The 72,089-nt window shown below is 42.9% G+C and overlaps 1 protein-coding gene and 1 long non-coding RNA gene across 12 annotated transcripts; both read left to right on the top strand.

Moving 5' to 3' along the window:
* Nucleotides 1-4,413: 4,413 nt before the first annotated feature.
* Nucleotides 4,414-5,121, top strand: LOC116038825. Its single transcript, XR_004102172.2, has 3 exons — nucleotides 4,414-4,443; nucleotides 4,501-4,503; nucleotides 5,003-5,121. It is a non-coding gene; the product is annotated as an uncharacterized LOC116038825 (long non-coding RNA).
* A 41,419-nt stretch (nucleotides 5,122-46,540) lies between these two features.
* On the top strand, nucleotides 46,541-67,101 carry tle3a (TLE family member 3, transcriptional corepressor a). 11 transcript variants are annotated; one of them, XM_036003119.1, is made up of 22 exons: nucleotides 46,541-47,186; nucleotides 47,696-47,844; nucleotides 48,390-48,490; nucleotides 48,704-48,767; nucleotides 50,177-50,221; nucleotides 54,430-54,492; nucleotides 54,756-54,860; nucleotides 56,535-56,564; nucleotides 58,516-58,720; nucleotides 59,149-59,156; nucleotides 60,645-60,767; nucleotides 61,783-61,833; nucleotides 61,923-62,075; nucleotides 62,544-62,676; nucleotides 62,790-62,962; nucleotides 63,454-63,527; nucleotides 63,616-63,865; nucleotides 64,379-64,626; nucleotides 64,746-64,893; nucleotides 65,014-65,164; nucleotides 65,365-65,441; nucleotides 65,736-67,101. In XM_036003119.1, exons 2-22 carry the CDS (start codon nucleotides 47,821-47,823, stop codon nucleotides 65,841-65,843), a joined length of 2,334 nt encoding a protein of 777 aa, XP_035859012.1. In that variant the 5' UTR covers nucleotides 46,541-47,186; nucleotides 47,696-47,820; the 3' UTR covers nucleotides 65,844-67,101. The 11 variants fall into 11 exon arrangements, with proteins under 11 accessions (XP_035859012.1, XP_035859011.1, XP_035859009.1 ...); XM_036003118.1 differs by having other exon boundaries at nucleotides 46,542-47,186; nucleotides 56,538-56,564; nucleotides 62,787-62,962; XM_036003116.1 differs by having other exon boundaries at nucleotides 46,542-47,186; nucleotides 62,787-62,962.
* Nucleotides 67,102-72,089: the final 4,988 nt, after the last annotated feature.

The following is a 72,089-nucleotide window of genomic DNA, read 5'->3' as shown; positions in this document are numbered from 1 at the left end:
AAAACACATCAACAGCGCCTCATTTGCCGTCGATTGTGGATAGGACCGAGTGAGTCATGGAGGACTCGGACATATCGCGCAGATAAAAGTGGATGAACGGGCACGGGGATGCCCAGGAGGCCACTGCACAGATGTCAGCCACCGCCATGCCCGTAAAAGAGGCGCGGACGCTGATAGCGCTCTTGTAGAGTGTGCCCGGATGCCCTGAGGGGTTCCGCTCCCTTCGTGCTATAGGCTTGGGTGATAGCCTTGCACAGCCAGTGGAACAGCCGCTGCTTTGAAAGAGCCGCACCTTGGGAGCGCTCTCTGTAGTGAACGAACAGCTGCTGTGTTCGTCTGATGTCTGTCGTGCGTAAAACATATTGAGATAACGCGCTTACCGGGCAGAGTAGGTGAGACGCCTCCTCCACGTTCTTGTTATGAGGTGGGGGGGAAAAACCCTTGAGGGAGAACATCCTCGACCAAAAGGAGCTAGTTAGAACTTTCGGTGTAAAAGAAGGGTTTGGCTGTAAAGTGGCCGCGCTCCCGTCCCCCTTAATGGAGAGGCAGGACGGTGAAATCGACAGCGCGCATAAATCACTCACCCTCTTAGCCGATGTCAAGGCGAGGAGAAGCGCTGTTTTCAGTAACAGCATCCTGAGAGAAGCTTGTGCCAGAGGCTCGAAAGGCGGTTTCCCCAGAGCTCGGAGCACCAGGGCTAAGTCCCATTGGGGTGTGAGAGAGCGCACAATGGGTTTCTGTCGTCTAAGCCCCTTCAAAAAATGCTTAACCAGGGGGTGCGCAAAAACCGATCTCTCTCCATAGTCCCTGTGCACGGCAGTTGCCAAGGGGGCCCCGGCAGTAGTTGAACCAGAGTCGGGAACCAGGATGCGCTCGTGCGCTCCGGTGCCACCAGAATGACCGACAGGTTCACCTCCTGGATGTGAGCCAGGAGGCGAGGGATCAGAGGGACCGGTGGGAAAGCATATAGGAGGGCTCTGGGCCAAGGTTGGTGAGAAAAGGTGTCTGTGGGCCCACAGTAGGAGGCTCCTGGCTATCGCTAACAGCCGAGCCGAGCGCATGCCCCCCTGACGGTTTATGTATGCTGCTGCTGTGATGTTGTCTGTTCGTACGACTACATGTCTCCCTGCCACCACTTGGGTGAAATGCTTCAATACTTTCAGCACCGTGGACAGCTCCAGGCAGTTTATGTGGGGGAGGGGAGAAACTGGCCATCTCCCTCCTGCCACCTGTGATTCGCACATGCCTCCCCAGCCGGTGAGGGACTTACTTGTGACATCGCTCTGCCTAGGGGAACCCTGGATGACAGGGTCCTGGAGTTACATTACATTACATTACATGACATGTCATTTAGCTGACGCTTTTATCCAAAGCGACTTACAATTAAGTGCTTTCAACTGTGAAGGTTCAACTGTGAAGTTTCCCCAATATGCCAGGTCCGACTGTAGGGAAGGAGGGATGGTCAGCATCCGCCACTTGTGGCGTATAGGGTCGAGGTACATTCGACAGAACCATCTCCGAATTTTCCTCATGTGGAGGAGACCCAGGGGAACCACCACGTGACTCGCAGACATCATGCCCAGGAGATGCATCACAGACAGTGCCGACACTGTTGTGTGAGACGTGATGCGTGACAGCAGAGAGCTCAGTGCGTCCAGCCTTGGCGCTGACAGCTCTCATGATGGTTGAGTCTATGTCCACGCCCAGATAAACTATTGTCTGTGCGGGGACCAGTGAGCTCTTCTGCCAGTTTATGGCGAAGCCCAGTGTCTGCAGGTGCTGCACGACTTCCATAGTGTGGAGCACTATTACACACATTACAATATGTGTCTGATCGTCAGCATGTGGAATGGGCACTCCATGATGCACTGGTTGAATTGAGATAGGTCGAGAATGGAGCGCATTCCGCCCGTCTTTTTCGGTGTGAGAAAATAGCGGGAGTAGAAGCCGCCGTTCTCCTCCCCTGGAGGGACACGGGAGCCGTTTGCCAGCGGCTCCTCTAGCTCTGACGTCAGAGCGGCTATCTCAACCTGAGATGACATAGTTGTCTCCAACACGCCGGCAAAGCGAGGTGGGGGGGTGGCAAACTGGAGCGTGTAGCACTTCGTGATCAGCTTTGACATCCATGGGTCCATGTGTGTCGGGTGGAGGGCCAGCGGCAGGATATAGCCGGTCCGTGGTCGGTACACGGCAGACACCGCTGTTCTTCGAAGTCTTCAAACTGCTTGCTGCTGAAGAAAAATAGGGAGCAGATCTATGGTCGCGCAACTGTGATATATAGTAAGTGCGGACGTAATAGAGGCCCGTGCAGGGCACAAGGGCGCGAAAGAAATCTTCACAACTGCGCATGTGCGAAGGGATTAACCCAATAGCGACAGCTCTTAGAGGGCAAAGCCTATACGAAATAGAACCAGTATCTTCCTGCAGTCTCTGCTGAAACTTGTCAGACCAAGATACTGGTACAACCACCATAACCATAAAACAGTCTATGTACATAACCCTTAAATAACGCGAATAAGCAGATTTCCCAAAATGGCAAACCTTAAACCTACAATACCTGATTTTCTTTTTGGTTTGTTGTGATGTTGATTTGGCCACTTGGGGGCAGCGGAAACGCCTCACCTTTTATACTTGATATGACGAACTTTAGCAAACGGGTGCTTATTTACATAGATATAAAACAATATGCTTATTTACACATCCAGCCGTTATGGAGGAACAATATCATTTGGAATCATGTTTCTGTCCACCTGATGAATGTAAGTCCAATTTTCACTTTCTTTAAGCTCTGTTTTTAGTCTCCACCAACTCCTGAAGGAAATATCTGGCTTTTTAGCTGCTAAATGCTCCACTAGACGCTAACAGTGTCTGCCTGATGAGGGTTTCTAGAGCTTTTTCACTGAAAGCAGCTGCCTGCTATGGCTGAAAACAACTATGAGAGCGGTGAGAATGAACCAAAACAGTAAAGTTGTGGGCCAGACAGCTAAACAATGAGCTGAAACTCACTTAAAGCTCTGTAAAGCCGAGGGTAGCTCCAGATTCAGGTGATAATTCTCTGTAGGTCCATCACTACAAGCGAACTCCTTTCATATTGTCACGTTCTCACAGTAATTTGATGCATTGATCTAGAAATATAAATTATAGTTGTTTTTAGTGAAAGATCTCTATACTTCTTCCACAACTGAAATTCTTTTTGATTTGATTTGGTGTAATATTGTGTGAGAGCCTCCAGATGGCAGGATTGCACAGAACAACTATAAAGCCACACAGTTGTGCATCTCTAAGTTATTTCTGTGAGGTGATCTGACACTGTGGGCTCCTTGATTTTTTTTTCTCCAGAGATTTGTTTCTTCTAACAGGAACACATAAAAGACAGGCAAAACAATAAAAAGATTGTCATCCAATTCCTCTCAGTCCTTTAGAGGCTTTCAAACTAAGACAAACTCCTGCAGGGACCGCTGAGATCCCCCTGAGACAACTAATGTTATCAGTTTAACTGACTAATGAAAGCCATTTGTGCTCTATATGATTGCTCCAGAGCGTATCCATCTGCTTCAGACTCTCTGAGGTGAAAAACCGTCAGTGTTTAATGTGGTTGTGAATGCTTCCCCAGACTAGGAGTTAGTGGGAGACTAATTACACAGTGGGCATGCAGCCTCAATAGCACGCTGCTGCCAGAGCCTTGTGTGACTGTATGTCATTAGTATTGGAAAAGTGCATTTGCCACAAAGGGCTGCGGTCACTCTGAGCCATTAAAACATGAAAGAACATACCCTGCTCTTCTGGAGAAGGAATTTGCAAGACATAAACAGCCTGTAAAATGGAAAACTACATCTGTGTCCATTTGTTTTCCTGAAAGGCGGCCAGATTTGGTAATTTTTACTGAAATTCTTTCCAATAACAGAGAGCAGTCCAAATAAAGGGGAGGGACTGTTTGATCCATCTGTTTTCAATGCAGCGTAGTAGTGGTTTTGTGCATAGGATCTCGCCTCAGTGGGAAACTAAGAATCATGGAGGCTTCAGAGCATGTCGGGGCCTTTGCTCAAGATACACTCTGGGTTTATCATGTGTGATGAGCCCTGCTCTCAGCTGAAACAGGAACAGTGGTGGAAAGTAACTTGTAGTACATTTATACTGAACAAAATTATAAACGCAACACTTTTGTTTTTGCCTTCATTTTTCATGAGCTGAACTCAAAGATCTAAGACTTTTTCTATGAACACAAAAGGCCTTTTTCTCTCAAATATTGTTCACAAATCTGTCTAAATCTGTGTGCCGAGAAAATCCATCCACCTCACAGGTGTGGCATATTAGATGATTAGACAGCATGATTATTGCACAGGTGTGCCTTAGGCTGGCCACAATAAAAGGCCAATCTAAAATGTGAAGTTTTACTGTATTGGAGGGGTCTGTGGGGGGTCTGAAAACCAGTCAGTATCTGGTGTGACCACCATTTGCCTCATGCTATGCAACACATCTCCTTCGCATAGAGTTGATCAGGTTGTTGATTGTGGCCTGTGGAATGTTGGTCCACTCCTCTTCAATGGCTGTGCGAAGTTGCTGGAGATTGACAGGACCTGGAACATGTTGTCGTATACGCCGATCCAGAGCATCCCAAACATGCTCAATGGGTGACATGTCCGGTGAGTATGCTGGCTATACAAGAACTGGGATGTTTTCAGCTTCCAGGAATTGTGTACAGATCCTTGCAACATGGGGCCGTGCATTATCATGCTGCAACATGAGGTGATAGTTGTGGATGAATCGCACAACAATGGGCCTCAGGATCTCATCACGGTATCTCTGTGCATTAAAAATGCCATCAATAAAATGCACCTGTGTTCATTGTCCATAACATACGCCTGCCCATACCATAATCCCACCGCCACCATGGGCCACTCGATCCACAACGTTGACATCAGCTAACCGCTCACCCGCACGACGCCATACACGCTGTCTGCCATCTGCCCTGTACAGTGAAAACCGAGATTCATCTGTGAAGAGAACACCTATCCAAAGTGCCAGACGCCATCGAATGTGAGCATTTGCCCACTCAAGTCGGTTACGACGACGAACTGCAGTCAGGTCAAAACCCGATGAGGACGACGAGCATGCAGATGAGCTTCCCTGAGACAGTTTCTGACAGTTTGTGCAGAAATTCTTTGGTTATGCACAACGATAGTTGCAGCAGCTGTCCGGGTGGCTGGTCTCAGACAATCTTGGAGATGAAGATGCTGGATATTGAGGTCCTGGGCTGGTGTGGTTGCACGTGGTCTGCGGTTGTGAGGCCGGTTGGATGTACTGCCAAATTCTCTGAAACGCCATTGGAGACGGCTTATGGTAGAGAAATGAACATTCAATTCACGGGCAACAGCTCTGGTGGACATTCCTGTAGTCAGCATGCCAATTGCACGCGCCCTCAAAACCTGCGTCATCTGTGGCATTGTGCTGTGTGATAAAACTGCACATTTTAGAGTGGCCTTTTATTGTGGCCAGCCTAAGGCACACCTGTGCAATAATCATGCTGTCTAATCAACATCTTGATATGCCACACCTGTGAGGTGGATGGATTATCTCGGCAAAGGAGAAGTGCTCACTAACACAGATTTAGACAGATTTGTGAATCTCAATATTTGAGAGAAATGGTTCTTTTGTGTACATAGAGAAAGTCTTAGATCTTTGAGTTCAGCTCATGAAAAATGAGGGCAAAAACAAAAGTGTTGCATTTATAATTTTGTTCAGTGTATATTTACATTGTTTGCTTCTGTATACGTTTACTCAACCCCATTTTAGCGGCAAATATTGTACTTATTAGTTATTAGGTTTTCTAATTTGACAAAGAATGAGTGACACTATCATTTATGACAATCAGTCACCTTAATATGTAATGAGTTCATTCATAAAAATGATTTGACATATTAGTAAACCTACAGCTCTTTTCAAACAGATTTGGTACCTTTTTTATAGAAGTTCATAGGTTTTCTGTTTTCCATCAGTGGGATTGGAGTGGATCCCAACTATTTTTAGCTTGACCTGTTAAAACAAAGCCAATGTCTACTTGAAACTTCTCTTCATTTGTTGTCTACAGTTACATTATGTCCTGTTCAAGCAGACTCATTTTTTCCTTGTTTTATTTCAATATTTTCTCCAGTATTTGAAAAACAAAAACATTTTACAGCCATGGTGGCAGTTATGTAAGGCTGTAGTTTGACACAGAGGTACTTTAAATTTAAAGGTCCAGTGTGTAACGTGTTTAGTCGTTCATTATCAAAATCTGTGTTGCCCGTTCACAAACTTGTCCTTTTTCATGAATATTTACCACCACCATCAATTCCAAGTATTCCTATTGGCTTGAAATTTTACATTTGCGTTCGCATGAACTGGGGTAGACGCTCCATATTCATGCGCCATCTTGAAATACGTTAGCCGGTAAGGGACATACAGGACATACTGCTCCGCCTTTCACGTTTTCGCTCTCACATGATAAACTCACAGGTGCTGCGAATGCTGCTAATGGGTATCGTAGCTTCCCGGCCCCGGCAAGTTTGAAGAAGGAAACATGGAGGACCACACATATTCAAAATCCAAATTTCAGGAACAGGAGTCTTCTTCTTCGCCCAGAAAAAGAAAAAGGATATTGAAAAGAGCAAGAGACCGGCTTTTTGAAGCGTGAAGGCTACCATAGCTGTAATACGTACTTTGAACTGCGTGGTGCAAGAGAGTTGATTGCGATATATGATCTCAACGCTAGATGGGAGAAATTCCTACACATTGGACCTTTAATACTAATGTTAATATGCTAACATGCTGATGATTAGCAGGGACAATTCAGGTCAGTTTAGTATGTTAACATTTGATAATTAAACTAGTTAACACTAGTTTTGCACATATTTGGTCATAAACCAAAAGGAGCAAATCAAAATTTGGACCTGCTGGTGGAGCTTGTGGAAAAGTCCGGGATCACCAAAGTTATTACAATTCATCCTGACATGAATGTTTGTAAATGTCATGGCAATCCATCTGATATTTATTGAGATATTTCACTAAAAGTTCAACCTTATGATGGCACTAGAGGAAAAGTCAGAGGATCACATAAAGTCTGTAGGATTCGACATCTAGAGAACATGAATGTCTGTACAAACTTTCATGGTAATCCATTCAATATTTGTTGAGATATTTCAGTCTGGACCAAAGACCAACATTGCAACACTGCTAACATGACTACGCCCGAGAAGATCAGAGGATAGTTTGTGCACCAAAAATATGATTTTATTTCCGCTTTCCTCTAGAGCTGCAAAGATTATTTGATTAATCGAGTTGTCAAATATTAAGTTAATCGGCAACTATTTTGATAATCGGTTTGAGTCATTTTTTATGAAAAAAAAATGTCTCTGATTCCAGCTTCTTAAGGTCCAATATGTAATATATTCACTGTAATAAATCCAAAAATGACCCCAATGCATCATCAGATATTAAGGAACATGCTAAGTTGAAATACCTTTCTGACAACAATGCTAATGCCAGTATTTTTCTTTTGAAATTTCTGTTTCGTGACGGAATTTCTGTTTGTGTTTTGCCCTGTGTGTTGTTATCAACTTCCCAGTTTGACAGCCAGGCATACATATTACACCTTCAAATGTAAATATTTCTAGTTTCTTTACTCCTGTATGGCAGTGAACTAAATATCCTTGAGTTGTGGACAAAACAAGACATTTGAGTTGTGAAAAACACTGATTGACATTTTCCACCATTTTCCAACATTTTATAGACCAAACAATCTTGATGAATCAAGAAAATAATCAACAGATTAATCAACAAAGAAAAGAATTGTTAGTTGCTTTCCTCCTCTGTTAATCATTTGGAGACCCCTCGAATTTATCTTATGACCCCTTAAGGGGGCCCTGACCCCTAGGTTGGGAAACAACCTCGACTCACAACTCAAAATACACACCATTAAGTGCGAAAGTGTTACCTCAGCTAGTTAGTGCCAGAGTGCAATTGAGCCTGTAAATGAAATAGTTAAATGTTAATTTATTCTTCAGGGACCTCGCTATTATTAGACATCACCTTGCCAGAAAATTGAGTTTTCTTTTGATGTCGAGAAGGGATGTAAAAGGCTGCGAACTGGCAGCTCTGAATATCTAATAAGATAACCCTATGTCTCTCTTCCTCATTATGGGGCTGAATACTGACCTAAAACACCTTTTCATGTCACCTTAGTAAACAGCTTAATGTGTACCTCTTTCATCTGCTATTCCCCCGTGTCCCCTCACAGCTTTGATCCATGTCTGAGTGTCTGGGTATGATTGCACCTCTGCGCTGTAGATTTGTCTCTATGTTAATTTAGATTTTTTGATAAGACTTTTCTGAAAGCCCCCTTCAAAAAATAAATGCAGGGCAGAGGTGTTATTTAACCTTTGACACCTCTTCAGGGGGTTGGATCCTCTTCCCAGGATTTTTCAGCCTCATGATTAGAAAAAAAAGTCTTGCATCTCAGGAAGGATTGGTCTATGGATGGAACAATGTGAACAAATGTTGGTGTTGGAAAACCTGTTTTTCTAAGTTCAGTAACATCAACAGGAATAAGGGAGCTTTGACTATTGTTACAGAGCTTTCTTTTCTCTGGTTGAGTACGTTTTCTTTTCTATCTTTTAATGACAAAAAGTCATGATACAAAAAAAAATGTTTCCATAATAGATTTAACTAAGGCACACAGTTGTCATGTTTCAACCTGCAGAGGGCAGACTTAGCTGATACATTAGTAGTTGAGCAGAGAGCAGAGAGGAGTAGAAGCTATACTCAGTTACTAGTTTTTTATTAGGTACACCTAGTTTAAACTAATTCAGTCTAATACAGCGCCGCAATAAATCCTACCTTTGTGAAAATTGTAATGTTCGGTTTAATGTTCATCCAATTTATATCAAAGGGTAGACTAAATATTACAAACATATCTCAATACAATATAACACAAAATGCCTTTAAAATATCCTTTATGTTGCATCAACACCTCTCTAAAACAAATGCAACTAAAACAGAATATTATAACTTAATGAATGGATTTATTGCAGGACTGTTGTATTAGACTGCATTCATTTTGGCAATAGATGTATCTAATAAATATGTGTATGATGCACTTGTATTTGTATTGCCAACAAGGTAACAAAATACTGTTTACCAATGCACTATGGATTCAAAAGTTAGAATGAAAAGAAATGAATAAAGTACACAGTATAATAGCAGTTTTCTAAATGAACAACAACAGGACAGGCAGCAGCATACTTAAGATTTGTAGGAATGTTATGATGATATCTCATTAGGAGGCCTGAACCATGACAGTTACATCTCCTCCAACTGTGCTGTTGGTCAGTTCTTGGTTGAGTGATTCCTCCTGACCTCAGCGTGCCACAGCTTTGCCCTCAGTGTTCAAACTATGCTCGTTGCTTGTTGACAGCAGCTCCCTTCTGGGGCTGCCGGTCAGCATCAGGCCAATCCCCGGCAGCTCCGGCAGCTCCCTTCTGGGGCTGCCGGGGATTGGCCTGATGCTGACCTCCTGCCAGTCTGCTGGAGGAGAGCGGTTTGGACTGGGCTGAGAGGGTGAAGACGGGAGGAATAATGAGGAGGGGAGTTTCTTGACAAGTTTTTTGCCTCGCCTCATACACACATTACATACACACACATTTGGCAGAGTTAACGTGAGGTTTTTCTAGGCTTTCCTCCCAAGCATTTCAACTGTGTGAGTCAAAGGGCAAAGTGTTCATTTATTAAATTACTACTTTCTTTTACTTCCAGGTACTTTTTATAAGCTATAATTAGTTGTCAGGTGTATAATGACAAAAATATTTTGACGGTTGTTATTTAATTTGCAAGCTGATATAATAGAGTATGAGCTGGCTTCATGTCAACGGGGTGTGTTGACTACAGGAACAGGGAGCAGTGTATTATTATAATTTTAGAGGAAAATGATAGGTTCCCTCTATGCTCATAAATAGTCTATCATCACAGAGCAGCACATAGTGGAGCTAAATTAGCCCCGAATTTTGTGCTGTAGATCAAACAGAAATGGCAGAGAATCAATTAATGATTAATATGCAATCTGTTGGTGGTGGCGTTTTGAATATCAATACAACTCCCCTCGGATGTTAAATCACCTGATACCATTGTGTTGGAACACAACAACAGAGCTTTTGGAAGTGCCGTAGTGTCAGAGAGCTCAAATGTTTTGATCCACCTTCCCGATGCTCATAAGATATTCACCGCTCCGGTGGAGAAACATGTCTACAGGGCCCCAACAGTGAGGCGTGCATGCAGATATCTGCTCTGTGTCTGGGGCTGCTGCTGGAGATCCCACCCATTCATGCTGCAGCATGGAGGATGTTATGGATATGGCCTTGACAGCGTGTCTAACCCCGAGGCCTGAAGAGGGACAGGAAACAGTTGGCTCTTGGTCGACTGAAGTGGTGCCTGGGACTTTCCCACATGCCTCAGGATCCCTCATTCAGCCTGGTCTGTGGTTGGAGCGTGTGTCTGCACCACTTCACACCAGGGAGGGGGGAGGAGGGGGGAATGCAGGCTTACTGTAGAAGTTGGAGAAAACTTTTCAGAGGGGATTCATTGCCCCTTAACTGAGAGAACAGCATAAATTATTTGCGCTGGCAGATGTTCACAGACCCAAATATGCATGAATTTGTAGAGCTGGCAGGCTTCCCTCAGCCAAACGTACTGGTTTTCACGATGCGTGCAGGAGCAGTTGTTATTCTGGCTGTTTTACAGAGAGCATTAATCTGAGCTGTCAGCACCACCAACCACTTTGGTGGAAATCATTTCACTCCTTAATAAGGGAACTCTGGTGCTGCATTACATATGGCGGTCAGGGCAACATTCTTGGTGGGTCTGTCATCATGTAACTGTTCTCCAACAGTGGGCCTTCTGTGTTTGGCCTGTAGCACACTCTGTAACCCAAAGATGAAAAGAATACACTAACTAGACATTAAATGAAACCACTACCTCTCACATCCTCTCTGCTGGTGGAGATGAAGAGTACCTCCTGCCAGGAAGTGGCGAGAAATCCAATATTATATTGACTTGTCTCTGAATTTCTGTTAGTTGTTAAACTGAAGCTGGAAATGCTATTTTGACAACAGGCTGTTTGTCTTTGCTTGTATGTAGACCTTTGCAGCCAACAAGGTTTAGCCTACTACTGTGTGAGACTTGGAAAACAGGTCAGGTTACACCTGAAGATCATCAAAAGTTAAAGTACAGTAGGGGTTTGGACAAAATAACATGAACACCAGATAATATAATGCTGTTCATTGTAGCAAAAACAGCCCTTTAGAAATTGTCACAGAGTGAACATCTCATTTGATGTTGCATGCGTTTTTCTTAATTTTTTAAAAGTTTTGTGCTGTTTTGTGCTGATTCTTACACATTCAGTTGAATCAACACTTTTCTGCATTTCAAGCCTCACAAATGTAAATTTGGGCAGTGATGTTGTAGCATATTGCATTAAATTGCACATGTTTTTATGACTTAAAGTCTTTGTATAAGAGTGTATTGGAAAATGGATTAAGAAAATACCTGTCTTAGTGTCCTCTGTGGACAGTCATGCTGGCTTCACTAAGCAGTGGTCATTATATGGGCTCTGGCATGCGATTAGTCGCAATTTGCCTTACATTTATAGCCAATGTTTGTGAAACATCATCTTACTATTTTTCTGTGCCTTTTTATAGATATGTAGTCATAATTGTGTCACACCTGCATGTGAAGCACATAACATTAGGCATTGTATAATCAAGCTATCATCAGTGCTCTTAGATGCAAATAACAATAATAAAGGTAAAATGAGACAACTTGTAACTGTCACGCTGTATCTAACTGCTGAGGGAGAAGTGACTTAGAACCTTTCCTACAGGAGGGCTTTGGCAGACTGCCACTTACTGTGGTCCCCCTGAGGGCTCTTACTCATGAATCAGAGAAAATGGGAATTACACATATTAAAGAGGGTAAACGTCAGTAATCACAGCACTGGGAGGATGCTTGAGGACTCATCAGGCCCGCTGCTGCTTTTTTAGAGACACTTGTTTCAAGGAGACCCCTTGTTTAGCAGCTGACAACAACACTGCGATGGGCGAAATGACACGTTTCAGGAAGGCATCCACCTATGAGATTCACCGTCAGTACACCTGTATTTACTTTCCAACCGTCTCTTATCCACACACTGATGGTTTGTACTGCAATGATAACACCATTTGACCTCTCTATCCATGAGTCATCCAGCAGCTAGGTCCAGTTACAGCCGGTCATGTCCGTTATTGTCTTCTGTCCATCGATATTTCCAGCATGTTTGTCCTACATTGACTGCATTGTGGTCCCTGACAGAGGCGGGCTTGGTGGTTTTGACATGGAAAAGTTTGTTTGTTTGTCTGTCTGCTCAGCAGAGGTCACAGAGCAGTATGTTTGTTTGCTGGGTCAATTGAGTCCACTAACAGAGGAGGTCGGTGAGGAGAAGTGAGGCAGAGGGAAACACTCATAAGTGGCCCTTCCTCCCTGTGTGTTCCTCTTCTGGTGGAAAGGGCCAGACCACCAGGCCCTTTACCCTGACTCCCAGATAAGATGTCTAGAGTCGCTCCACATGACTTAGTGCTGTTGGTACTTTGACAGAAAACAACCCTCAAGGGAAACTCAGGCAACCATAAATATTTAGGCACCAAAGAGCTTTATGGAGTTTGTTGTAAAAGGATTTATAGCAGCCTTGGAGGCGATGCATCAGTGTCAGAGGGCTTGAAGCAGCCAGTGTTTACAGCATTGCATGTGAATCCTCCCACAACTCTCAGCTAAGCCTGGAGAACTGAACCAAATAAGCACTTCAGCACCAGGAATGCAAACATCACAACTTTTTTAAAATAGGTTTCAGAAAACAGGTGTGAGCTTGGAGTCCTCTTGGTTCAAAAACTGTAATCGTCTGCAGAGAGGATTCACAAACAAGACAAGTCAGTGGCCTTATATGGACCGATTTGGAAATGATGGTTCTGTGCCTCGTGAGGATTTTATACAATTATACGCTCTATTAAACTGAAACCAACAACTACAAAGACAGTCCACAAGCTTGTAATAGATATATTTGGGGTTACGAATAGATTTGACTTGGATAGTTCAGCACTTTAAAGGAATAGTTTGACATTTAGGAAAAATATGCTTATTCACTTTTTTGCTGAGTGATAGATGAGAAGATTGATACCACTCTTATATCTGTATGTGAATTATGAAGCTACAGCCAACAGTTAATTAGCTTAGCTTAGCATAAAGACTAAAAACAGGGAAACAGCTAGCCTGGCTCTGTGCAAAGGTAAAAACAAGGGACCCCTTTCACATACAAATAGAAATGTGATCCATTGTTAATATGGAAAAATACACATTGTAGCGGCTTTAAGCTTGAAGAGCTGTTTAGTATTTCAATTTTGCCTGTAACATGTTGATATCATGCCAAATGAAGCAATTTATGGACATATGCTCCTATAATACCAGTTTACATAAACAGGTGTAAACAAACAATTTTCCTGCATAGCTGATTAGTTATTATTTCCTAAGTGGCAATCTAATGTTGCACTGCAACATCTGCACTCTTTTTTCCCTGCTAAACAAATCACTTTTAGCATCAGGCCGCCTATGCAACCTTCACCACTACTCTTCCTTTACCTTTGCTCGCCTCATCAATGTTGCATGAGGTGTTATCTGCATCCCTCTCATCTCTGCCTTCCACCCCGGGTTCTATCCACCCTGTCTCTTTCATCTCTATCCTCCAGGGCACCCGGACATCTCGGTCCACCATCCGTGCCACCACTGCCTCTGTTGTCCTGTCCTCTCATCTTTCCCTGCTGCCCTACTTCTCCCCAGCGGGGTCGCAGGCCTGCTTTGTCCATGATTGCTGGAGGATCAGGATTCCTCATCATCCTGTTAACTGTACATCTATCTGACAAGACAGAGGAGAGAGAGTGACCCCTGGCATCATTAAGCTTTAATGGACATCCTAGAAATGAGGGAGAAGCCATAAAAGCAGGAGCCTAACCAGAGTCTCTCTTTAATGTCTTTGATCGCCCTGACAGGATTATTAATCAGGAACTAAAGGAATTTAAAACCTTTGCTCTTGGCTTCCTCACTTAGAGTCTTTAGCTTGCACCATTACATAGCAACCCAGGGTCAGGAGGTCTGCAGCTAATTGGTTCTACAGGGTTTTGAATAACAATGAGCTGAGCCCAATTACTGAACTACAGAGAGGCGGAGAGGAGAGGGAGGGGGACCCAGTGGAACAGGCACATGGACGATGGAGGGAGGATGAGATGGGGGAGGCTGTTTCACGGCTGCTGTCTCTCTCCTCCTCAGAGTAGGGATATTAATGAGATCAGTAAATGAGTGCTGGCAGATACAGGGATGTGCTGCTGTAGAAAAACAGCCGCCCTGCCCCTGCAGGACAGCAGCAGCAGCAGCCCCTCATTCGCTATTCCATTTGACTCCCAAATTCACACAAAATACGTGCGCCTCATTTTTTTGTCCCAGATTTTCCTTTTTCTTTGTATCTCATGTTCATTTATTAGTGATGTATTTTCTTTTCTTTCCTTCGACACGGGATCTGTTTCCGTGGTCCTTTGATAGCTACACTGTATTCCAGTCTGTCTTGTAGAGCCTTTAATGCTGTCTTTAGGGGGTTTGTATTCAGCAATTGCTAATATAGTTAGTCCCAGCAGTTTAGAGGCAGTTTGGTTCTAAATCTGTGCTCCATAGCCATAAGGGCTGCTGATTTTTTTTCTTATTTTTGTGACCCCTGCTGCTTTGGTAGACATCAAGGCTTGTTTTTCGTCCTCTTACTCATGCATCGTTACATGCTGCTGCCGCAAATACAGTGGCTAGATTTGGCTGAACAGTATCTGCACAGTGTCTCTTTGCTCCAGTTTGTCATGTAGTGTCCCCCTTGCCCTGATATTGCTGATGAAACTGGTTTGGAAGAAGGCATTATCAGATTTTGAGAGCTAATTTGTTCCAGCGGCAGAAGGGCTCAGTGCTCGTAGTCATGCTCAGTCCTTTTTTTTGTGCTCTTTAAACATTGCATCAATGTTGAGCTGTAGGACTTTCAAATTGATCTCTGCTTAAATAATCTCTTTCAAATTCATGAATTCACATCGAGCAATCCCCTCTACTGAGCATTCATCACTTTCAATAAACCCCGGAGAAGCTGTCATTATGCCTCAACCTCCTCATCCCGCTCTAAACTGCTGCTCAAGGGCTGCAAATTGGAAATGTGATTCAAATACTGCTTGAAATGGATAGCTCATATTCACCTAAGCTCCCTGTGCCAGGCTCTGTCATGTGATGAAAGCCAAGGATGTCGGCTGATGATCACTATACTTCCTGCACCACGAGTCAAAGACATTAATTGCTGCTAGCAGAATGTTTAGCCCTGACCTTTCCAGATCACAAGGCAAACAAAATTCTCTGTAGGGCCGCTACTCTACACGCTTTTGTCACTTGTTCTTCATGGTTGGATTTTTCAGAGATGAGAAGGATTCTCTTTGCTTAGACTTTTAATCGGCTACAGAGCAGTGAAATACTCCAGCTGGAATGAGGAGGAGATAAATGCCTTAACTCTAGACTGCAAATGAACTACAAATCCTTGAGCTGGATTGCTGTTCATTCTTCAATTATGTAAGCCGCCATCTGTTTTTTTCTTTCCTACTCAACAGTGTCAGTGTGTATATACAAATATACTCTCGCCAGACAAGATTTATAATCTCTTTCAACTTTTAAATACAAGCATTAATAAGAGTATGAGTCCATTTAGCACAGGGTTTTTAAACAATACAAACATTAAGTAAGCAATGCATTCTCTGCTGATGATCTCCTGAAACATATTGAATATTCATCACCATCCATTTGATTGGCTTCATATAGATTTGTGCAAGGCTGTCTTGCAAATACAGTTTTGAAAGTCCTCCTCAGCCGTGTGCTTGGCTGTGGATTAAGTGTTGAATCTCATCATTTTAAAAATGCCATTCATTCCAAACAATCCTCTGAGCCTGCAATGTATTCTGAACTCTTGAATCTGCATATTTGCATACAGTAACAGAGTTGCAGCTGTGGTCTAAGAAGAGTTTATCATTATTTCACATTTATTTTGTCTCCCTAATTACCTAATTAATTCTGTTGTTTTGATTGTGGTGTTTACCGTTTGCTTTGTGGAGGCGTAATCCTGTTCTATTTGTCTGTTTGAAGAAGGAGCAATCTCACTGAATTATTCATGCTGCGCTCCAGCGACAGCACAGCCGTTTAAATGATGAAGGCATTCGTGAAATCCTCGCTCTCTTTTATACACACACACACACACACACACACACACACACATATACACACACACACACACACACACACACACACACACACACACACACACACACACACACACACACTCACTCACTCTTTTCTCTTTCTTACTCTCGCCTCTCTTTCTCTGTGAGCGCCTGAGGCGGTGTAAGGGGCATGTAAGGAGGAGAGAGGATTTCATGAAGCTCAAAAGCACACCTCAAATGAGGCGATAGGAAAACATGTCCCTCTAATGTGTCTGACCGAGACTCTGAGAGGGCCGGACTCAAAGCCATGTCTAATCTGACACCATAATGTGACCTTTCATCTCCACTTCTCACAGGAAACATTGCTCCACCCTGCGCATTGTACATGCCTGTGTGTGTGTGTGTGTGTGTGTGTGTGCGTGTGTGCGTGTGTGCGTGTGTGTGTGTGTGTGTGTGTTCCTGGCCGGGCCGAGCGCCCTCTGATCAAGAATGTGGACACTTAAGTCGACACAGGCCCTCTGGAGTGCTGCTGATGTGTCAAAACGTTGTGCTCAAAACGTACTTAAGCACAAGTCAGCAGAACCAGTGGATCTATTCTGGTTTGACTTTTTTTTAAATGGTGTGTCTTCAGCGTCAGTGTGGTCTTGGTGTTCCCTCTTAAAAGAGCTCTTCCTCTGGGAGGCGGAGGAGGAGGAGGAGGAGGAGGAGGAGGAGGGAGGTGATAGGTCTCTCTGGGGATTGTCTGTTTGTAGTGTTTACTGCCAAACCCTTAAGGACTCCAGGCACTTTTATCAGCACTAAGAAGTACATAGTACACACTTCCCCGCCTATGTTCCTCAGCTTTTAATGTTTTACTTTCCTCTCACACTTCTGTGCTTTTAAAACAAACAAAATACTATATACGACACCTTTGAGTCCCAGGTGTTACTTATATGTGTCTGTTAGGACTGATTTCCATCTAGAGGTGGCAACGCACTCACATTATACACTCATTTACATGAAGAACTTCCTGGACCAGCCGCCATTTGTTGGCAGCTTCTTTCATGGTTTCCTCTCAGGATGGCATTGTCCTTTAAAAGCACATTTAACAATCAGTAGCTGTGGTTTTCATGATGCCTGTTTCTTTTGATGACTACAGGCTTGATGGACGTTGTCAGCCTCGATGACTCCAGGCTCAGACAAAGCCTCAAGCATACAGTATGTATGGTTTTATTTAAAAAAAAATGTAATGTGTTGTTTTCACTCTGTGGGCCTGTGGATTCTGTATTCTATTTGATCTGCCCAAAACATACATCTTTAATCTTTGCTGCAGGCTGTGTGAGAGGGAGTGTGTCACTGCCTCTCTACTGAGGCTTTAGGCCTGACTTTCACAGCGCTGCAGCCCCTCTGGGGTGCCTGCAGAGGGCAGCATACAAAACACAGCATCACCTCCTACAGCAGCCTTTACACCTGCACCAACACAACTACCACAACCACCACAGTTATCTTTATTAACATACATCTTCATTAGCTCACTAGAGGAAGTCAGGGGGAAAAAAGCAATGAAAAAAACGAATGAAACCATCATGGGCCCGCAGGGTGTTCTACTGTTTGTACTGACACAGAGGACGAGTTATGCTAATTGAGAGTTCTTTGCATAATTAGGGAGAAAAAACTTTATCATTATTATTAGTGGAGAATAGCCAGACAGAGGGTAATTTCAAGTTTCCCAGCAGGGTGCTGCCAGAGAATAGAAGAGAAAAGGACACACTCTCAATGTTATTCCTGCTGTCTTTTGATGCAGGGAGCATAATTCATCTAAGATACTTAGCCTGAGTACGCTTTAATGATGATGACTTTTCCCAATGTGATTTTTCAAAGTGTTTTAATGTATTGTCTTCATAGTGGATGTGTTTGCCTTGGTAAATTCGAGGACTGCATATTAAGTTATCCACCTAAATGAGTTTTTTCTTCCATGTTTAATGAGCCTTCTCTTTTTGCCACTTTGTGCAGACATCTTCATGCAGCTTCATGTGTGTTGTGGTCGCGGCTGTTGTACGGCTATGTGTATAGTGGGGAGTGTTGGTGTTGTGCGTGTAGTGAGATCATGTGTGATACCACTGAGAGATGGCTGAGAGGTGATGTGGCTGGCTGGCTGCTCAGCCTCACAGAGCTGTGAGTAAGTGGGCCGTGGTAATAACGGGCACACAGGGCAGTCGCAACAGAGTGCTGAATCCATTAGACCCTCAGCAGGTTTTCAGCAGGTCATTAAGGTTCAATAAGATCCTATGATATCCTGTTATACATTTTTCCTCTTCACCTAAATCTGCTGCTACAGCCAGGAAGTTGTCTTTACCTCCGAGCACAGAGCCTCATGTGCTTGCTTTAAGACTGTGAACGATAGTTTATGCCGCAGTAAGTATTCTTTTTAAAGGCTTTACAAGGCACTGGGGATTAAGAGACTGTACCACACTCATCTCATTTGTGTCAGGGCTGGGAAAAAGAAGCACTCTAAATACACGCTGCACCAATAAGCCGTATGGGGTAGAGTGAAGACGAGGGCTCTCAGAACATTGCATTGAAACATTGCATATGCCCCAGTTGTTCTCCACCAACATGGCCGTCTGTTCAGCTCCTGCTTCATGAATGCAGGGAACATTCCCTCGCTTCAAAGGTTCCCCTGCTTTTTTTTTCATCTCTGTGCTCCAGCCCACGGCCAGAACCACAGATTAATATTTCAAAACATGTTTCTTGCTTGCACCCCCTCTCTCTTCCCTCCTCTCTCCATCCCTCCCCTCCCTCCTTTGCCCCCATGATTCTCCTCCCCCCCTCAACATCATCTCTCACACACACAGCCCATTCCCTGTTCACCACTTATTCTCCTCCACACTCCCCCTACCCACCCCCCAAACCTGCCTGCCTGCTTGCTCGCCAAAATGTGTGATAGTTTTCCATATCTCATGTTTTGCTGCTCCACTGCTCCCTTCAATCCAATCACCAGCGCAGTATGTTTTATGGATTAATAAGAAATGATCCTGGAAGGTCCAGTCAGGCAGTTGAGGAGCCAAAAGCAGAAGGATGAAGCAATGAAACGGAGGGGGAGAGGGGCAGGGTGCCGTCTGCAGTCGAATTTTAATGAGTACCAAGGGGAATATCCTTTTTTTTTTTCTTGGGGTATCCTTCTGGTGCATCGCTCTAAATCACTGTCACACAAACAAGGTATTTCCCATAATGCCTCTGGTTTGGCTTGGTAACTGTGTCATCCTGTGGCACAGGCGCCTTACCGGCGCACCTGCTCTGCTATCCTAATTGAACAGATGATCTGCCAATTTGTCATGTTTATCTTCAGAGGCGTTCTGGCGTCAATGCCCTGCTCTGCTCAGCCCCCTCAGAACACAGTGCAGATGTTAGCAGAGCTTTTTTTATGACAGATCTTGTAGTCATTACTGAATAATTCATCGCCGCATTCATGTCTTTAGATAGCATCTCCACATTTTGCTCTGCTTTTTTTGGCTCCCTCTCTTTTCTTCCTTCTCCGGCTCCTCACAAGGGAAAACTTTATTATTCTCTCCACTGACAGCAAACTATACAGATAAAAGATAATTGCTTGGCTTGACTCAGCCATTGATATGAAAATAGGATTGAAATTATTCACTGTGGTTTAAAGGTTAGTTGAAGGTTATTATTCAGGGAAAGGCGTGGAAGAGAAGTGTCTCTGCGTACAGCCTGGTGGCAGGCCTGACAAGACATCTCTGAAAGGCTAATATGCTGCGCGTGCTGCAAAGGCCATTCAATGAATAAACTGAAAGGGTCTCCTGAGATCTTAACACCAGAGAAGTCAATTATTTAGCAGCAAATTACGGCTCATCCTGTGCATAAATAGGGTATGTTCCAAATAAGATTGTGAGCTTGATTTTCAAAACACTCCAGTATTTTTTATTCAGATTATTGTTTGTCCATTCATTCAGCCTTTCATGCATGATGTAATGTAATATGAACACTATAATGAAGAGGGAGAGGGCTTTCTCAACCAGTATAATGTATTCGATCCGTTGCATGCTTATAGGCTTGTTATGGTTCAGATGGACTTTGAACACAGGCTTAATAAATCACCTCTGCCAGCAGTCGTCTGATGTTTCTGCCTAAGAGCCGCTCTGATGTCTGTGGTTGGCCCGTCACTACTTACGCCAGTCTCTATTACCATGGCAACTGGGGGGAATGTATGCAGGTAGCGTGCTGTAAGCTGGAAGAAGTCATAGTGTGCTGTTTGATAGCAGCCATACAGCAGCAGACGGCTCTCTGTCTGTCTGTCTGCAGGCGGATGGTCCTCTACACATCTGCTTTCACACCAATTTGAGGCAGCAGTAAATATTCACCCAGATTCATAATTTAAATGTTTCTTTACAAAGACTTACAATCGTATTTTGTTTTCCTGTGTTGCCAGATATTCCAATGACAAACCCAATATAGAAGGAATCCCATTTTTTTCTATTTACCCTCTGACGTTCCTTTCTTATTTATTTTGTGTAAAATCTTCGTGAACAGATTTCTTGTTGTAAATGTAATTTATTTATTGACAGCATATTAACAATGTAAAACAATATAATGTATCACAATCAGTTTTCAGACATTTAAACCTTCATTTGGAGATTCTGAGTCTGCGTTGGCGATACTTTCATGTGAATACATCAAAGAGAAGTGAGATGAGAGGCAGAAATGATCACACACCTCCTGGGAGAATGTTATAGTTCACACCTCCTCTTCACCTGTTTCCTCGCTCTCACTCACTCAATCCTTTTTTCTGTCCGTCGAGGTTTGGTATCTTCATCCAAAGATGCAGGTGTGAAGTGTGTTGTAAGTCAAAACCACATTTTCTGCTCCCAAAATAAACTATTATTCAAATGTTATCATAATTTATCATCATCAGAAAGGCTGATCATTACTTTTCTCAGAAATTCATAATTTGTCAAAGCCATTCAGCTGCACTGATCATTTGTTAATAGAAATGCATGAGTGCACATACAGAAAGCATTCTTTCTCTTTGAAAACAGGAGACGGAGAATTTCAGGAATGTGGCGTCTAATTCCTCAGTTGGTTTTTATGTATCATTGATCTGCCGCCTCTCTGATGTTCCCTTTGAAAATACTGATTGAACCAAGCCGATCTGGTGGCCGAAAACTGTAAGGATTGGTTATTGGACTGTGAAGGATTCAGTGCTGACGAGGTCTCACTGGGTCATACAGGGGCAAAGTCAGACCTCCAGTGCTGATGATCAGCAAGCTGTCAATTTCGGTCTGCTCTTCAATTTCAGGCATGTAGTAAAGATCACTGTCACTGTATCTCCCTCCCTCCTTCCTTCAGGCCTCTCCTGCACTGTGCAAAGACATTGGATCCTGTCCTTAAAGCTAAGCACTTGAGGATGAAGTTTTCTGAAGCCCAAACTGCTCGTGTGATTACAGACAGATCGATACCTTGTGGTGTCCCCGGCCAGCTCACCCTGCTGGCACAGGAAATGATGCGATTCATCCGGCTCTGACATTGACAGGCCCGAGAGAGGCGACAGCTTCACTTACTAGAAAAATGCTCTCCATTAGCTCGGCTGGGTGGCTCTGCCCTGTCATTGTTATGCTAGCAAGGCTGTGACATTTGTGTTACGTGGATGGCAAATGCCTTTCTAATCATCAGCTTGCAGCACAATTTGAATTTTCATCAACTTTGATGGACAGCTCCTGAAGAATTATCATCAAGAAAATGAAATCTTCCCTGACCCTAAATGCCATGGCTGCTGCCACTCCCTGACGGTGTCCCACAGTGCTGGGGACAAAAGCTGTAGACGGTCGCACAGCGTCTCCCCCCGGGCTGCTGCCCTTTAGCTGTTGTGCTGCAGCTCAGAGGTTAAACCTCATGACTTTTCTCATATTTGTGGAGAGGCCTGGTGATAGGCCACATCCTTCCTCAGACCCTGACAACACAGACCCTGTGCCCAGGATGTGGTACTTATTCATGTCAGAGAACAGCAGCACTTTGGGGCACATGTTGTTTTTTTTTTTATGGCTGAGCCAGCGTCTCTTAAACCCAAGCACTTGTATTGACCCACCTCCCATCTCGCTCCTCTCTCCCTCTCATCCCCCACTGTTTCCTTGTTTGAAACAATATAGCCTGCCTGTTGTTATTGATTCCAGAAGATTGGGCCCCGGTAAGTGCTCCTTTGAGTCTGGTGTTATATTAAGCAATTGTTCCAACAGCAGATGACAGGGCTGGGAAGGTTTTGGCTGGCTCTAATAGGCCTGGTATTACCCGTGTGTTAATTGATTAGGCAGCAGAAGGAGGGAGGAATTGGATGCACTAAGAATTCAAGGCTAAGCAGCTGATAAATAAACTTTTACTCGGAAAATTCACTTACATAATATGACAAAATAGTGTGGCAGCTAAATGTAGTCCTTTTTATACTTTTGATATGCCTCATACCTTCATAATCATGAAAGCACAAGATAACAACAAGCATGACTGTGAATGGTCATGTAAGCAATGCTGATCTGAAAGTTTACTAGTCCTGTTCTTAAGGCAGATCCATTTGAATTTTGTTGGCATTAGTGAAGCTATACTTTATCTGCTTGGCCCTGCGGAGTGTAATGCTAAAGCGTCTGAGCTGCACAGTCAGTAGCCAGGCATTGTCAGCAGTACAAGTGCAGTATTGCATGGAGGGCTTTTATGGAAGCCACCCGAAGTAAATGCTCCATTCATCCTGTCTGTCTGCACTGGCCTCCATCTCCTCCTCTGTCACATACATGATTAAGACCAGCTTGAAGCATTTATCACAAGGCCAAAACATGTGGGGGGTGGAGTTCAAGCAAAAGGAAACAGAGCCCACCTCGCTTTTTGTTTATCTAACATCCAAACGTCTCTCACTTTTCTGACTTGTCAGTAAAACGTTGACAGTAAAATCCCCCCTCAGTTCTCCTGTCAGAGCTGCACAATGCTTCAGCTCGATGTCTGTGGAAGTGATGACATTATTTTGACAGCCATAATGCATTATGCATCTAATTCCATTAGCAGTGAGTGGTCATCAGTTGTTTTCAATGAATTCATTGTGTGTGTGTGTGTGTGTGTGTGTGTGTGTTTATTTTTGGTCAAGTGAATCCCATTAGATTCCATTTCCAATAACAGCATGTTCTGCTGCCGTTGCATTTAAGGAGAAAAGGTAATTTGCTAATGGCATGGCCCTTATTAGAAAGCAATTATTATTAATTACCAGTGGGTGATACAAGAGCGGATTTAGTCCTTAAAGCCCACAGTTTTTCTGCCAGTGTGGCCAGTGTGTGTGCATATTTGTGTGTGTGTCCATGCTTTCTCAGAGATGATTGCCAGCCCCACACCATCGCCCTCACCTCCCACTGGCCTGCTGCCAAGCAGCGACATTGTCATTATCAGTGTGCCAGAGGGCTGGGTAAATGTCATTATTGTAGCTTGTGGATTTCTCTGGGGAATCAGCAGCTACCCGATTAATTTCTCTAACAGCCCGGGAAATATTTGTTGCATCACCAGCCCGATTCACGGCAAACATCTATCGCTGCTATGCAATTAACGACATAGATCATTTACATAGTCACAGAGCTAATTTTCATAATGTTCCCTTTATTGTCAGAGGAAGAAATTAACCCAGGAATTTATTTACACACCCACTGCAAATGGTAACAGTGTGCTAATTGGCTGTTAGATGATTAATAAGCTTATAGCACATGCTAATGAATGGTGCACTCACTGTTTCAGAGGTGCTCCAGCACTGTGCTTGTGTTTTGGCAGCTTAATTAGACGAATAATTATGTACTTGTTGCTTTCGCTTTCAGGCAAATACCATCAAACATTAAAAAAGATTAAACTGGCTCACATCTCTATGAGCTTGTGTTGGTTCTCTATGTTCTGTTTTGTTATAAATGGCCATATTGCGTCAAGGCTTTGATTTGTTAGCACCCAATTGTGTCTCTAAAGTAACACTGTGTTATAGCATAGGCCACCATTCAGAAAATTGGTGCAGTAAATACAATACAATACAAATAGTAAATAATGAAGACATTTGTGAATATAGCCAATAAATGAAATAAGTGTTCTTTTCATTATTGCATAATTTTGTATGTAAAAAAGCTAAATCACTAAAAACACATTTTAGCCTGTGCAATTTGCTGATAGCACTTGAAGGACCAGCAAGAGACATCTACCGCTCTAATCCCTAAAACTTTTTAAATGTTTCAATTTGTTAATACAGTGATAACTCTTAAATTATGCCTCAGTTATTTAGAAGGAATCATGAAGTGGAGACCAAATACTATCTGATGACAAGGCTGAGTTTGTCTCCAGAGACTTCCCTTCATTGACTGTATAATACTGTTGTGTAACCGTGTTTAACATGTTGTTGGCTTGTTGGTTGCAAGGGGAGGATGGCAAAAAAGCACAGTTTTTTTCTGTTTAAAGTTATGTTGTTTTTTCAAAACATAAAGCAGTACTTTGTAGATAATTACTGCAGTTTGCAGCTTTCCTTACATGAGACAATTTGGAACAGCTCTGGCTTTTAGAATTCACTTGGTGGTTTTGTTTTCCATCTGCTCCAGCTAGAATAGAAGTCAGTGGTTGTCTGTGGTGGTGAATCCTCTGGGAAAGCTATGAATATTTTATGTAAATCCTCCTTTTTATCACTGACACGGCTCAGAGCAGCAATCCTCATTGATCTGGTGTTATAATCACAGATTAAAAGAACTCTCCCCAAACAATTCCGTGATTAAAGCCCTGTTTATATGCTCTGCTCATGTCCAAGTGAGATTCACACACAGGCATTGAAGAAAGCCCCCGTAGGATAAGCAGAGCTGGGAACACACTGTCTTTAATGTGGCTCCCACTGGCTATTGTGAACCCCAAGTCTCTGGATCTGTTTCAACTCATTAGCTCCAAAACTTGGCCTGACTCTAACATGTCATGCTTATGAATTGAATCCAGAGAAATAAGGAGATACAACGGAACTTTTTTCAGGATATTCAACATGTATTTAGTGTGGATCAGTATGTATGTATGTATGTATGTATGTACAGTACAGTACAGAAAGACGAGCTCTAATCTTAAATTAATTTACAACTGCACAAAAAGGTTAATTTGTGATATATTTTCCTGCATCTAGTTTCAATTTAAATTATAGCGTACATTTTTTGTATGTATGTATATTATGTATGTATGCATGTATGTATGTATGTATGTATGTATGTATGTCGGTCTGTATGTACGTGTGTATGTGTGTCAGAGATGTTCACAAGTCATTTTTTGGAAGTCCAAGTCGAGTCTCAAGTCTTTGAGGGGCAAGTTCAAGTCAAGTCTCAAGTCTCTGGCCACCTGATCTGTCCCTAACACTGTATTGTTAAATCTTATGAATTAATGTCCTGTAGCTACCATCCATACAGTACAGTATCAAAATCAGTTGTAGGATAACTTTATGGGGTCTACTTAACACATCCCTCTAGCCCTCGGACCTGGTGAAATATTAACCTAAGTCTGTCACATCATATGGATACAACTATAAAGATACAATTTGCCTGTTCCCAGCATTAGCTGGGAACAGGCAAATTGCGATGGTTAGCTTGTTACCTGTGACGATATATGCTAAATGTAACGTCTCTTTCACTCAAAAAAATGTCTAATGTCGAAGTGGAAATTAAGAGAATGGTGGCAGTACCACACCAGTTACAGAACAACATGCATCTCAGTGTCAGTCCAAATTACCCACAATAAGAAGTTTGAACTCACTGATGTAATGCCATTTATTTTCTAAGTGAAACTGAGTCCAGCGCGAGGGAGATCCGTCTCAGAGGAGGAGAGGTTAGTGAGGCCAGCGTCTCCACAGCAGGTGACAGTGCGCACGGATCCACTGCGCCACGCATGGATGAAATAATGAAATAGTAAATAGGACTACAGTAACAGAAATATGTGCAGAATTAAGACAGTCAAGACGGCCCAGTGTTTGGTGGGCCGGGTACACTTTGTTCACTTAATAGCCTACAAACCACAGGATCAATTACGCATCACATGAGTTTGCCCACCCGACACAGCGTTTGTTCCTGGGGAGATGGATCCGTGCGTCCCACCTCCTGTGTGCGCCATGGATGTCTGAGCCTCAGCAACCACTAACTATAAAGATACAATTTGCTTGTTCCCAGCATTAGCACAACACTTTGCAATGGTTAGCTTGTTACCTGTGACGATATATGCTAAATGTAACATCTCTTTCACATTAGCAAGTGACTGACCTATTTGGGTGCGTTTTGAGATGCCTGATGAAGTTTGCTGTTGTTGATCCAGCATCATTTATCTTGATGCCACACACCTTGCATGTAGCTGTTCGATTACTGCCACACAAGTTATTGAAAGCAAAACTAATGACAAAAGGCACAACTCCGAGAAGACTTGGTGTCGCCGTCCTCATTGCATTTTTTGATATGTGAGTGCGCGCACATAAGGCATAGCGCATGCGTTACGTTGCACATTATGGCAGAGGGCAGTGGACGTGCAGCTCGTCATACGTTTCCCCAACGTATATGCGCCAATAAAAGAAAATAGAAATACATCAATAAATTTAGATTTAAAAAGCAATAATTGCATGAAAACAGGTTGTTGACGAAGCTCAAGTCTGAAGTCTTTTGGGTCAAGTCGCAAGTCAAGTCTGAAGTTAGCTGTTTGTGCGACTTAAGTGCGACTCGAGTCCGAGTCTCCGAGTCCAGGTCCCCATCTCTGGTGTGTGTGTGTGTGTGTGTGTGTGTGTGTGTGTGTGTGTGTGTGTGTGTGTGTGTGTGTGTGTGTGTGTGTGTGTATTGTCAGGATCTGTCGCAAGGTAGGCAAGGCTTGGACCCAGATGCAGTTTACAGAGATTTATTAATGGACAAGCAAACACTTACTGGAAGCAATAATCCATAGAGCTAGGAAATCCACGACAGGGATAATGACAGGGAACTCAAATACACACAGAACGCACAGCAAACATCACGAGCAACAGAACGTAAGAATCCGACAAGAGTACAAGGGAAACACAGAGACTAAATACACAGGGTAACGAACACTAACAAGGTACAGGTTATACAACAGGTGGAAGCAATCAGGGCGGGGCAGAACAAATAAAAACAGGCGGGAAAACACAAGACAGGAAGTAACACAGACAAGACAGGGAGCAAAACAGACTACTACAAAATAAAACAGGAAACAGACACTAACAAACGTGACATGTATGTATGTATGTATGTATGTATGTATGTATGTATGGTGCAGGAAAACAAACTCTAATCTTAAATTAATTTACAAATGCACAAAAAGTTTAATTCGTGATATATTTTCCTGCATCTAGTTTCAATTCAAATTATAGCGTACATTTTTTTCGGCTTTCTCTGATATATTACCTTTTTTTGTTTTCCATCTGCTCCAGATAGAATAGAAGTCAGTGGTTGTCTGTGGTGGTAATTCCTCTGGGAAAGCTATGATACTGGCTCCTTCTGCAGAGACGGATAAATACCTAAACTGCAAGCCAATGGTATTTCAATGGGCTCTTGGCCTCCTGTCAAAACCTCCATTTGTGAGCTTTAAATGATTGGTGAATTTCATCTTAATTACAACAAGGACGAGCCAAGCCCAGAGTTCATTCTCATCTTGTTCAGTTTGCCAATTATGGATGTGGCTGGCAACGCGGTGGCTTCCACCTCTCATTTCTCAAACCCACATTGTCCCCTGAGCAGAGAAGATTGGTGCGTGCCCAGCGTCCCACTGCTGTGCTCAAAATGAAGCAGATGAGATTACTCTGTGTGCATGAAGACGGTTTCACCCAATATCAGCTTCAAGTCTGCCCTATGCATACTAATCATATGGATATGTTCTTTCATACGAACTAGCTCTCACCTTCATTAGTGGCTAGAAGGAAACATCGTTTTTTCATGCGATTGATATTCCAGAGAAGTTTACCAAGAGACTTCTGAGACTGTGACAAAGCTAGACTCACTAGCTTCTCCTTCACAGGTCTGTCTGTACTGAAGAATATGCTCGCTGTAGAGCACATTAATATATGAGAAATCAGGACAATGAGGGGTATTCTTCACTCATGTTTTCCCATATCAGATTACATTTGCTTTCTTCATGCATGTGCTAAAGATAATCTGTTCCATTGCTCAGAGTTATGATTATCCTGGTGGCAAGGACAGAAAGATAGAGAGGCTATAGCAGCCTCAAGTAATTAAATTAGCCCTGAATGGCTAATTGGATCAATTTGGAAGGCAGACACTGTCAAGGATAAGAGTAATCATCTATGCAGTAGCAATCTTTTATTGCCCAGACACGTCTTGTAAAAAGACAAGGTGTGATCCCGAAGGTTAATGTAATTACTGTCCAATTCTCTCACTCACTGTGCACAATAATGCTAATTAATCTAAGATCTCTGGACTATAATGAAGCGCGACAAGCCAGGTAATGCTGATTATAGTATTTAGGACATGAGTGAATATTCTCTGATATTTCCTCATCCCAGGCTCGGTGATGATGCTACAATTAGACCTCTCATTTCTCACACTTTTACAAGACTATTATTAAGTTAATAAGACTACTGGCTTCAAAGCATTCAATCTACTGCAAAGTCAGTATATTTTGTTCTCATCTGCATGGTGTTTTAGTATGATAGTCATGCATTTTACCCCAATAAAGCAATGATTTACATTTCATCCAAGTCGAGCTCTCCAGGCTCAGCGAGGTGTAAAGCAATGTAATGAGAGAGAGACTTGGCTTTTGAACAGAGCATTCATATTCATTAGCAGCAGACATTAACATATGATGCCCGTGACAGATCTGTGATGCATGTTTTATGAATGTAGTTAATGGCACGCTGACAGCACGGCAGGCCATAAAAGACCAGAGAAATCCACCAAATGAAAGCCACAGAGTAGTGGGACGATTATTGATTCTCCCCTGTGTCCTATTGATCTCTGACGTTTTCATCTGGCACAGAGCTGCTAATCTGCTGTGTATCAGAGAGACACCCACAGTGCAGCCCATTGACTCTTCTATCAATAGCCACAAAGCTGGATATCATTAAATCCTCATCACTTTGTTTCCCCCGGCCAGCCGCCACAGACGACTGAGCACTCTGCGTGACCTCTGAATAACCACTGTCCACTGGCTTGTTTATGGGCCCAGCTTCTGGTGTGTGACATTTACTGCCTCTTTTTTAATAGGCCAGTGTAACAGCTCTGCTGTACACAGAAATGATATTGACCACTGCCTCAAAGTGTGTGACTGGAAACGTTTTTTTCCCATCAAGTGAGCACATATAGTAGGTCATCCACCGACAACGGAAAATACACTTAAGCTTCGTTAGCAAACATGAGCTGCATCTTTCTATTTGTCATTAGGGCAAATGTTAGAAATGCATTACAAGCTTATTGAAAACGAGTCTGCATGTTTTACAGAATTTGGGTAAATTCTTTAGGGGCCTTTGTTGGATAGGACAGCTGGAGACAGGAAAGGGGTGGAGAGAAGGGGGTGGCATGCAGCAAAGGGCCACAGTTAGGAATCGAACTCGGGCCGCTGCGGTAACGACTGAGCTTTAGTACATGGGGCGCACACTCAACCAGGTGATCTACCAGGGCGACCTAATTTGGGTTAATTTAAAGTGGCACTTCACTGATCTTACACATCAAGATTAGTTTGCGGGTCACGGATAGTGAAAACAGTTGAATAATGTCTGGAGCGTCCCAGTATGAGAAAATAACTCTGATGATGTCATAGTGACGTCATTAGGGTTATCTAGGCATGGGCATGGAGACAAATTTATAACAAAAAGCCTGCGTCTCAAACCGGAGGTGTGGCGTTCAAAAGACATGGTTGTTTACCAGTCAGGGAGGGTCAATGAAAGATCCTCTACTAAAGATAGAGCATTTCAAGCAGCGCCAATGGTATGAAACGGTACACACTTCCTGCCTCCTAAATGGGCGTGGCTTCATTTGAAAGTGTAGTGAACGTCGTATGGATGAATAAAAAGTTATATTTGTGTAATTTATTAATCTTTTCTTTTGCTAACATTAGCTATGTACACAATACCATGGTGGCAGTGGTTCCTAAAAGGCAAGAGAGACTCATCAGCAGGGCGACACCAATGAGAAACATATTTCAGTGCTGTCAGTACAGGAGGAGCTACCCTCCCCCAGCGCGTGGAGCGCCAGGGGGCAAGGACGGGTGATGTGGGGATCGATGGTGCTTAAGGTGTGAGGGTGACAAGGACAGGTGCAGGGGAGTGCCCCACCACGGTCCATTAGAGACGGAGACTCCCTGCTGAGAGCAGACAGCATGATAAACAGCTTCATCTCTGATAATAGTGTGGCTGATCAATAGCCTGTCCGCCCGCTGTCCCTAAGGGACGCGCTGGAGCCGCAGCTACGACAGCTGACCCCCAGGTCGTGTGTGTGTGTGTGTGTGTGTGTGTGTGTGTGTGTGTGTGTGTGTGTGTGTGTGTGTGTGTGTGTGTGGTGAAGGGTGGTTTGGTAGAAAACTATCACTGAATCAGATGGAGCATCACTTTGCCCTTTTGACCTTTCTGCCTAACCTTATCTTCATAGTGTAATAGAATCAACCAAGCATATCCAATTAGTATCTGCATGTCCTTCACTTAAGCTCTAATGGATTATTCATAGTAGTACATAGGAGACATTTTCACATCCTCCCCTGTCATTCTCACTGACTCACTTTCTTCCAGCTGCCTCTGTCCTGCCCTCTTCTTTCTTTTTGAGAATTTATCCCATTGTGCCCAGAGTGTACGGATGGGTGATAGTTACTCCTATAGAAGTAGAGCTAAAACGATAAGTTGATCAATTAATCTGCAATTATTCTAATAATTGATTCATTTTGTCATGTTTTAAACAACAGTGCCAAACATTATCTAGTTACAGCCTCTCAAACGTGAGGTTTTGCTTCTTTTCTTTTTTTTTTTGTGATAGTGAATTAAATATATTTGTATAATATGTATATATATTTATAGTTTTGGACTGTTGGTTGGTTAAACAACACATTTGAGATTTGTTTTCTATTTTCTGACATTTTATAGAATAAATGAAAAATAATCATCAGATTAATTGATAATTAAAATAATTATTAGTTTTAGCCTTAATTATAACTATGATACATAGGACAGAAGAACATAACATGTAGAGACACTGATTTCTAAATGTGAATTTCTACATTAATGGAAAGCATATACTTATGTACTGTACTTAATTTCAATTTTGTGTAACTTTACACTTCTGTATATTGTACTTTTTACTCCACAGTATTTATTTGATAGCTGTACATGTTACTTTAGAGACTTAACAACCCAATAATATATAAAGTAATAAAGATTAACTACACCTCAACCAGATAGAGTCTTGGAAATGGGACTTTCTGCTCATAAGGTACCTTTGTGGCATTGCTGATTTTTTAAGTAAAACACCAACATTTTCTTTATACTTTAACAAAATCTTCACTCACAGTTCAGTAAAAGTGCTGAAGGTTGTAAATTGTTAAGCAGTGGTTGCTTCAGGGTCCTCGCTGTGACTATGATGGAATATGAGGGATTAGTCCTACAGTGCAACAATGAGGGATTATAGAAATAAATATCTGAGACTGGAGCAGTGGGTACAATGGGTTTCTGACAACCTTTGACCTGTTGTGGTTGAAATACAACCACTTTAATCACTATAACACTGATCTGAACCAAGATTTTCAAGATATTATTGAATTTCAGAAATCAAATGATCTATGTGGTTTAGTGGCATTGTAATGGAATATAAAAATGTCTCTGTCTGTTGCACAGAAACACAATTAAATTTTTATATTCATTATTATTTTTTTCTATCTGAGTAGTACAAATACATTAATTTTGCCAGTTTGTCAGGACTAACTAATTTATTTATTGTCACAATGAAACGGAGCATAACAATGTTTTGACGTGCAAAAACCTGGCAAGTTTATAGACTCATAAAAAATTGCACGCTTTTGGATAAAAGCAAGTATTTGAAAGTAGAAAGAAGAGGAAGCAATAGTGTGTCAGCAAGTGGTTGCAGCCCTGCATCAGTAGGTGGATGTGGAAAAAATAACATGAGCTGAAGCACACACACACACACACACACACACACACACACACACACACACACACACACACACACTGTAGTGTTGTCACTCACTGAGTCAAGACCACATGTGTGCTCTGAAGTCCTTTCCTCTCAACGTGCCTGCGTTATCTCACAGCTACAGTTGTGGCTTCAATGGCGGTGAGACATCCTGACATGGAAAGTGAGACTCCATATCTTGAGCAACCCCACAAGCCATAAACCACAGGCAGCAGCTTCTGCAGCCCAGCTTGCTGTGACTTCAAACACTAACAAGCTGGAATAACATTTTGCTTGGGGTGGCTTCCCTTGACGGCTCCCAGCTGCTGGCAAGCTGATGGAAGAAAGACAAGATTTATTACAGGCCTTGTCGCATTTGGATAAAACCTAACCACATCGTATAGAAACTGTGGGATCACAGAATGTGTCATTACTGCTTTTTTTCTCTGTAGATCAGCACAAGATCCGGGGTGGAATCAATCCCTTGGAAAATCAATTTCCATGTCTGAGCTTGCGTCCTGCTGTCGCTGGTTCTTGAAAGCTGTGGTGGAATTAAATTGAAATTTGAGGTTGCTAGAGAATTGCTTTAAAACCTGCTTCAATTTAAATGAAACTATGAAGCCAGAATGAAATTCAGTAGAGTTGAATCTTCACACTGTAAGATAAACCATCCTACATACCGGTAGGTTCCGCTTTCATGGTTTGTTAAGATCTGTTTTACACTGTGTCGGATGTTGTGCTATTTCACAACAGGAAATGTGAGGTGATGACAAACCCACGATCTAACCCAAAAACACCCTCTCTGTGGGACTACAGGAATACAGATGGAACGACAAAGTGCAGATATGTGGAAGTCTGGATTTGAAAGATGTATACATATTGGCCCAAGGACATCGGTGAATTGTCTACGCTGAATCACCCTCTTAGGAATGAACGTTAAATACACAGAAGGATACTTACCTTAACTCAACACAGGTCTGAACAGATCATGCTGTCACAGTTCTCAGTGTTACTTCATACCTCTAAGACAAGGAAGTGAAGACACAAGTGAGCAATGCAAGTTTCACCACAGAAAAACAAGAAGTGGGTTGAAAGTATATGAGGAGCTTTTCAGTTACAAGAGGAGCTTGTGAGCTGTCATCGCTGCTGTTGAAAGGTCAAGTAGTGTGTGTGTGTGTGTGTGTGTGTGTGTGTGTGTGCGTGCGTGCGCGCGCATGCGCATGCATGCATTCTGTGTCTGCATATGGTAGGACATCAGCTCTGCTCGGCTGCAAACACTCCAGCAGAGCAAATCTATCACAGATGCACCAACAGACAAGCGTCTCAGGGCTGGGAGATGATATGACACTCTAACCCTGCCTCCATATTGCCATATTGTTTTCCACACGTATTCTGCTTTACCTTCTCTACCCTGACTTCAATGTGTAATTCAATACCGCAGTGGATCAAATTACATTAGAGGCCATAGCTGCAAATGTCTAGTTTAAATAGCACGCTGGCTTGTTTTGATTTTAATAAAATTATAATTTCAGTGGTTTGTTTAAAACATAACAACGGGAGTTGATTGTTGCATGATACGTGCTGTTTATCCTCCTGAGAAATGGAGATGAGAAGACACTAGGACCACCCACCTCGACTTGAATATGAGGCAGGCAGACTGCGGCCGCAAAGCAACGAGCCCTCTCTAACCAGATAAATCTCTGCTTTCATGAACCACATGAGAAGGGTTTACATCTGCAAAACATTTCAGACAACGTTTGGACTTAGTGCAACTTACAATTTAAACATCAGAGAGCTGTGAAGAGGTGGAAATTAGGGATTTGGGTCTGTGTGATGGAAAGTTGTGTGGTTACACAAAACAGGATGAATGAAGGACGGTTATTCATCTGAGCTGGGTGGATTAAACAGGACACCTGCCTCAGCACCCAGTCTGTCTGTCTGTCTGTCTGTCTGTCTGTCTGTCTGTCTGTCTGTCTGCCTGTCATCAATAAATCGTTGTCTGTATTTCTCTCAGACAGGCTAAATTAAGTTAAGAAATAGAAGTTGATCTTGGTGTGTGTTTTTTTCTTTCTACATTATTTTTATTCATAACTGCAAGTCAGGCTGCATTGCACTTAAAATAACAAAGGAGCAGAAGCAGCACTCGCGGTTCTGTGATTGTATTGATTTTGATAGCTGGCCCTAGTGTTTGTGTGGCTTGGGGCGTATTTTATTGAGAGCAGTAAAATAACAAAGGAGATGGGCTGGAAGTTCTCTATGTATACCAATCAGAATTTATAAATTGCTCCATTACCTTTATTTCCCTTGGTTACTCTGGGAACATTAGCAATTATTCTCTCATGGGCTTGGCTCATAAAACTAATAATCTGGTGATTTAGTGCCTCGTGGCACGGTGCACCCAGTCTAGCCCACTCTAATCCATTCATCTTGCCACCTATTAGTTTTATTTTGGAGGGACAAATTGCTTTCCAAGAGAAAATGGGTCAATAGGTGTCCTCTATTAGAAATTGCTAACAATGTAACTGTTTTTTTTTATGTGCATATGTTTGGTAGAGTGGCGCAGGCTGATTATCATTCTATTTGCATACTGGGAGGTTGCCTCAATTATCTTTCTTGGGCTGCATGACAAATTGCAAATAGCCAAGGTTATATATGCAATGCTTAATTTATTCTGTATTTGCTTCTGTGCAAGTCTGTGTGTATCGGTCTGTATGAGTTTGTGTGCATACTTGCATGTGTATGTGAACATCTACGTGTGCTGCAAAATGATGTCAACATTGTTCTAGTTCTTTTTTTTTTTCTCTCAGTGTGTGATCATGGAGATGGATGTCAGGGCCTGTGAGCCGAGAGGACTTCAGATGCATGGTGGCTCCATCCCACTGTTCCATTAGCGGCTCCCCAGGGAGAAAGAGACCTGGAATCTGGAGAGACAGACCCAGATTAGCTCATAAATCACCACCCTGGGGACCGAGGCAAAACAGTGACATCATCACTCTGAGACCTTCTGTCCTGTGATCCGGCTGACGGTGCAGTCCAACAGCAGTCGCTTTCAGCTGATATGAGTTGGCAGCAGACTGTGTTACAACACATTCCACCCAAAACTGCCACAGCTAGTTAACATCTGTATTACTTTACTAAGTTTGTCATTTCAGTGACTCAATCTGTTTATTTTGTCTTTGCAGCAAAGTTAAAGTTTATTTTTCCATGTAGAAATGAACCAGCCATTGCAATGCACATAAAAAACATTAGATATGCCTGATTGTGATTGATAGTATCACACAAACATACATTCTCATCCTGTCGCAGTACAAATCCTGCAGTGTTTCTGCTGCTACTCAGTGGCTGCCGCTGGCTGTGAAGTAGCTGTTTGTGAGGCCCAGTGTGTAGTCGCGTCTGTAATAAGGCCTGTGGATCCCTCCCTCCCACATACACACACTCAGAGGTCTGTGGTCACACAGCTGGCCCCGTCTGGCCAACCACTCCAACCTCACCACTTCCCCTCTCTGGGTGGGATGACAGACGCAGGGAGCAGGGAGAAAAGAAGGAAGGGGGATGGCCTCCCATTGGTCACTCCCCAGATGTGGGCTGTCTGTCTGTCTGTCTGGCTGGAATGTGCTGTACATACAGTAGACGGATAGAGAGACATTTAGACAAACAGGGAGGGTGTGTTTATGTATCCTAAAATGAACCTCTCACACTCACATGGCACCCTTGTGGCCCCTGGACCACAGAGGGCCTATCCCACGTCATCTGGTCGGTTTTCCTCCTGTCCGGACACACACCTCCACACAGCTGTAATACAGATATTTATCCAAAGTGAGGCATGCTGTCCACTAATATCACTATCACTGCACACAGTGTGCAGCTGACAGCGAAAACAAATGCTATGGGGTGAACGTTTTGGACTAAATGGAAGTTGACAGTTTTAATTCCGGTTCTTTTGGGGACTCACTTTAACTGGCTGAGAGGAGCCGTCTCCCACAGTACACTCCAGTCCTGCTTTGTTAGTCCATGAAGGGTGGAGGGGATGCATTTGTCACATGAGGGGAGTCATCACGGTTCCCCGGCGGCCGTCTCTGTCCCCAACAGGCTCTGCTGATGTAATCTGCCAGACTAAAACTTACATTTACACAGGATCCACAGATGAGATAAGAGGCCCCAAGGCTGGCTTATCTGCTGCTATCAGAAGAGAGGAGCCGAGCCAACTTTCCTTCTCTCTCTCTCCCCACTGTGTCCTACAGCCCTGTTTCTCTGTCAGACTGCAGCAGATTTGTGTAATGACATCAGAGGGAGACTGAGGCCTGGCGACAGTGGCCCAAAGGCGCCCGAATCGTAAACCTAATTGTTGGCTGTCGCAAGTTAACTACATAGCAAATTTCCACATTCTCCCTGTGCTGCTTTAGTATTTGAACGGCGGCAAACTGGGAATAGTGATTTTAAACAGCTTTTGTCATTTGTAAGCAGCTTCTGTAGCCTATATGTGGGGTTGCATGTTGTTCAGATGTATTTATACAGATTATTTAAGTATTTCAGTACAAGAAGTTGCTATACCTTTATTTCTGCATCAGTATATCTATATCGCCTTTGCTCAGCTTGTTGCATGCTTAACTTTGCCTTGTAGTGAAGTTTTGGGAACATGAGGACAGGTTACTAGGACATAATGAGGGAAATGATGTGCACATTTATGAAGGATATTTGCCTTCTTTGCCTGAGGAGCCATTATAATGATGTGTAGGCTGCTTTGGTTACACAGCCATAGTCACTGCACGCAACCACAGTACCTCTGCCGGAGGCACCCACTCTGCCACCACATTCAAAAATACTGTTTGGCCCAGCCAATCAGCTGGCTCCACAGCCCAGGGTTAAGCGGCTTCCCGACCTCAAAGCAAGGGGTCAATGTGGAGGAAAAACATCACACAAGAGCCACAATTGCAGCCCTCAAACATGAAAAGTCTCTTTTTATTTCTGACAGGGATCCCACTTTTAATGGCCGGGTCTATGTGCTGCATAAACAAACAGTGAGGCTTGGTCTGTGCAGGCAGCCAACAGCGGTGGCTTTGGTGGTGAGCTGGATTACAGGCTACGATGGAGCTGTGGTTAAGATGGCACACACTGAGCTCCACTCAGACTCTGTGACAGTCAATCGAGCTCTCTCCCACTTTGTAACAGCAGTGGTGACTGCAACATTTCCAGATGTCAGAGCTGTGGCTTCTACAGGAGCCAATCCACACTGTAGGCTCAGTTAGGTGTAAAATATTTCTTGCATCTGCTGTTTTAATATAAACTCATACACTGACTGTGTGTGTGTGTGTGTGTGTGTGTGTGTGTGTGTGTGTGTGTGTGTGTGTGTATACGTATATGTTTAAATCATACACCTTATCACCTATATCACCTATATCACTGTTTCCCCCCCTGTAGGAATAGATGTATTGTTCATCTTAAAAGAAAGCCTCCATTTTTGAGTAAGTCAGCTTTTAAGAGGATTTGTAATACTGTATAAACTTTAAATGCAAAGTCAGGAGTTCCCTGTATACAATATCATTATATCTAATCCCCCTCGTCATAGCTCCTGCTTGTGTCTATGTTTGTGTGCTGCTGCTGCTGCTGCTCTGATGAATCTGTCTTTTCTCCTCCCATTCCTGCTGCAGCGCCTCCTCTTTCCAACACTGCTAATGATAGTAAGTTTAATTAGTGCCAGCAGATCCCCCCACTAACTGTAACTTCATTAACCGCTGTCAACAGGCCAAGCAACGTTACACATAAACACGGCTCATTATGACTCTGCCCTATCTTTTGTCTCCTCCCTGCTCCAGAATCCCATACTATTTATCTCTATCTCTCTCTCTCTCTCTCTCTCTCTCTCTCTACATATACATATATAAATCTCACACCATAATGAGGATCCTCCAGTTGGGATGGATGAGAAGCTGTAAGGTCATTTTTCACAGACTGTGAAGCAGCAAAAGCATGCAAAACCCAGGCTTTTGTTTTAGTTTCCCATTAAAAGGTGGAAACAGCTGTGATGTGGTGTGTGTTTCGTGTGGAAAATCCTGGTTTTGGTGGTTATTATCCAAACAGTAAAGTGATGGTTCATATCAAATGAGTCTTAATCATGAGACCGTAAACTGGAGTCAATCAGGCTATTGAATACATGGTGGAACCTGGGTGGAACCCATATGAAATCCATCTCATATTGATTTATTCTCTGATCCATAAATTTAAAGCATATATCACTACTAACTTTACAGCTCACATCTAAATGCATTGATTGACCCCTGCACAATCTTTAGCAACAAGATCAAATTTCTGTGATCTGTGATGTTTAGTATAGGTTTATGCATCCCTAACAGTTAGTAACATTGTGCCAGTAAATCTTAGCCCACGGAGTGATTTATGGACTGCAGAGGGTGAGCTTTCATGTCTTCATTTTCTTTTCTGGAGAGCTGTGTATATGACATTTAAATGTGATCATTTGTCTGGTCAATTATCCTCCATCCTTACTCTTTGGCTGGCATTGTGCAGTGTATCAGCACTGTTTGACTGCTGATAGAGAGATAACCCCAAGCCTGGTTAGATTCCTGACAGGCGCGGCTTGTCAGTCTGTGGTTCTGAAACCTCCCTAATCAAAAAATCTCTTGGAGCGAGCCGGTGGATTCTGCAAGGGTGAGCATCATCAAAGCCTTTCATGTTCCCTGGCTAAAGGGAGAGAGAGAGAGAGTGAGAGAGAGAGAGAGAGAGAGAGAGAGAGAGAGAGAAAGCTTCAGCAGGTACACTGTGCTCTTTGTTTACCCTTTCTCTTACCAATCTGGTGCACAGATGGCCAACAATTATTTCTCTGTGTGTGCATTGCCGCTGGCATGCCACCATCTTTTCAGAGATTGGTGTAATCCTTTATTATTTATGATTGTCTGGGATTTTTGGATCAAGATTGAATACAATCTGTTGAATAACTGAAAGAAGCAGGAGGCAGCAGTGTGGAATGAAATGCAAACAAAGAGAGTGGAAATGGAGAAGTCAGGGCATCCATAATGAAGATGTGATGCTCACTGTTAGAAGAACTGCTCCTGAATCCAGCACACTTTAATCCCATTAACACTGACTAAATATACCATTTGTTTTAAGCTTGCCAGTGGTGGTGTTTATGCTAATAGCCTGGTCGCTCCAGGCGATTTCAGAAGACGTTTGGAGGGCACTGGCTAATAATTAGATTTAATAAGGAAGTCAATTTCTATCCTCATTTGAAATAAAAATAAGAGGCTTAGTCTCTCGTAAGACAGGCATTAATTCGTTGATTTGCTCTCGCTTTCTCTCTCAGGGCTTCTGTCTCCATAATTCTTTAACCCGTTTGTGTGCTTGTTAAGGGAACAAAAATACACTGATAGCAATATTCTGGGGACCATACACACCAACATGATCAATCACTCTGATCATATGTTAATGATCTACTGATTCCCAAATTACTTACTGTAATGAAGGCTGCAGAAAAGTGAACAGTGGTGGAACGTAACTAAGTACATTTACTTAAGTACAAATTTTAGGTACTTGTACTACAGTATTTCAATTATCTGCTACTTTGTACTTTACTACATTTGTGTGTCAGCTGCCAATTAAGAATTTACATCCAAACCAAATGATCAGTTTAAAAGATATGGTGCATTGTTTGTTACCAATTAAACTACCAACAGTATTTAAAATAAACCAACTGCAACAGCTTTTGCTGATAATACTGAATTAATACAAAACCATCTGGGAAGTTTTTTTTAGTTTAACTGCTAACAACTCAAAGACATCGGAAACATAGCAATGGGTCCCAACTACACGCTGCTTTTTTGTAAGAACTCACAAGCCAGTAAGGTTGGGAACCTTTTTAACTTTAACAACACATTATATTTATAAACTAAACTAATCCAATGCTTTTAAGTTAACCCTACATGTGTAGGGTAACTACTAAGTAACTAGAGCTGTCAAATAAATGTAGTGAAGTAAAAAGTATACAGCACATAGCAATTTTTCCCATGGAAATGTTATGGAGTGGAAGTATAAAGTAGCATACAATGCATAGTATACTCAAGTAAGTAACTCAAAACTGCATTGTAGATGTAGTTAGTTATTTCACTACTGCTTAAGTACAGGTTGATTTAAATACCTCCTTCACCAATGATGCTGAAGTGAAGTGTTGTGGTGTAGATGTGGAGTTGATATACACTTCAGTATATAGGTGATACTGCCCTGACCTGTCCTGTACAGCAGAGCTCATCTTCCTGGTTGACTGCCAGGCTCATGAGCAGGGGTTCCAGCTGGAGGAGCTCTCTGATCTGCTGTCAGACGGCAGGCTCACTCTCTGCTGCCCTGATAACTTCCTGAGCTCACTATTATACTTCTCAACCGAGTCAAGCTTTTTTTCTTCTCCCCATCCCGTCGCTCTGTCTCTCTTTTTCAACTTAATAATGGAATCAAGTACCTCTCCAGAGCAAGCAGCATAGCTGGCTGCTGGTGAAGGAATCATTTTCGGAGCATGTGTCAGTCAGCAGGTATAGGAGCACTTGTGGAGTCAATTTGGCATGGAGGAGTGGAGCTATATTACTGTGTGCCAGGGAATATGAAATGCTCCTCAGTGAGGCAGAAGTGCTGAAATGCAGTATATGAGGAGAGAAGCTTGCGGTCTCATGAGGAGATTTCTGAGATACTACACAGATCACATTGTCATTATGAAGCTGGTTAAAGAGCTCTGCTACTATTCATTACACTCTGCGATAAATTCTTCCCAGCATTGACCTCTACAAAGTTTCTTCTTTACATTTCTCACCGTTGATGTTTTTTTCTCACCCGTACACGGTTACATCTCTGTTTGATGTCAGTGAACGTAATGTTCACCCTCATGAGACACTTCACAATTCACAGACTCTGACCTCAGAAGCGATTGCACTTTTCTTGCATGGGCTGTTACCTTGACAACACATTTTCTTTCAAGACAGTCATTACAGTCATGTGAAGTTATTCCCATGCCATGTGAATTTAATCATGGACTATAACTGAATTTAGGCCTAAAGAATCTTTTTAATCACATTAGCTATTTAGCAAACTGCATTACAGTAACACAATCTTTGTTGAGCAGCTCAAGGTCTTCTCAATCAACTGGTACAGCTTGACCCTCTGATCAGTTTAATGTTGAATCTTTTCATAGCATTTGTGTCCAGATGGAGACTGCCAGCGAGGAATAATTCAATGCACATTGCTACTAGCTGTGAGCCTGTAACAAGCTGTAATCTGCAGGTTGTTGTTAAAATAGAAATAATGCAGCTATACATTTCCTGAGCTGAGGGTCTGTTGAACAAGCTCTCTCACTGCAGGAATTCTGATTTTGGATTATGCAGTGTGAAAGGTGTGAATGAAATTTAGAAGGGCTATTGTGTGCCACCATCACCTCTCTGAAAGTATGCTGCCGTATTTAAGTGGATAAGAATATAACTGCCAGCCCTCCAGCTCTGCTGTGTGTGGTGGACACAGAACAATCAGTACAGAAAAATACTTTGCACATCTACAACGTAAGACAGGTGCGTCGGAGGGGGACAAGTAGGTCAAACGTTGCGGAAAAAAAACTCCCACACACTGTCTAACTTGCAAAAATATAGTTGAATATAAGTTTATATACGTTTCGGTACTAGACCATCTTTAGGCAAATGGTGTTACATCCTGAGAAGCCATCTTTTGTAGGAGGTGACAGTTTTTTGTGCACCAATTAACAACTTCCACATGAAATCATGCATAAGTGCATAACATTCATTCACATATCCATTACTATAGATAGAGCTTAACTACAAAACCTCTATAGCAACCATAATCATATTTATGATCATACCAGAGCAATCTATAGTACATGGATGTCGATTTCTAATGAATCCACACAACAAATTATGTAGAGCATTCATATTCAGGCACATTTCCAAAATCTGCTAGTACCTTATCCATTAATACAATAACACAGAACAATAACAGCATAGCAAGCAGTGGTGGAATGTAACTAAGTACATTTACTCAAGTACTGTACTTAAGTACAAATTTGAGGTACTTTACTTGAGTCTTTTCTTTTCATGCCACTTCCTACTTCTAGTCCACTCCATCTCAGAGGCAAATATTCTACTTTTTACTCCACTACATTAATCTGACAGCTTTAGTTAGTTACTTTACAAATGAATACTTTTTGCACACAAAAAACATGTAGTCTATAAAATACAATGTTTTATTATAAATTAAACTGCCTTACAATATACAGGCCGACAGTTTGCTACAGCTGACATGATTAGCTGATTAAACACTTGATTATCAGAACTGTTTTGATCGTTTCCAGTTTCTAAAATGAAATAATTTTTCTGCGTTGAGTACTTTTACTTTTACTACTTTAAGTACATTTTCCTGATGATTTCCTTAGATACTTTTACTTGAGTAACTTTTTTAATGCAGGACTTTTACTTGTAACAAGTAAACAGTATTTTTACAGTGTGGTATTGAATACTTCTTCCACCACTGATAGCAAGACAACAACTTTGTGTAGAAGGACGAGGCAGAACGAGGAGGAAGAGGTGTTGATGTATCAGCTGTGTGAGTCCTGCTGGTTCAGCACTGAGACGTGTTACAGATTGAACACAGAGCAGAGCTTCTGAGGCTTTCTGTGTTGTATAGTTTTACTTTACATCATCATATTCTTTACCTGCATGGACTCATTGTGCTAAATTAACACACTGATTTATATGACTAACTGTAGATGAGGACGTCATGGTTGCTAGCAACATGGATAGATTAACAAACACAGCACGGTTTTGATTGTTACCCTGAGCCTTTTTTTTAATTGTCATGTTAACTTTCTGGATGTCAACAATGTTCTGCACTTTTCATCATCACTTCATGTTACATTATTAACACACTATTATGTTTAGTATGTTAGCATGTTAAAGCACTTTCCCCAAACCAAATGATGACAATGATGAAATATTAACACATAATAATCTTGGCAGATATGCTTTCAAGACATATAATGTGTCTAATTTTGGTGTGTTATAATCGTACTGGCAGCATGCTTTGAATTGTAACAGTGACATGCAATAGGAACATGGAATATGTTGTGGAAAGGAGAACCTTTCCAACTATAAAATATTTTCGGCACATTTTTAAGACAACACCGTTTTCGGCTATGGCAAGAAATTGGTGTGAGATAATCCTCCAGGAAAGGGTTTACATGACATATTTCTGAAAGACATTGTGGCTTATTTACATGAAATAAGATGCCAAACAAGTAATTCAACTCTTTCCAGAAGTGAAAAATGAAAATATAAAAATACTTTAAAATTATTCTTGTGTTCTTTTGGAGGAAAAAATGTACCTAAATTCACTTGAGATTGACCTCTACTTGATCACACACACGCATAAAGCAAACTCTACCATGCATAGTTATATGTATTGTTATTAACGTCTAACTAACGTCGTGTATTTATGTTTATCAGTAAGGGATGGTTAGCAAAGAATATTATTTTCTGGCTTTATGTCCTCCTCAGCCGAGGGCTAAATACAGCAGATTCCTGCCAAAGACTTCTTTTTGTTTTGAGACACTCTTCATGTCTGCATTTTTCTCCTTTGATAAGGACTTTCATCCTGTTTTCATTGATTACTGCCTGATGAGTCATCCTGATAATACTGTACAGGCGATTCATCTTTCCACTCCACACTAGGCCCTTTGTTGCATGGTCTGTGTGTGTGTGTGTGTGTGTGTGTGTGTGTGTATGTTTGTGAATTTCTGCCTCCTGCCTGCGAATGACGTGGCTGCGACACATAGCATGTGTGTGTTGTTTGTGAATGTGCAGTATGTATGTGTGCATCTCCATGTAAACAACATGCCAGTACCCTGAAGTGTAAGTCACTGCAGTATACAAACCCAGCCTTTGCAGTAACAGGGCCCTTATTTTCTGCTTCATGAACAGGAAAGTGAACCTGCATGAGAGAGAAAAATGGCCAAGTGTTTTATTAACTGCAAGTCACAATAATGAGCCAACACTGTGTAATCTCCAAAAACATTGGTTGATGATAAATAGTTCCACCATATCGTTGATCTTTGCCTTGTTCTGCGGCTGCAAAACCTTGATTTCAAACAGTACCGATACCAATTTCTCTACAGAAATACATGCAGACTGTGACTGCTTGGACAATAAGCCTTGCCGTAATTCTTATGTGGAACAAGCAAAATATTTGCTCACTAGCTATATCTGAGCTATGTGGAAAGTGAGTTGCTCCTCAGTTCAAAGTGGCAGGAGGGAGGACAATCCATGCTCTGTCAAGATTAAGAGCCACCTCTGCAAATAGGCCAGTGTGTAATGCCTGAGGGTGGGAGTTTTACTGAGGCTGGGGTTTCCGTGTAAATAAACAGTGTGGGGGTCTCAGTAGGCGGAGGGCCCCCCTCTCCCTGGGGTTTGGCCCGGCCTTTTGTTGCCTTTAATCCAAGCACTCTCTATTGACAAGCATGAGGGGGTGCCTGGCTGAGATTAGCCCGCCAGCTCTTATGTGTGCTTGAGTTTCTCACAGACTGCCTCCATACTTTTGGAAATAACACAGTCATCCCACATCCTCAAGGTGGCTGACAAGAATGACAAGTAAGACCACAACTGGGCAATCTCAGACCTTAACATGACAAAATGACCTTAGCATTCTCAAAAAGCTACTGCTATACTAGCTGTGTGAAACATAGCTGGTTGTTTCACAATTTAGTCACTTTATAAAAGTCTTATAGAGACCACACTTTAAATTTGCTTTATCGATAAAACCATAATTAAATTCCATTTTGTATAAGATTACATGTTATAAATGTGTTGTGTACAGACTCCAAATGTCTTGCTAATTTAACAGCTTTGAATGTGTGTTATACATTAAAAGACTAGATAATTTAATTAGGCTGCTATTTTTATTCATCTGGCTGTTGTTTTCCTTATTTCACAGGCTTGTTATCACAGCCAAGAAATAACATACAACCGGTTTAAGTAGCTTTTTAAAAAACAAGAAGACAAGTGTCTTATTTTTGTGTGTTTGATTATGGAAGCACTACATCCCTGCATACAGCATAATAGTAGCTACGATTACTCTCAGGTTTAATGTTAGAACATTGGCCTTTGTGATAAACAGAACAGGTTCGATTGGCCATAAAAGGTAAAACAGAACCCTTTGTCTGCTACATAGGCCCATATGTAAAGAAAAACTACAGGTTGTAATGTTACAACTGTTTGCATGCTTCCTTTCTTCCTTTGTTTAATGTAGGCTCTCGTTACCACGTGGTGGTAACAGATTGTTTGAACTGGGGAGAAAAGCCATTCGAAGCTAATTAAGCAGCCATTCCAGGCTCTATTCACAGGCAGAGGACCGAGGAGCACAGGCATTTGTCAGCGCTTGACCCCGCGTGGTATTGATTGACAACGCTGCTCCGTGAATGACAGGCTCCACACTGCTGGGCCAATGGGAAGCCAGCAAGTAAGTGCACCGCGCTGCCATTGGACAAGAGGCCTTAAAGCTGCAGAGGAGTCCCACGTGGGGCAGAGTTGAACCTTCAAAACAAGGCGTAGAGGCTGCGCTCAGACATGGCTGATGTTCTTATCAGACAAAGGCAATCATCTCTTCTCTTCCCGCAGTACAACTATTACACAAATGCTGATAGGTTGGCTCGCGGATGTGTTGTGCAAGAACCACGAGCTATTTAAGGCTAAAAATGTATGTCGAGTCGGCCTCGTGGCTTTAATTTGGTGGATAGCGTCGATCGATTGGTCATTAGTGTGTCCTTCACGGTGTACATGTGTTGGGGGGAGTTTAACCCGCACGTTTCTGATTTTGGCTGGTAGTGTGGATGTTTCACAGTAACATTGTTTCACATTTTATAACCATGTATTACAAACAGGCTCCCACCTCCCCTCCTTTTTCCTTGTATGGGGATAACAATTCAAGAATGCTTGTTGCACCGCACACCTCCCTCCCGTCCCGCTGGTGGTCTCACCCAAAAAAAATTATCAACTTTATTTGGGCGGTAAAAAAAACACCCTGATGAAGCGCGGATGTGGAATTTGTGCTGTCTCTGTCAAATTTGGATATCATCGTCGGCACATCAATGCCTGCTGTTGTTGTTGTTGTACATGGGGGGACGGATGGATGATGCCTTGTGGATCCGCGGGATGATGTCATGTATCGTTGCACCCCACGTGGGGGCCGTCGCTCTCCGATAGGCAGATGTGGCCGTATTCCTTCCGAGTAATCCGATTGGACAGATAGGCGCTTTCACGGCAGTTCAGCCCTGCTGCCTGTGTGTGGCAACCGGGGTAAACTGGACAACTAGGGAAATGCGAGATTGCGGAGAGTACCATGCTACGCTTTTAAAGAATCTGCAATCTCTTCGAGTCGAAAGGCAGATTTTGGAAGCATATATTTTTTTTTCTTTTTGGGATTAACCAGCCACTAAAGGCGCACATTCCTCGGAGGTTCGCGGCTGATAATAGAGTAGTTTAATCGAGTCCGACCGCACCAAATTTTCTCCCAACTACTCCCCCATTCTGGCCGGGTGCGCTCCGGAGAGAGAGAGGATGCTTGTTTAGATCCGCGTCCACCACGTTTATATTAGGAGGGATTAAGCACATGAATTATAGCCTACCCTGTTTTTTCTTTAGGAACAAAAGTCGGACGGACGGCTAGGACGTACGCACGGGTATGTATTTCCCAGAGCTGTTGATTTCTTTTTCAGTTTCTTTGGGCGTACGCTCAACAGCGCACCGTTTCCATCGCTTTCCGCGGAGTCAAACAGTCGGTGGAAGCCAGCTGCTGGCGGTCGTGGCCTGCCTGGAGACGTCTAGAGCGGGGGGTTGGTCATTTGAGCAACATCAGTTAACATTAGAGTCACAAACAAACGAATTTGATGCAGGCATTTCAATTTGACGGCGAAAAAGTAGCGTCTTTATTTAGTCTACGCTGTGTTTGCAGTACTAGGCTATACATTGAGAGTTTTTTAATATAAATATATCGAGTCTATCGCTGACCATTGACCGAATAAGGTCAAGAAGGCAGAAGCGCAGGACTAGTGCTGCTTTTTGACATGGCTGTAACTGCCTGCAATGACTGAAACTAGTTTGGTGTTCTGACTACTTATTATACAACAACGTGCACTGTAGTTGTTGTTTTTTTCGTCTAAAGATTAAACCGCGTCGTTTTTCAACACAGGATTTTCACGACCTCCCCTGCCCCCCCACCCCAGCCTGCTGAGACCGGTGTGGCTGTGAGCACATTTCAACCATTTTGCCAAAGGACCTGTACACTGGAGAGATAAACAAAGGATACATTTCAAGATGTATCCACAAGGCCGACATCCGGTAAGAAGCGCTCCCTCTATACTTAGCCTTCTAGAGCTTACCTATTTATCTTACAACACTGATGTTGACATGGTTCCTGACTGTGTTCTAATCCTCTGAAATCTGCCCTGCAAAGCGTGTTCCACCCTTAATGCAGCTCATCAGATCTATATGGTTATATCACAATGCATTTATGCTACACCAAAACATGCACATAGTGGTAAATGGATGCAGATGGTTTGCATGCCTGGATGTATTTACTCATCCATACACTAACATATGACTCATGCTGAACATGGGGACAGGTGGTGGTTTTTATTCATTTTTGACATTAGATTTCATTTTCAGTGTGAAAGCCTATTCATGTTGTGTTATTAGCTTCTGGAAGTGTGAAATAGACCCACCTCTCTGGTGTGGTAATGTCTTACTTACCGCAGAGAGGAGATATTATCTAGAAAGTAGTCTAATGTGAGAACTTTCATCTCCCTTCAGCAGCACAATGCAGAAAAAAATGAAACTTTCTCTTATGACTGGACTGATGTGATTATTACAACCTTTTCTTTCAGGCTCCACATCAGCCCGGTCAGCCTGGCTTCAAATTCACCGTAGCAGAGTCTTGTGACAGGATTAAAGATGAATTTCAGTTCCTGCAAGCCCAGTATCACAGGTAATGATTAGAAAGTATATCACCAAAGTATGACAGTGTCAGCGTGTACTCTATCAAATAATAAAGGTTTAAGGCTAATATTTGGTTGTTAAATGAAATATGCATAAATGAAAAAAGACAGCTTTTTTTATCATCTGTACACCGTTGTTAAGTGTGAGTGAGTTATTGAAGTGATAGAGACGCCTGAAATTGACACCTTGTCTTCTATTTTAGTCTTAAGGTGGAGTATGACAAACTGGCCAATGAGAAGACAGAGATGCAGCGCCACTATGTCATGGTAAGATTATGTTACAATAAGGAGCAATTATGGTTCCAAATTGCAAGGCTTGTTGGAGATCTAGTTGGGGTGGAGCGAGACAGGCTATTGTGATCACCTGTGTGGTGGTTAGGGCGGGTTGAGTGTCAGGTACAGGCCTGTGAAAGGCCCCCGGGGGGTTTGATGTAGCTGGTTGTTATGGAGGAGCTCTTCCTGACAGACAGGAGGCAGTGGGCTGAGGCTCCATTAAAGCGCGCCCCTGATCTCCAAGGGTCGACTGCAGTGTTGCCCTCTGTGTGTGCTGATCTGATTATTCTCCTAGGAAACTCCACGCTCAGACATATGCATGGCCATAAATTAGGTGTGAGCTGATGGTGGAGGGCCAGAGCGGTGTGTGGGAAAATGCACCACAGCAAACAAAATGGAGGACGTGGAACCTGCTGCAGCTTTTTTTGCACTATGTTGACCTTAGTTTCTGGGTAAACCTAAGTTATTAGCTTTTATTTTAGCAGCCTTTTAGACAAACACAGGCATGCTTATGATGCAGGAACTTAGCTCAGACACAACGCAATCATGAGGTTATTCTGTGGCGGTGTACTCTGTTGTCTCAGGTCAACACACCTCGGATGACTTAAACCAATACATGCAGGCTTAAGTTAAACATTCTTTTCACAGGAAAACAACATGTCAGCCTGACAGGGAGGAGGTTAGGTAAACATGTAGGGAAGTATCCCACAGCCAGCACTGGGTGTCAGGTTACGCTACGGCTGTGGGGCTCTGATCTCAGACAGAATGGCTCTCTTGTTTGAGAGTAATTTTCGAAGAAGCTAATGGACTGAATAATGCATTGGCCTCATCAAATAGACGCTGACTGGAAAGCCATTTCTGCCCTGGCTGCCACTTGTGGGATCCACGGATTACATTTCAGCCAGACAGACTGACCTGGCTTGAAATATCAAGAGTGTTGAGCAATCGCGTTATGATAAGTAAATAGACATCCTGGAGATCTGAGGGCTTAAGATGGTGATCAATAAATCTAACCCTTTCTTCTCTGTGCCCACACTATAAACAACAAAATATCGATTTATTGGCTGTTACTGCTGAAATAACTCCTTTCTTGTCTGATCTTAGTTTATCATGTTTTCCAGCAGAAACTGGATTGTATTTAGGTGTTCAATCATAATGTTCATTTCCCTTTGAGATCATTTGGTGATGTTATTAGTGTTGTGATCAATTAAAATATTGATTTGTGGCTATATACAGTATTTTAGTCACATTATAATGATGATTATAAATACTGAAAAACAAAAGCTACATTTATAAGAATTTTAAAGTAATTGCATACATATATTAAATGATGCCACAACATGATTGTAAATGAGTATATTTTGACTTCATTAATCACAATCAAATCTTTGCTTTCATTTCAGTATTATGAGATGTCCTATGGACTGAACATAGAGATGCACAAACAGGTATGTACCATGATGTTCCTCATACTTTTCAGCTCAGTGGTTTTCCACAGAGTCAGGGGATGTCAGACCCAGGAGGAGCCACTCGTAAGTTGTGAACTGAACTGAGCATCAGTAATTACAGGCTGTAAACAGACTGATCTACTGCACAAAAACAAGGCAATACAATTGGACAATTGTACCACCACTTGTACAATTGCATGGGCAGTTTTTACATGTTTTGGTCAGTGGTGTAAAGCCTGGATTTGCCTCAGCCTTTTGATAAGATTAAAGATAGACTTTGGCAGGCTTGGCCTTTGACTTAATGATTAAAGAGAGAGGATTGCTGATGGGTCAGTTTTTCTTTTTAAGATTAACAATAATTACAAGAGAGGTGCAAAAGTCCTTTAGTCACTTATTGTGCCCTTAGCTTTATCAAAAGCTCCTATCTTCTGCTCTACATATCAGTCACACTGATGCATGCAGAGATAAAGAATATACCAATGAGTAATCCAGAAATTCCCATGCTGCTCTAAAACCAGTGAGGTTGTTTCCTCTCCCGCAACAGCCTAGCCTGGTTAATGAAAGCGTTGGGAGGCATGGCGGATTGGTGTGGTAGGGTGATCCATCAGTGTCTGGGCCTTGTGTCACACTGCCACATGTCTGTCAGGGCTCGGCCCGCTCTGATAGCTTCTGTCAGGCACTTATCGCCAACCAGAGGAAAGAGGAGGGGGATGGGAGCTGGAGACGAGTTGGGAGAATAGAGCTGGGGGAGGGGTAACAGCCCAGCTCTGTGTAAACAGGTTAATCGACTGATCCATTTTAGCGCCTGACTTTTATCAGGAACCTCAACAGAGCCGATTGAAGCACTTGAATAATTCATCAGTGGGGCCCTAACCTGCTGAACGGCGTGTTTGTGAGCAAACAGTGTGGGCCCCGTCCATGCAGCTCCCCCCGCTTACAGCTCAGGCAGGGGAGGAGGAGAAGATGGGGAGTGGTTAACAGGCAGGGTTGGGATGGATTATTGGATGCACATATGAATATTATTTTCCTGCCAGGAGATTTATTCCACAGTGAGGAAATCCATTCCTCTAACTATGCCTTTTTCATTACAGTGCAGGGACATAATTCAGATTTCAGAACACACGCACCGGCACAGCTCAGATGGACTGATGTGGCAGTGTCATCTGATCCCTCTCTATCAGCCGTGACAGTATGTAGATGCAAACGGCTAATTTCTGCTGTGTGATGTCAGCCAGTAATTAACATCATCTGGTGCTTGTTTCCAAGAGCTGCTCAGGGTTTGGGTTTTGGATGTTGCTGAGGCTCAATCATATTTGGCTGTTACCTGTAGTCATATCACAGACACGAGACACATGGCTGCAGGAATCATTTGCTAAGTAGCAAACTATCTGCCATACCCAGGGCCAAAACAAACTTGGTCAGCCAGTGGACTGTCTGCAGTGTTCATACTAAAGAGGCGTGCAGTGAAAAGTGGTGGGAGAAACTGTGGCTGTCAATGCTTCCATATCCCCAATCTGTCATGTGGGACTGGACTGGAGTGTAATAATTACAGGGTGTGAACTGTTAAGTGTCAGGTCCACTTGTATAAACAGAACATTATTGTATTTTAAGATATGGCATGATGAAGAAGGTTATGGTTTTATGCTGTTTTTGTAAGAATAAGTTTGTTTTAAGTTCACAGGCATCCTTTACCCAAGATAATCACTGCTGCAGCTCACAAGGTTAATCATAGTAATGACTCATGCATCCATTTAGGCAGGCGTTGGGCCTTACTCAGATCAATACAGATAACTTCAAATGCCAATTAGAAATGTATTCTGTACTTGCTTCACATTAAGCCTCTGAGGCTTTGTTTAACATTTCGATTTAGAAGAAACGTGTCATTTTCTGGCTTAGATGAGCCATAGTGAAGTGCTAGTCTAATTTTCTTCCTACTAGAAAAATCAGGAAACAGGCGATGCTGTCATATGGGACAAATTGGAGGCCCTCTAAATCTGACTAGTCAAGTATTGTTTATAGATGGATCATGTGTGACCAGAGCCACCAGTAGTTTTCCCTCTGTATTTAATACTCAATCAGTGTCTCAACTCTGTTTTTTCCACTGCTGATAGCAACAGGTGAATACCTTTCTGCACACCATTGACAAGCCAGCCTGAGAGGGCTCGTAAAGTGGTGCTTCACAGGTCCGAGTACCTGTAATTGTGTAGCAGCCGTGCAAAGCCGGCCTCTCAAGGGCCAAGCTGTCATCTACTTAAAGTGACAACAGCCCCATTTTTATCTGCCAGCAGAACAAAAAAAATCCTCCCAGCACTGCACTGTATGTATTCTGACAGCAGTGGCGAGCTGAGTTGATGCCTTTTCCATTTTTTCTGATTCTGATTTCTGATTCTGTATTTGCATGTTGTGTTGTGAGAGTGTAGAGGCTGCCAGTTGTTTAGGGAGCAGTGGATCAGCCACCTCCTGACCTCTCCCAGCCAGCTGTCACCATGACACTAAGCTACAGAGGAATGGACTGTGCGCTCAAGGCCTTTTCACAAATCCTGTCAAATGTTCGACTGCTATTGACATGGCTTATCTCAACAAACATGGATTATACAGGCTCTGTAGCTTTTCAACCATTTCTGAGGGCGTTCTTGAGCTCTTGCTAGAGCACTTACGACATTGCATTAATATTAATGCTGACAAAACCTTTATCTAACCCTCTCATTGCTTTATTGGTTGTAGGTCACATATATTGTGTGCCCGAGGAGGCTGAAGTTCAGTCTCTTCCTTTTCTGCAGACAGTAATCAAGTTCTAATCAGTGTTGTCTTATGGACTATTGTACTTTCTGTAACACATGCTACCATATATTTGTTTCACATTATTGCCTCTGATCTCAGGCTTTACTCTGTCTCATCTGATATTTCATCTTCAGCTTGTTGTCTGTCCTGTTGGCTTGCCCGGCTAAGTGGCTATCCATGTTGCAGCTAGGGTCAGCAGGTCTCGTTCAGTTGGACATTACTCTCCAATCTCTCTGGCTCTGCTCAGAGGTAATACGTCTGGCTGCCAAAACTGCCTGGCATTTCTGCCATGTGTAATAAATAAGCTGGCGGTCTGCAAAGTACATTGTGTGTGCTGCTCCAAATGAAAAATCGAGAAAATCCCTGTGATGTGTTTGTGTTCCGCAGTGGCCTTGTGTTGAACTGCAGCTCATAAATTCCATAGATGATGTAGCTTTGGCACTGTTATTTTTCTGCTCCCAGTGCAGAGCTTGAACCTGAGAGTCTCATCTCCCATCCCTGGAAGAAGAGGAAGGCAGAACAAGCCTGTGCAGTGTTTTTACAGGGTAGGGGGGTGTATCACACCCACTCTGCACACCTCCCATTGCTCTTTTTATCCACCATTCATTTGCTACGTTCATGTGATCGACAGGCTGAAAATTCAATTTAATGACCTGCCTCCAAGCACGTAATATGATTTTAAAGCCTGTTACGGTCAAGCAGAGGTGCCATTTGCATAATGATCCCAGCAAGATAGGGCTGCAACCGTTGCCATGGTAGTTGGTAGACAAGCAGAAGAATGGAGGCAAGGATCTGTGGATGGATGGGAGGTTGGGAGGGTGGTGGGCTGGGCAGCTGATTGCAGTGAGAAATGACCCAGGCGTCTTGGAAGGACTGCACACTGCACTCTTAATGTTTACAGGCTGGTAGTTGTCTTCTAATGGTATTGATCATAGATTTGAGGTGTGTTACCCTCGAGGTCATTATGGTTTATAACCTTTGCTCAAACTGCAGTTATAACCCTTCAATGTAAATTGCCCACACTGTCACATGTAAGTAAACAATGCAGTCCAGTTCATGGGCCTCACTTCCTGGGGTGTGGTTGTGTGGTTTAACTCTGAGGTTAACTGCAGGACAGCAGAGTTGCAGATGAGGGGAAGGAGGGCAGAGTGAGAGAGGATCCTCTCAACACAGCAGCACTCTGCCTGCTCATATCCGTTTAGCATGGAGTGCACTCTCAGCACAGCTGTGCTCCATCCCCCTGGGCTCTCCTAATGTTTTAAATATTTCAAATGTCAATATCACGCTGTTTAGAGGATGTTGAGTCAAGCAGTTCTGATTGCCGCAGTAATTGACTTAATCGGTGTAAACATTAAAGGCGGGGTTATATGAAGTCACTGTCTGTTTCATACTTTACCATCTCATTTTGCTCCTCTTTTGTTTTCCAGACGGAGATTGCCAAACGGCTCAATGCGATTTTAGCTCAAATTATGCCTTTCCTGTCACAAGAGGTGAGTTTTGAATGTTGCTCTCCAACAGCGTCACAATTTAGTACTAAAATAAAGTTGCTTATTGTTGCCTGTATTCTAAAGATACTACTTCAAAACATGTTTCAGTTTAAGCAATTTCGAGTAATTGTGTGTGACGTTTGCCCTCACTTTTAAAATTGCAGCAGCACTATGAATATTAAGTGTGAAATTCTCTGATAAGTGAGTGTGGGTGTGTGATAGATGTTGGCATGCCCCAATCATCCTTTGTAAATGTCTTCCCACAGCACCAACAGCAGGTTGCTCAGGCAGTGGAGCGGGCTAAGCAGGTGACTATGACTGAGCTGAATGCTATCATCGGGGTACGTGGACTTCCCAATCTGCCGCTCACCGTGTGTATACCCCCTTTTAATTAACCTATTAATACTTTTCTATGTAAATGTCTTTATGCACCAACTAGTAGTCTGAACTGTTAATAGAATAGAATGTGATGCACCACCCGCTAAAGTTACAGTGCTGAATCAAATGTGTTAATATATATTTGTCCTATTCAGTTCTATATTCTTCACCAAAATATTCAAACTATATACTATATGTAGCTCTCAAGAGCCGGTCTGTTGCTCCAACTTTGGTCTCGGCGGCATCTTCACTGCCTTGTTGTGTGTTTATAAATGCGAGCCTGAGAGCTCTTGAGATCCCCTTCGCAGCCTGTATTGCTTTAATTGGCTAAGGTTTTAACGAGGAGCCTCATCCCTCACTGCTGACCTGGATAGCGGTGGGAATTAAAAGGCTGAAGGTGAGCAGAACACAGCCAGCGCTGCAGGCTAGCTGAGACAGCGCAGACAGCAGTCAGCCATCACAGCTCTGCTGCACAGTTCTGTTTGCACACCGCAGCACTGAGCTGTGATGTGTGGTGTTCATCACTGCTTCAAAACCCCATCTGCTCCTCATTGATCAGCTGTACTCACCCTGCCCTCCTGAAACAGAAGTGATTGGTGTCACCCTCGATACAAAACTCAGGCTGTCAGTGGTCTTATTACTACAGTTGAATCTTGCAGAGTCTTTAGCATGCATAAGAGGCTGGCTCAAAAAGCAGACTTGATGACTGGAGGCACATATTGGAATTCAATTAATGCCCCCTTGGTGACCTTTGTTTCCAGTATAATTGCTCCCTAGAATTTGTCTGACGAGGTGTCTTGAGGTGATGGAGAGCTGCTGGTTTTTTATCTGTTGGACTAAAGCAGATGCTTTATTACACTTTCACCAAAGCGAAGCAGCTGCAAGCTGCAGATGTTCGTAAGAAAAGCTAATTTAATTTGTAGCTCCTTCCTGTATATGTGATTTTTACATTTGGAACAATATAATGCTGGAATATTTCTGTGCCTGTCTGAGTCTTTCACTGTGGCTCTCTGTTGGTCTTTGGCTATAATTTAAAATTAGTATAATTTAAAAGTCTACATTTTATAAAATATTGGATGAGCCCATTAATGACTTTAGTATATGGTCCTATTTGGCACCTGGCCTGTTTTATTAAACAGTCAGGCCTCCACCCAAGTCACGGCGGTTGCTCATGTCAGAGGAGGTGGAAATGTAGCTGCTGTATGTTTTACGAATACCTTTCCATTAGTTATTCATTGAGGAGAAGCTCTGTAGGCATGCCAAAAATCCTCATGCATATTGTAAAGCAAGGTGGGGTGAAAGAGTGTGCCAGGCAGGCAGGCAGCATCCAGGAGCCAGCTGCATGCCTTATTGATGGGGCTGAGGGCCATTGATAGGATGCATCTAGGGCAGCTGCTTACGTTGAGATGAACCTGACTGGTGATGGATCCTGTTTTGATTAGGAAACGCAAAATATTGAAGTCAGCCAAGAAGTAGTTCAGATAAGCCCACCTGTCTCCCAGCGACTGGCCATCTGGATAAACCCACACAATGGCTTTGTTTTTAAAAAGATGTAAAAGTAAAATATATTTATTTTGTCTGTAACACCATTCATTGCAGTATATAATAATGGAGAGAGGGCGTCTAGAGCAGCTGTTGCCCTGACCGTTTTCTGTCCTCCTTTTCAGCAGCAGCAAGCTGCCTACCCTGCTCTCATGGTCAGTGGCATCCAAATCCACACACATCTGTATGTGCCATACTGTTGTTAATTGACTTGGTGTGTGCACACATCTGGGCTCAAAGGGCTTGTGCATGTTGCATGGCACTTTTTCTGTGCTATGCGTTTCACTATAGTTAGTACACTAGAGATACACTACAAATACATTTGCTCAATTTTGCCTGTGTGTGTTTTTTTTTTTTGTAGCCCCACTCAGTCTGAGAAAAAAGGGGTAAAGAGTAGGTCTTTATCTTGGAATATTAAATTAGAGGAAATAGGCCAGACTCCTTTCTTTATTTATTATTGTCTTCATTTATGGCCCTCTAATGAGGGCTCTTGCTGATCAACCATGCATATTACCCATCAGTGCCTCATTAAACACAATGAGCGAGGATGGCTCTCCCCTGCCAGTGAACTGGCTCCTTAATTTCCCACATGGACACAATATTCTCTCTCTCTCTCTCTCTCTCTCTCTCTCTCTCTCTCTCTCTCTCTCTCTCTCTCATATATTGTGTCCTGGGTACATTTTGTAATTGGATTGACATCTGCCCAATGGAGCAAAGGACAAGGTTGCAAGTTTAAAACCTCGCTAGTTTCCAATCTAGTCTTCTCCACCTTCAGGGCAAATAACGTAGAAGCAATTAAAAAGACCCTCCAGATAGGATTTTGAGGACATGTTTTTGAAGTAGGTGCCCTTTGTAAGACCTACGACTGAATATCTTGTTTGAAAAAGTACATTTGAAAGCAAGTTCCCGCTAAGTTAATGTATTTTTAACTATGTGTTAGGCAAGCCCACCACATTGTACTGTGTGTAGTACCAACTGTCCCCTGTCATTACAAAGTGCCTAATATTCCTAAAATGGCCATAAATGGTCATTGATTGAAGTCTGTCTTGTAAAAGAGAGGAGGTGCGCGCTGTTACAGCAGCTAAATTATTCAGCTGGCTCGTAGACAGGTAATAAATTGCTGATGTTTTTATTGGTGTCTCAGCTAAGTATTATTTAACCTTGCTTTAAACTGCTTACTTCCATGCTGAGTGCCTTTTAACTCCCATCCATTTCCCCGTGCCTTTCAAATATTGATGGTGAATATTGGAGGGTTGACTGAGTGCCAGCATGGGACCCCTGGTCCTGGCTCCCACAGCAGCCTTCCACACACACACACACACACACACACACACACACACACACACACACACACACACACACACACACACACACACACACACACACACACACACACACACACACAAATACTTGGAGTGAGAGGGAAGGAGTGCCAGCTTCTGGCACTTAGTGTTCCCTCAGCCTCTTAAAGTATGGGTGTGCAAATGATTCATGTTCTGTTAATCCAGGAACATGACTATGAGAGGAGTAAATAGATGCTGGTTATGTTTTTGAAGTGTTTAAAAAGCAGGTAGTTGTTTAGCCCACAGGCTGACAGGTTCCTACACAGCATCATGTTCCTTAAGAGGATTGCTCAACTCAATGATGGCATAGGAGTGCTGTAGTGCTGCAGTATGATAAAGCGCTAGTTTACCTGATGTAAAATGATTCCTCTGCATTAAGCGCAGGTTAAATCATACTATGCTTTGTCATTTATGTAGTATTAAATGTTTTTCTTCCTTTTTTTTAACTCCTCATCATGCACTACTAACGTAGTGTGATGGATTGTCTTTGAGCGCTGTGTCTCATTCATTCATGCATTAGACGTGTTGAGCAGGTGATCATAACTTCTACTCTCCTCAGCACAGATCTAGGGCTTATGCCACCCTGGTCTGGTATGGAAATAGCACTGAGGGGGATTGCTGTCGGATCCTGACAGTAATAGATGTGTGAATGTGCTAATATCATCCAGGGTTTAACTGATCAGCTCCATGTTTAGTGTGTGGTTTCTCCTTGCCTTTTCCCTCTGACCCACTCGGTTTCTGTCTGTCTATCTCCTACTTACAGCAGCAGCAGCTCCAGGCACAGCACCTCTCCCATGCTGCTCATGGACCTCCGATCCAGCTGCCACCTCACCCCTCAGGCCTGCAGCCGCCTGGCATCCCCCCTGTGACAGGCTCCGGATCAGGCCTACTGGCACTAGGTGCCCTGGGCAGCCAAGCCCACCTCCCAGTAAAGGATGAGAAGAACCACCATGATCTCGAACACAGAGGTGAGTAATTGAGTTTAGGATTATTGCTATCCAATTGGGCATTAGCTGTTGCTTAACCAGTTTATTTAGAATAATTGAAATGTGTATTCATTTTAACATTATTGCATAGATGTTCAACAGGGGAAAACAATGTAGTGCGGAGTGCTTCTTACTCTCCAGAGCAGAATTGTATGGCCCTTAGGTGAGAAGCACATCCTGTCTGTTCACATTCTGTCTGGGTAATGAGCTGGTACATTCCCAGCCCATGACTGCATAAGCTATTCAACAGCTGCAACACACGTTGATAAGAGGGGCCTGGTGCCCTGCAGCTGATTCTCACACGTTCAGCCAGAAGCATCTATTATGATATGCTAACTGACATGTTTTTTCTCTTTGCTCCACTTGGTTTTCTCATCACCTCGGCCACCATTGTGATGTCTGCGATCCAGAGAACACGGTAAGTGTCCAAACCCACAACTATCTTTTGGTTGCAGGACTTGTTGGTTTCATCATTTATCACACTTTCATCTCCACCACAAATGTCAAGTAAAAATTCATGACAGCAGCATGCTGCTGTCATGAATGATTTCATGCAGATTTGTAATCTGCTTTCAATAAAATGATTAATTGGAAATGAGGCTTGGAATATAACTCCTGTGTGTTTAATCCAGAAGGGAAATGACTGGTATCATGCTGGAGAGATTAGAAGCCTTGTAATTTCATCACAATTAAAGAAAGACTTTGACTTCCCCTTCTTAAAGGATTTATTTGATCCCTTCTACTGTCTCCCTTGTGTACCAGCTCACTCTCCTCCTTGGCATGGGATGAATATTTATGAACACAAATGGAGAATTGTTTTCTTTTCTTTTTCTCCACCCCGTCTGGCTGGACCTGCTAAAGCGTTTTATTGGAATGGCTGCGATCTCTGATGGCTTGTGATGTGCCTGTGAGATTGTGTTTCTGTAGGCTGGGCCAGCTGAATGGGTGCAGTCATGTCTGAAGAAATGGAACTCCTGGGGCGATTAGCAGGCCTGTTTTGTTTCTCTGCTCTTGTCCCAGGTCATCTGATAGCAGAGTGGTGACTTTGGTTAATGAGTCACGCTAAGCATCTCTTTAAAGGTCAGCCATTATGCAGACAGTGGCCCTTTGCCTAGACTGCTAGTCTATCGGCCACTGTTCACTTCTCTGGGCTGCCACTGACTTAGTCCGTGTTGTTGCTTTGGTCTTCAGAAGAAGTGACTGAGGGAATCAGGAGAACTTGGCAGTTTACATTCAAATGGCAAACTCCTGCGAAAGCCGCTGGACACCTGCCTAGTTCCTCCCATTCTGTTGGCGTTTGGAGTGAGCTGTCCCAGCTTGTGTGGGCAGGCAGGCTCCATGAAGAAGCACCAGTCAGTCCCACGCTGCCGTGCCCACTGGCAGGATATAGATTCTCTTTATCAGAGCTCAAAGCCTGAGCTAACATGGTGCCCAAGCTCGCTGCGGCAATCAATGCCCTCTCTCTCTCTCTCTCTCTCTCTCTCTCTCTCTCTCTCTCTCTCTCTCTCACGCTTAGCCTGACTGACTGACTCCAGAGAAAAGGCCCTCTGTTCAGCCACAACACACTGCTCATGTCCGTGTGAGGCTGTTTGTTGTCCAGTTATGAGGAGGAGGGAGCCCAGCTCAGAAAACAAGCCCTCCTCCTTTCAGTTCAGATAACGGCCCATTCTGTTGTTTGGCCAGGGACAGGCTTGTGTGTGAGATTGGGCTTGACTGGTGTCAGGGTACTGCTTGGAGCTGGCCTACAGCTGCATTTTACGAGTCCACAGCATCCATAGTTGTGTGAATGGGGCATTTTTAGTGTTTGGATTGGCAAGGTGTGTTCTCTTTGAATTTGTAACGACTCACTGCTCTCTTTTATAATGAAACACAAAATGGTAAAGTATGTTTGGTTCTCTCCTTGCAGAATAACTCTGTATCCCCATCCGAAAGCTTACGCACAGCCAGTGAGAAGCACCGCAGCTCCTCTGACTACAGTTTGGACTCTAAGAAACGCAAAGTGGAGGAGAAGGACAGTATGAGCAGATATGTAAGTCATTAAAGGAATTGTTTGACATTTTGGGAAATAACACTAATTCCCTTTCTTGCCAAGATCAAGTTAAGAAGGTCGATATGACTCATGTCTCACCGTTAAATATGAAGCTACAACCAGGAGTTGGTTAGCTTAGCTTAGCTTAGTGAAAAGACTGGAGGCAACAGCTAGCCTGGCTCTGTTTTGAAGGTGAAAAAAACAGCACCTGTAAGCTCACTATTTAACAGCTTGTATCTCATTTGTCCGGACAACACCAAAGTGGAAAGACGACACATCGTAGTTTTATGGGTCGTTATGTGCAAGACAATTTTTGGCCGGAAACAGTGACTTTCCAGAGTCTCACGCTGGTTGCCTGGCAACCTCACTGTGACTCCAGGAAGTTATTGCTCCTTCAGGCTCATCCAACTCTCGGCAAGAATAAGTATATTTCCCAAAATCTTAACCCTGCTGTCTTCCTTGGGTCAAATTTTACCCACAAAGAGTTTCTGTATCACAAATTTGGTTTTCTTTCAACCAAATTGTCAAAAAAAAAACATGGCTGGTTCCATACAACACTCTTCACAAGTAAAATAAACGTTCATTGAATTTGGGTGTTTTATTCAATTTTATAGCATTTGAAAAAAAATTGATAAAAGAACGTTTAAAAAAGTGACAAGAGTCCGAAAAAGCTTTAAAAACTTTTTTTTTAAAAACAACAACAAAACCTTAAAAAAAAGTGCAGAAAAAATCGACAAAAAGCAACACAAACTTTGGGAAAAGTAACAAAAAAGTTGCAAAAAGTGACAAAAACATCTAGAAAAGCGACAAAAGTGTCACAAAAACATCAAATATTGAAAAAAAGGTTTACATTTTAAATTTTGACCCAGAAAAACAAAAAGTCGCATGGTCGACGGGAAGACAACACAAGGGTTAAAGTACTCCGTCGACCCTTTTCTGGTCAGACGTATTTCAAAGGTTTCATTAAAAAAAATGTTTTTTGTCAAGGTGACTAATTTGCTAATTACCTTTACAGGACAGTGATGGAGAGAAAAGTGATGACCTAGTGGTAGATGTGTCTAATGAGGTGAGCAGAACAGCATGTAATTGTAAATGCCATATTGATATGTACTGAGATAAAGCTGCAAGTCAAAATCTATTGCTGTGTTTCTCCAGGACCCTGCCACTCCGCGGGCAAGCCCTACCCACTCACCACCTGAGAATGGCATTGATAAGCCCCGCCCCCCAAAGAAGGACACACCCAACAGCCCTGCATCAGTGGCATCCTCTGGAAGCACCCCATCATCCAAGGCCAAGGAGCTCAGTCATGTAAGACACCAAGAGTTAAGAACAAACTAGGACAGAAAGGGTTTAAATGAGAATTGCAGAGAGAGCAAAGGGATATGTGCATATAAATCTAGGACGTTTTCTGCAGTGGATTAGGAATGGCTGTCGGTGCTTTAAGTGCATGACTAAACGTCAGGGATAATATTGTCCCGCATCAGGATCAGTCAGGTCTTCTCTGTTAATAGCTCAATGTATTTAACTCCTCCAGGATTTCCCCCCCCCTGTGCCTCACTAAAAGATTAAAACCAAAGCAGTAAGGGGATAAAAATGGCCCCATCTCCATTGTGGCCATAATAGGTTTTAGAATAAATAGCAGTTTATGGCTCTGCAGGACTATGAGGGTTGTCAGAATTAGATTGGATTAAGTACAGTTTGCTCTCAAATTGTCAGTCTGCACAGTGCCTGGTTTCCGGGATTGTGAATGTGTTTCCTCTCTCGTTCCCTCAACAGAATGACAAATCATCCACGCCTGGCCTCAAGTCCAACACCCCCACCCCCCGCAACGATGCCCCCACCCCTGGCACCAGCTCCACTCCTGGGCTCAGACCCATCCTGGGCAAACCACCAGGCATGGAGGCTCTTGGTTGGTACCGCTCTCTTTCCTCGCAAGCAACTGAGATAATCTTTTTTCCATCTTCTCCCAATGTACTGTTATGTCACATGCCAATATCCTTCTCCTGTCTTTATCCATAGCAGCCCCAGCTTTGCGTACCCCTCTGTCCATCGCAGGCTCCTACCCTACCCCCTTTGCCATGATGGGCCATCATGAAATGAATGGAGGCCTGACTAGTCCTAGTGTGTATGCTGGTCTGCACATCTCCCCTCAGATGAGTGCTGCAGCAGCTGCAGCCTATGGACGCTCCCCCATGGTAACACCCTTTCCTGCCCTTTTATGTAGCTGTATTTGGGATCACTCAAAAGCACTGCACATACTTAAAAGAATAGTTTGACATTTTGAGAAAGACACTCATTCTCTTTCTTGCCCAGAGTTAGATGAAGATCAATACCTCTCTGTATCTGTCTGCTAAAGGTTCCCTGTGGAGTTTTAGAGATGCGCTATGGAGCTAATTTTCTATAAGTGGGTCCCTGTTTTGTTTGTCTAATGCACGCACACAAGGATTTTTGTACTTACTTTTGGACGGAGCCAGGCTAGCTTTTTCACTGTTTCCAGTCTTTATGCTAAGCTAAGCTAACTGGCTTTAACGGACAGATATGACAGTGGTATCGATCTTCTCATCTAACTCTAGGCAAGAAAGCATATAAGCTTATTGCCAAACTATCCCTAGAAAAACATCATGTGGATCATTGGTGGTCAGTAACAAGTCTGTTATTCAAAAGTTTCCATCTTGTCATTTGTCAGGGGTTTGATCCTCACACCCACATGAGAGCTCCAGGCCTTCCAGCCAGCCTCACATCCATTTCTGGTGGCAAACCGTAAGTGTCTCACCAAATTGTTCTAGTCACACATTTAAAAAGAGAAACGGCAGTGATATAAAACACTAACACATGTCTTTTACATCAGGGCTTACTCCTTCCACGTCAGTGCAGACGGTCAGATGCAGCCTGTTCCCTTTCCGCCCGACGCTCTGATCGGCCCCGGTATTCCACGCCACGCCCGTCAGATCAACACGCTGAGCCACGGCGAGGTGGTGTGCGCTGTTACCATTAGCAACCCCACACGTCATGTCTACACTGGTGGCAAAGGCTGTGTCAAAATCTGGGACATCAGCCAACCTGGCAGCAAGAGCCCTGTGTCCCAACTGGACTGTCTGGTGAGCACCACTTATTCACGTTTCACTCATCGTCAACTTTTTTACACCGAGTTCTGTTTGTGTAGTTGTTTTGAAAGGTAATGAGCTGTATACACAAGATCATTCCATTCACAATGTTGAATGTATTGTTATACATGAGGACCACAACAGGCATTTCACATCTCAGTGGCAGTTATAGCAAATGAACTGGTACACAAATACAGCTGATGCTTTCACTCAGTGTTTGTGTAAACTACAAAGTACTTTTGGCAACAACAAAAGAAGAAAATAATAAACATCACATGACATTTTCAGATAATTTTATAGTTGGCTTGAAATTTGAACATCACAAAATAGATGTGTAAATGTAACAAGCTAAAAACTCAAAATATAGAAGCGTAGGTTTGATAACCTTAGCTTGGTTTATTATGACAGAAGGATTTCCATCCTCTTTCCCACTGGCTTGTTCCTAAATCTCTCTCTAGCTCCACTGACCTGAACATGTATTGATTTGCTTTGTCCTCTGTGCAACAGAACAGGGATAACTACATCCGCTCCTGTAAGCTGCTGCCTGATGGCCGCACATTGATCGTTGGAGGCGAGGCCAGCACATTGACCATCTGGGATCTGGCCTCTCAGACACCCCGCATCAAAGCTGAACTCACCTCCTCAGCCCCGGCATGCTATGCCTTGGCCATCAGCCCTGATGCCAAAGTCTGCTTCTCCTGCTGCAGTGATGGAAACATTGCAGTTTGGGACCTGCACAATCAGACTCTCGTTAGGTTGGAAGAAAACACTTATTCACACTGTGGGCTTTGGTCCCACAACAGGATTGCTGTTTTAAGCAGTTTTAAAAGTTGATGTCAATAAATGTTGGTATGCTTTCTGACTTTGATTGCAGACAGTTCCAGGGTCACACGGATGGTGCAAGCTGTATTGACATATCCCATGATGGCACTAAGCTGTGGACAGGTGGTCTTGACAACACTGTTCGCTCCTGGGATCTGAGGGAGGGTCGACAGCTGCAGCAGCATGATTTCACTTCACAGGTACAACCCGTAACATAGAAGAGACGGATAACATACACACACATCCACAGACTTACTGTAGAGGGCAGTTTCCTTTTAGCCCCAGAACTGTCAGTAATTACTTTTCTGTCTCGTTCCCAGATCTTCTCCTTGGGCTACTGTCCGACTGGAGAGTGGCTTGCTGTGGGCATGGAGAGCAGCAACGTGGAGGTGCTCCACCACTCAAAGCCTGACAAGTATCAGCTCCACCTGCACGAGAGCTGTGTCCTCTCCCTCAAGTTCGCCTACTGTGGTATGAACACACAGACCTAGAAAGAGGGAGAGTTGACTGTACTTATCTACAAAGGGGCGTTAGCCTGTCCTATTTTATTAAGTGCTAAAACTACAGTGTCCTTTGTACAGTCTGAATGCCTATTGTGTTTTGAAGGTTACCTGCTAATTCTTAATTTGAAAATTAAAACTTGAGGCCTGATTGCACGGTTTTCTTTGCAGGTAAATGGTTCGTAAGCACTGGGAAGGACAATCTGTTGAATGCTTGGAGGACTCCATATGGCGCCAGCATATTCCAGGTATGCAGATCAATACGCTCTGTCTGCAGCCAGTCCAAAAGTATGCACAGTTGTCTCTGAGAGGAAGGGCACAGCGACCGCTGTCTGACAGGACTCTCCTATCAGTGAAAACTGAACCTGAATTATTGACCTGACAAAGAAGTCTTTTCTGAGGGGCATCAGGCCAGAACTTGATGTCATTGCAATCTAATCTTGCCCTCTAGTCAGCTAATCTTCTCCACTTAACTTCAAATGTAGATGAGTTAACTGCCTCCAAGACTAACATGTTATTTTTATTTTTTTTTTAATCTTCAGTCCAAGGAATCCTCCTCTGTCCTGAGCTGTGACATCTCGACAGACGACAAGTATATTGTGACAGGCTCTGGTGACAAGAAGGCCACTGTGTATGAAGTGATCTACTAGAACAGACTGCTTTGGATTGGAGCATGCTCATGCTCAGGAACAGTAGACTCTTCCTCCATCTACCTTCCCTCACACAGACAGCATGGATGTTGCCTGCAGCCCCGGGGTGGATGGGCAGGGAGTTTGGCAGTGCCAGACTGAAGTGGACCTTGGTGCTGTCGTGGCCATGGATGCTGTGATCTTCGGCTCTGCCCTTCCTTCCTCACTCATGCAACTAACACTTGTACATCAAGTGCAGTTCCCCAAGGCACTAAGATGAAAATAATGTCTTGCTGTTTTTCTGTTTGTTGGATATTTCTTTTTTTATTCGTCCTTTTTAATGTGGAGATAAAGTTCCATGACACAACTAGAAGCGGCGCTTCGCTCTGGAGCTTCACCATGGAGGTCCTGTGAAAAGTGTACATAATGGAGTAATAAAAGGCCTTTTATAGATTTATATTTTGGTGTCCAGTTACGCTTGTGATGGTTCTTTCTTGTTCTCTCCGTGATTTTCTGTCCCCTCTGGGGATGGAAATTAGATTAGGACTTTGTAAGAGGATATTCTATTTCAGTTTTTTTCCCCTCCATTGCTTTTTTTATGTTCGTTGTCCAGAATGACCTTTTCGGAAATCTAATTTGGATTTTTTTTTCTCCCTGACAACGGCATTTTTCTTCGCTATTTGCTGTAACGCAGATGTTTGTCCCATGGATTTTAACAGTGGAGTATTCCGGAAAGGCCCTTTTTTCAGACTGGAAGAAGGAGAAAATCTTGGTTTGCAGTTACCCTTTGGCCCTGGTCAGCAGGGAATTCAACTTTATAATGAAGACCTATCACTAAACACTGGCTGCTTTCAATGACATTGGCAATGACAATGGATAACTATCAACCAGAGGACTTATGGGTTTTATGGTGAAGCAGCTGTGACTTCAGTTCAGTCTGTTGACTTGACTATTGTATGAATCTCAATTTCTCCACTCAGCAAAGTTTAGTCATCAGTCTAAGAGTTAATTATTGCCTCTCTCGTTTGACTGTGACTGATGTGCAAGACTTACATGGTTACCCATAAAGGTGGCCGGCAAAGCCATTACAACATTGACATTTTGGGTATGCTCTGTTTGCTTTCTTCAGTATTTCATAATGTTGAACTACAATCTTCTCATAGACAGGAATGGTCTCTGCATAAACACACATTAGACTGTGTAGCATACACATGTCATCATCCCTAAGGATTGTACAGTTGACAGTTGTTGATAAATCAAACTGTTTTTATATAAAAAATAAAAAAAAAAATAAAACATCTTGGCTGAATTTCTATAGTGCTGGTGCCTTGCTACTGATGCACGTTTTAAAGGAAAATTTTCATATTTTGAGAAATAAGCTTATTCACATTCTTGCCAAGAGTTGAGAATTATGAGATGAGAAGATTGACACTACTCCCATGGCTAGTGGTCAGCAAACAGTGTTGGGAGTAACGCAATTACAGTAATGTATTCCTTTTTGCTGTAACGCAGTAATATAACGCATTACTAATTACATTTCGGTAATATACTCGTTACAATCTCAGTAACGCGAGTTACAACGCATTTTAACGCAACATTTAGTGGTGCATTGGTTTTTTTAAGAATTCACCAACACCGCGACACGTTTCTTCACAGAAAGAAAAAAAAAAAAGCCGTATTATTTTCCTGTCGCTGTATTCGATGGTTGAGATGACTGCAGAGACAGATACATTTGCGAGATGGATATTATTTTCAGGAGTTATTACGCTGCGTTGAAGTGAGCTGTCCTGTTTCTGTTCCCGTGGTCGGAACCAGAGACGGTACGGACAGCATGTATGTCCCAACAGGTGACGGTACGTCAGCGGTTGACAGATATAAACATGTCGGGAATTAATGTTGAGGCTTGCTACACGTAAATATCATTGCATTTTTATCAGCCGTGGAGAGTAACTATGCCTGTAGTGTAATGGCTTCGAAAGACGACCAAAAGCGCTTGTCTTTTACTGTGACAATTTACTGTTCAATATGTTGCAGTTTTACAAACAAGAAAGTGGACAACTGGAGCCTGACGGACATGTTGCTTCCAAGGGGGTAAGCCTCTCCTCGGACCGCGAACCTCCTATGGCGCCATTTTAATGCTACAAAGCGATCACCCCCCGTTAGCATCCCATTGACTGCCATTCATTTGCGCCATTTTAATGCTACAAAGCGATCACCCCCCGTTAGCATCCCATTGACTGCCATTCATTTTGACGTCACTTTGACAGAGAATAACTTTACATCTGAAGCGTTTAAAGACTCTATTTGTCCATTGTTTACTTCTAAAGAAACACGACAATGTATAAAAGACTCCATTACCTTGTACCTCACGTTATGGCTCCGTAGCAGACGTTTTTGTAAAAATAGGCTAACGATTGTGTCATAACCACGCGACTTACTGTCGCATAGTAGAGGAATTACCGTATAGTACAGGAGAAGCGCGCAGGCAGTTTCGTCTCACATTAGCTGTTTAAGTGTAATTACTAATGTTAACTATCATTTTAGTGATCAATAATTAGCCTGTGCCTATGTTATCTCCTTACATATACCTACGCTCTCCGTCTCTGCAAGATTGGGAATGATTGAGATTTCTCTTGGCACAGCTACCAGAAGACTTACAACTTTCAGACACGTTGCTCACGGCACATTTACGTCGTCTCTCTCAGTTGGAGGCTGCGCAGTAACGCTCAGCGCTCACCGGAAAAGTGCTTCTAACGGCCTTCACTGGTCTCCGTCCAGAGCAACGGGATCTGTTGGTCCATTCTTATATACAGTCTATGGTTGCTTCTCAGTAAGCTAGCAAGAGTAGGCTACACAACAGACAACTTCCGTGTAGCCTACTTCAAAATAAAAGCACTTCCTGTGACGGTTCGCAGTAAAACTAAATTACTGTTAAATAAGGTTGTGTAGGCTACCTTTTCACAAATCAGCTGTAAATCAAGTACTGTAAATAATGTTAATAGTGAGTTTTAATCACACTATAGTTGAACATTTCCTTTAGAGTGTTTTAACCTAAACAACATGAATTTCTTATTGAAGTGCTATAAACAAACATTTTACAACAATGCCGTACTTTTAATTGAGTATTTTCATTTTCTCCTACTTGCCTATTATACGTTTTACTTATCTATTTTGTATAGCTTTAGTTACTTTGCATATTTATATTAATTATACAAAATATGAATAATCTATGATGTATTAAAGTGGATAAAGAGGAGACTTTATTGATCCGGTGGTGAAATTCACAAGCTAGCTGCCAAATCAAACTTCCCCTGTTATTTTGGTGAAAGTAACTCAAAAGTAATGCAAAAGTAGTGTAACGCATTACAATTCAGAGACAGTAATATTGTAATATAACTACTTACTCTCAAATGACAGTAACTAGTAATCTATAATGTATTACATTTTGGAAGTAACTTGCCCAACACTGTCAGCAAATAGGAAGCTACAGCCAGCAGCCAGTTAGCTTAGCATACAGGTTGAAAACTGAAAGAAACAGCTAGTCTTGCTCTGTCCGAAAGTAACAAAATCTGCCTATCAGCAAGTAGTTTCCATGAATCTCCAATGGTTGCATGGCAACCTCACGATAATGGCAAGACTCCAGGAAGCTCCGGGCCAAGCACATAACCCATCATAAAACCACAATGTGTGATTTTACACTTTATGGTTATTGGATTAAACAAACAAGGTATAATGTGTTAATTAGTGAGCTTTAAAAGTGTTGGTAGGCTGACTGTCACCTTTGGACTGAGCCAGGCTAACTGTTACTCTGTGTTTCTACTCTTAATGCTAAGCTAACGTCTTATTTACGTACATGAGCCTTGAAAGTAGTATCAATCTTCTCACCTAACTCGGCACAAAAGACAAATAAGCTTATTTCACAAAATCAAACTAGTCCTTTTAAGTAAGACAGTTTAAGAATATAGACAGTAATATTTGCTGCAGTGGGACAGGGAGTGTAAACCAGCTAAAGTTTTAAACTGGGGGAAATATGAATCTATTCTGGGTTGACTGCAAACCAGAAATGTGTCCTCAAAGTGTGCATTGCCCTGGGCACTTGTAGTAAGGGCTCTCCCTTCCTCTAGTCTACATCTAATGCAGATATAGACTTACTCACAGCCTCTCCTTGACTGTAAATGGCTGTTAATGAAAATGCATCCAGATAAGACTTTACAACTGTCTCAGGAGAACCGCAGCATGAGAGGATGCTAGGGACCTCTGGCAATGGCTTTAACTCAGAAAAGTACTGACTTGTTGCAGCTTTCAAAGTCACAGTGTACTGTAACAAACTGGCAAGTGTCAGCCACCATCTTTTTTAGGGTTGTATCCATGTATAGTGACAGCAGTGAAACAGCACTGAAATCGCACAGCCGTCTCAGAGTGATACAATAAGGCAGAGTATTTATGCAGTGCCACTTCAGCAATATGACGCAAACACTGCTCTTGAGTTCTCTTGAGTGGTCTTTTGGTAGTTGAGTACTTTTGGACAGGATGAGGTGAATGGCCCAGTCCTTCCACTTCAGAGCAAGGCTCTTCTAGGACTCTGTGCGTGAAGCTGTGAGCTCTTCATATGGCTGCCTCCTCAGAGATGTTGTTGTTAGATTATAAAAGCAGGGCCGGATGCTTTCAGCATGGAGCCAGCCGCCATGCTCGGCTCTCACGGGCTCATTTGTTAAAAGCTATAGTCTTTCTTTTCCCACATTGCTGAAGTGTGTACTTCCTGTGTGCATTTGTAGCTTAAGCTCCTTGCTCAAGTAGAATTTTCTTTCTCACTTAATCAAACAGTGAAATATCTGCAGATGAAAGGTTGTACCTCTGAGTGGCTATTGCTGGACACTGAGGGGGTCATTGTCTCGCCTTCCGCTGATCTACCTCTCAATGGAGGGCTTTCAGCAGGTTCTCATGCGAAAGCCCAGCTGCCTTGTTCTATTTAGAGGAGAGCTACACTGTAGACTAAGAAACTAGAGTGGCCTACGTGTTTTACAGCAGTTCTAAACCTAAGAACGTAGTCAAATTCTCTACTTTAGCTTGGATTGTTAGAGCCAAGACTCAAGGACCCTACAGAAAATCAAGGGGGGGGTCTGTAATGCCAATATGTGGGCTTGCACATGCAAACCACTGTGAATGCTTTTTTTAGTTGCCAGGCATTGATCACAGTCCACCAGAATTCTGGCTGGCTTTCTGTTTTCCACCCTCCTCCATCCATCACACAGCAAATCAGGGTTTTTTCTTGCACCGTGCTGAAATGCAGAATAATAATCCCCTAATCACCTGAGTATTGCCAGTCCTAGGTTTTATCTGCAATGGATGTGAAAGCCCCCAGTGCCTAGTGATTACAGCATTTGATCTGGGTAATAATGTCTTCACTGTTGCCCTGCCTAGGGCCTGAAGGCAGTGCAGCTCTAATCCACAGTGCATTCTAGTGGAATCGCATTACACAAAGACCACCAGGGTTCTCCTCTAGAGGGGAGGGGTGGGGGGTTGGGGCGGTTAAAGGAGGAGGTTGCCATGGAAACAAGCTTCTCTCTCTCTGTCTCTCTCTCTCTCTCTCTCTCTCTCTCTCTCTCTCTCTCTCTCTCTCTCTCACACACACACACAGACACACATACACACACACACAATTCACACACACACACACACACACACACACACACACACACACACACACACACACTCTCTCTCTCTCCTGGGATAGATAAGCAAAGGACAGGTTCTACAGCCACCGACCACTGACAGCAGATAAGCACCCCAGCAGAGCAGAGCAGTCATCTCCCTCCAACCAGGATGAACAAACCTGGGAGACCCGGATTCATTTGGATTAGGCTGGATTGCTACTGCTTTTGCTGGCGCTGCTGTGTTCAGACTACTGATGTTCACAGGACTTTCTACAAAAGAACTTGATGTTGCACTTCACCCCCGTGGAGTCTCAGAGCTTAGTCAGAGGACACGGGTACAGTAATGGACTGGATGCTATTTTAGATATTGAGGTTAAGGGAGTGTCTGCACTGGGCAGGTTTGTGTCATCGCAGCTGGAGGGCCGTTAAGCTAGAAAAACTAAATTCCTCCTGATGTGTCCACACGTGACCACACGTTATCAGTATGTTATTTCACCAACTTCTCATTCCTGCCCTTTTTATAATGGCCCTAGTCCACTGGAAGGCCAGTCGGGACATTCCTTTGTATTTGTTCAAAGTATCCACTAAAACTCAGTAATTCAATACCCAGAGT

The sequence above is a fragment of the Sander lucioperca genome, chromosome 7 (assembly GCF_008315115.2).
Source record: "Sander lucioperca isolate FBNREF2018 chromosome 7, SLUC_FBN_1.2, whole genome shotgun sequence".
Taxonomy (NCBI): domain Eukaryota; kingdom Metazoa; phylum Chordata; class Actinopteri; order Perciformes; family Percidae; genus Sander; species Sander lucioperca.
The sequence above is the reverse complement of the archived record's forward strand: the minus strand, read 5'-3'. Positions and strand labels throughout refer to the sequence as shown.

Coding starts and splice junctions, on each gene's coding strand:
- tle3a (XM_036003116.1), top strand. CDS start 47,821: ATGTATCCACAAGGCCGACATCCG. Junction 54,493..54,755: donor TGCCTTTCCTGTCACAAGAG/GTGAGTTTTGAA, acceptor GTCTTCCCACAG/CACCAACAGCAGGTTGCTCA. Junction 61,834..61,922: donor TGGTAGATGTGTCTAATGAG/GTGAGCAGAACA, acceptor GTGTTTCTCCAG/GACCCTGCCACTCCGCGGGC.